The 72,089-nt window shown below is 45.8% G+C and overlaps 1 protein-coding gene across 2 annotated transcripts; it reads right to left on the bottom strand.

Moving 5' to 3' along the window:
• Positions 1–33,983: 33,983 nt before the first annotated feature.
• RNF125 (ring finger protein 125) lies at positions 33,984–61,057 on the bottom strand. 2 transcript variants are annotated; one of them, XM_068234730.1, is made up of 6 exons: positions 60,729–61,057; positions 50,096–50,249; positions 45,924–46,018; positions 41,644–41,743; positions 38,931–39,035; positions 33,984–34,992 (listed from the first exon to the last, which is right to left on the bottom strand). In XM_068234730.1, exons 1-6 carry the CDS (start codon positions 60,977–60,979, stop codon positions 34,906–34,908), a joined length of 792 nt encoding a protein of 263 aa, XP_068090831.1. In that variant the 5' UTR covers positions 60,980–61,057; the 3' UTR covers positions 33,984–34,905. The 2 variants fall into 2 exon arrangements, with proteins under 2 accessions (XP_068090831.1, XP_068090832.1); XM_068234731.1 differs by having other exon boundaries at positions 34,899–35,010.
• Between the last annotated feature and the right edge of the window lie 11,032 nt (positions 61,058–72,089).

Genomic DNA, 72,089 nt, shown 5'->3' with positions numbered 1-72,089 from the left:
AAACCTGCCTGGTATCTTGGAAAATTCTGATTCTCTGGCCGGTGTGGCAGAGATTCCGGAGTTCCCTTCCTGTCCAGGGAATTCCTCAGATTTGCCCAGTTCAGTGGGGGATGCTGTAATATTGACTTGTTTTGCAGCTACTTTGGAGCCCCAATCCCAGGTACTAGATGAGTCTCTGTCCAGTCCAGAGGAAGTTGTGGAATCCCTATCTAGCTCAGTTCATACATCAGAAGACTTGTCCTGTCTTGTTTATGCCCCTGAACCTGATTTGTTAATAACCTTGCTAGAATCAGCGACATCCAAGTCTGTTCCTGCATTCTTTAGTGAGAGTCCAGTGCTTGTGAAGTCTAGTCATGATGAATTTTTGTCCAGTCCTGGTTTCGGTCCTATCTTGGCTGGCCCTGAGGTTCACAGTTCCTTGACATGCCCAGAGGTTTCTCTTGTGCCAGTGTGCCCAGATGTGCTTTGTGTGCCAGAATGCCCAAGTGTGTCTAAGGAGTTAGCATACTCGGATGCTTCCTTAGGGGAGACATGTTCTGATGTTGCCAGTCTGCCTGCATGCCCAGAGATGGTTCTGGTCCCTGAAAGCCCTGATCTTGATGTTTGTCCTTGTAACCCTGACTCGGGAATTGCCATAGGTTCCATGGGGATTCTTGATAGTTCTCCATGTGAGCCTAAAGGGCGTTCTGACCTTTTGGGATCTCTTTGGAGCTTTAAAGTGTTCTGGGAGATCTCTGAGGAAGCTTGTCCTGGTACCTTGGACTGGTTCAACAGTGGGTTTTGTGTTGGTAAAGACAGTTCCGGTGGGCATTGCAAAGGCTTTGGCATTTTTGGACGGTCCCTGGAAGGCAGTGGGTATCGCTCAGAGAGCTTCGGGGGGCTTTCTTCTGGAAATCTTGGTTCTGATGGGTGTCACACTGAGACTTGTAGTACTGATGGGCATGGTTCTGTAGGTTCTGGTTCTGATGGGTCCAGTCTTGTGATGACTGATTCTGGAATTTGGTCTTGCCGGGCTGTCCCGGTCATCATGAATTATCAGTTAGGTTGTCTCCGTGGGAAGGTCAGTTTTGAGAGGCGTCTGGTATCCGCCTTTAATTGCGGGGGTACTGTCATGATCGCTGCTGCAGCAGGTATTGCTGGAAGTAGTAGTGCTGCAGCTCAGGCAGTTCTGATCTCTTTCCATGCAAGCTGCATTGGTCTGCCTTTCCCTGCTGTCAGCTTGTGACTGATTATCATTCACCTGTGTGGGAATCTGCATGTCTGCTCCCATTGGATGACCTCAGTATAAAGATCTGCTTCCTGCAGGACTCCTCGGGTTTTCATAGCTTCAGTTTAAGCCTGTCTTGCTGTTGCTTCAGCCCCCGATCGTGTTTCTTGTTCTAAAGATACTTTGCTGGTCTTTGCATCATATATTGGTTCATTGCCAATATATATGCATACCAGCACGTTTATTATTTTCCTTGTATTCGTGTTACGTTGATACATCAGTGTCGCTGATGTATACGTACACGAACTGTTTATATCCTGTGTGCAGTTAGTCAGCTTTCCAGCACGTTTTGGTAGGTTGCGCGTATCGTGATCACCCGTGCTGAGTTAGTTACCCTGCTCCTGGTTCTGTTTGTGGATTGCGTTCATCTCTGCGAAGAGATAACGAATCCTTCTGAATCCTGTTCTGTTACCGTTTGTGGATTGCGTTCATCTCTGCAAAGAGATAACGAATCCTTCTGAATCCTGTTCTGTTACCGTTTGTGGATTGCGTTCATCTCTGCGAAGAGATAGCGAATCCTTCTGAGTCCTGTTCCCTGTATTACTCCTGTCCTAGTCAGAGTTCCTGCTTATGTCATATATCGGTTCATTGCCGATATATACATATGTTAGTCAGACGTTACAAATAGTTTCATTGATAGCTGTAATTGTAATACGCTAGGATAACATACTTATTGTATATTTGTCTGTGTTACGTTCATCTATCTCGATCCTGCTATTTCCTGACTATCCTGTCCTGTCGTTGTGAGGCACGCCATCGCTGCAACGCATTGGCTGCCTCATTCCAGTCTGTCTTGTTGTGGACGCTTGCTGTCACTAAGTAGCGGCTAGCTAGCAAGCGTTCATTCTGTCTACCTGTCCTGATCTCCTCAGTTCTGGTTTATGCGCTCAGCGCTACCTTGCGCTGAGACGTTATCGCAAAAGTATTGTTTGTGGCTGTCGGATCTGCACCGGCTCTGTGCGCCACAATCTCGTATTGGAGTCAGTCCTCCCCTCCACTATACTAGGGATAGCCTGTTTCCTTGTGCTAGTGTGTGTACCTCCTTCATGTCAGCTCATGCGTTGCATGCTGACTGTGGAGAATACACCACCAAGCCTTACAGAATAGAAAAGACTCTTGCGCCTAAGTAGCTAAGAGCAATTTAATAAAATATCAAAGTAGATTGTTCAAATTTAATATACGCCCATATAAGCCCATATAATACATCAGCAACACCAGACCGAATTTTAGGGCCCCTGGTTCAAAATTGGCCCGTTTCGATCACCAGAAAAACGGCCGTAACCCAGTGCCCAATAGGTAACTTGGTTGCACAATGGACTAAATGAGCCTCAGAGACAGTACATAACAGCACAATCAAGAAACAGCGCCTTGTAAAAAACACATTAAAAAGCACATATAGCTTCAACCATACACATAATTAAACCTAAACGACCAGATAATCATATAAATTAATGGTGACGTTTCACCGTGATACTAAAACGGCATGCCAATGCACTAATATTGAAACATATAGCAGCAATGGAGGAATTGTTCCTTATTAGGGAAAGCGTCCTGGATGGAAAAAATATAGCAGCCTAAATGGTGTGGAAAAAATGACAGCAATGTCTCCTCAATAGCTGGCTATGCCAGATACTCACAATTAGGGCACAGTTCAGCAGAAATCAAACGCAATTAGGGCACATTTTCAGCAGATATCAAATGCAATTAGGGCACATTTTCAGCAGAAATCAAACACAATTAGGGAACAGTTCAGCAGAAATCGAACGCAATTAGGGCACATTTTCAGCAGATATCAAACGCAATTAGGGCCACATTTTCAGCAGAAATCAAACGCAATTTGGGCACAGTTCAGCAGAAATCAAACGCAATTAGGGCACATTTTCAGCAGATATCAAACGCAATTAGGGCACATTTTCAGCAGAAATCAAACACAATTAGGGAACAGTTCAGCAGAAATCGAACGCAATTAGGGCACATTTTCAGCAGAAATCAAACACAATTAGGGCACAGTTCAGCAGAAATCGAACGCAATTAGGGCACAGTTTAGCAGAAATCAAACACAATTAGGGCACAGTTCAGCAGAAATCAAACACAATTAGGGCACATTTTCAGAGCTGCAAAAAGAAAAGAATTTACTCACCTGGCAGTGGCACTGGCAGAAGTCTTCTCTCCCCGTCTCCTCTCCTGGCCGGCTCCTCAGGCGCGCAGTTCCCACGGAGCTCCCTCCCTCCTCCAATCTCCCGCGCTGATTGAATCAGGGCTACGGGAAGATGGCCACCTGAAGCCCTGTACTGCAGGGATATAAATAGTCTCCAGAGCAGGGCTTCGGCGGCGGCCATCTTCCCGTAGCCCTGCCCTGCTCTGCTCTGCCAGCCCTGCGGGGCTGCGGGGAAACAGTGACGTCACGCCGACGTCACTGAGCCGCCGAGGCCCCTGCCATCTTGAGGCCCCAAGCGACCGCTTGGTTCGCTTTATGCCTCGCGGCGCCCCTGTCGTGCACAGAGGAAAAATCCAAACACAAGTGACTTTGTGCTACTGGAAATGTGTGGACCATACTCGCGCATGTCCAGTACAATTGCACTTGAACACAGATGGAAGGGCAGCCTCAAAGAAGTAGAGGGTTCTGAGCAGCAGTGGTGAGGTCTGAACATGCTCAGAGGGTCCCAAAACGGGAACAGTGGGCACCAGGAGGATCTACTATGGTAATTATCTAAGCTAATTTTTATTTTTGCTTCAGGTTCTTCACTTGAAGGGCCCTGATACACAAAAAAGCGTCACTCTTGTTTTTTAAAAATGCTTCTATTAACTTTGCATTGAAAATGTGGTAAAATTGTGGCTGAAATTACAGCGATCCGGATTTGTTGAAAAATCCCGATCGTGGCTATTTTACTGCAGTTTTAATGTAAGTCAATGGAAGCATTTAAAAAAAAACAAAAAAACAGGAAAACACTTTTTGGTGTGTCAGGACCCTAAGATTGTTTGCTTGGAGAAAAAGTGTATGTAAGTTGGGGGCGGGGGGTTAAGGGGGGTAAAAAGTACAAATCCGGCCCTGTTAATAAAAGATGAATTGTAGGCACAGCATATATTGTCAGGCTGTATAATGGTAAGCACAGCTTTAATACAAGGTTTTCACACTGGTTTCTTCAACTAGATGTTCAAGCTTTACTGTACTTGTATGCTAGCCTTGCAACACATAGCTGTCTCTTGCAGCATTTCATAGCTTCCAAGTCCAACTTTCCCTGTTTTGAAGGGACAATACCTCTTTGGGGACCCTGTCCCTCTTTCTTCCTCATGTGTCCCTCTTTCATGACTGATGTATACATCTATGTAATCATATGTATATTTCTTATTTTCAAATGTTAATATGAAGGAAAATGAACCAGGATATAAAGTGTGCCAGGGGTGTGATTAAGGGTGTGGCAGGGGTGGGGCTTAAGTGTCCCTATTTCTTATCTCAAACATTTGGGAGGTATGGCCAGGGCCGGTTCTAGGGGCCGGTTACAATTTTTGGGGTCCAAAACACAGGTGCCCATTTAAATATCTGAATGGTCGCCTATGGCAGCACCCAAATTTCCTGTTTCAGAGTCTCCCACATACAGTGGCTTGCAAAAGTATTCGGCCCCCTTGAAATTTTCCACATTTTGTCACATTACTGCCACAAACATGAGTCAATTTTATTGGAATTCCACATGAAAGACCAATACAAAGTGGTGTACACAGGAGAAGTGGAACGAAAATCATACATCATTCCAAACATTTTTTACAAATAAGTAACTGCAAAGTGGGGTGTGCGTAATTATTCAGCCCCCTGAGTCAATACTTTGTAGAACCACCTTTTGCTGCAATTACAGCTGCCAGCCTTTTATGGTATGTCTCTACTAGGTTTGCACATCTAGAGACTGAAATCCTTGCCCATTCTTCTTTGCAAAACAGCTCCAGCTCAGTCAGATTAGATGGACAGCCTTTGTGAACAGCAGTTTTCAGATCTTACCACAGATTCTCGATTGGATTTAGATCTGGACTTTGGCTGGGCCATTCTAACACATGGATATGTTTTGTTTTAAACCATTCCATTGTTGCCATGGCTTCATGTTTAAGGTTGTTGTCTTGCTGGAAGGTGAACCTCCATCCCAGTCTCAAGTCTTTTGCAGACTCCAAGAGGTTTTCTTCCAAGATTGCCCTGTATTTGGCTCCATCCATCTTCCCATCAACTCTGACCAGCTTCCCTGTCCCTGCTGAAGAGAAGCAACCCCAGAGCATGATGCTGCCACCACCATATTTGACAGTGGGGATGGTGTGTTCAGAGTGATGTGCAGTGTTAGTTTTCCACCACACATAGTGTTTTGTATTTTGGCCAAAAAGTTCCATTTTGGTCTCATCTGACCAGAGCACTTTCTTCCATGTTTGCTGTGTTCCCCACATGGCTTGTGGCAAACTGCAAACGGGACTTCTTATGCTTTTCGGTTAACAATGGCTTTCATCTTGCCACTCTTCCATAAAGGCCAACTTTGTGCAGTGCACGACTAATAGTTGTCCTATGGACAGATTACCCCACCTGAGCTGTAGATCTCTGCAGCTCATCCAGAGTCACCATGGGCCTCTTGATTGCATTTCTGATCCTCCTTGTTTGGCCTGTGAGTTTAGGTGGACGGCCTTGTCTTGGTAGGTTTACAGTTGTGCCATACTCCCATTTCTGAATGATCGCTTGAACAGTGCTCCGTGGGATGTTCAAGGCTTTGGAAATCTTTTTGTAGCCTAAGCCTGCTTCAAATTTCTCAATAACTTTATCCCTGACCTGTCTGGTGTGTGCTTTGGACTTCATGGTGTTGTTGCTCCCAATATTCTCTTCTCAACCTCTGAGGCCGTCACAGAGCAGCTGTATTTGTACTGACATTAGATTTCACACAGGTGCACTCTATTTAGTCATTAGCACTCATCAGGCAATGTCTATGGGAAACTGACTGCACTCAGACCAAAGGGGGCTGAATAATTACGCACACCCCACTTTGCAGTTATTTATTTGTAAAAAATGTTTGGAATTATGTATGATTTTCATTCCACTTCTCCTGTGTACACCACTTTGTATTGGTCTTTCACGTGGAATTCCAAGAAAATTGATTCATGTTTGTGGCAGTAATGTGACAAAATGTGGAAAACTTCAAGGGGGCCGAATACTTTTGCAAGACACTGTAGGTAGCCAGAGAGCCCTGTTTATGCGGCAAGAGAGGGCCCCGAATACACCGCACAGCAGAGGGTCAATTAAAGTGAACCTTAACTGTATGGAAGAAAAAAAAAGAGTTTAACTTCCCTGGGGCATCTACCAGCCCCTTGCAGCTGCCCTGTGCCCGCACCAGGACAAACCCATCCTCCGGCGCCCCGCAGCACCCTACTTTCATTCTAATGAGCGCCTCTGGTCCGCTTGCATCCCAATTGCGCTCCCATGGACAGGAGCACTCTGCAGATTTGCAGCACTAAAAAATCTCTACTGCACATAGATGGGAGCATTATTGAGGAGCCGCACATGCGCAGTGGCCAGTCAGTCTGGAAGATCGCTGAGGGGGACTGGAGGGCAGCTTAGTGACAGCGTGGGCATAGGGCGGCTGCAGGGGGCTGGTAGAAGCCCCAGGTAAGTTACCTACTTGAAGACCGCCTCATGCTAATGGGCGTGACCACGGCAGCAGCCCCAGGACCGCCTAACGCCAATTGGCGTCAAGTCCTGGGGCTGCACTTTGCAGGAGATCGCGCGCAGCCTGTGCGCGCATCTCCTGCTCAGCGGGCGGAGCTCCACCCGCCTTCAGTCTCCGAGCGGCAATCGCCACTCGGGAGACTTTTAGACGGCTAAATCGGCGTCTATTTACATGTACAGCGCTGCAATCAGCAGCAGCGCTGTACTGGGGACAGCTGTGGGACAGCCGTGCTGGGCAGTGATCAGCTGTCATAGGCTGAAGCCTATGACAGCTGATAACCCTGATTGGCTGGCGAGGGGAGGGAGGGAGCAGGGAAAAATAAATTTAAAAAAAGCTAAATTTATTAAAAAATAAATAAAATTAATATTTATAAAAAAAACCCACAACTGTGGAGCAATCAGACCCCACCAACAGAGAGCTCTGTTGGTGGGGCGAAAAGGGGGGGGGGAATCACTCGTGTTCTCTGTTGTGCAGTCCTGCAGCTTGGCCTTAAAGCTGCAGTGGCCATTTTAGCAAAAATTAGCCTGGTCTTTAGGGGGGTTTACCACTGTGGTCATCAAGTGGTTAAACCTGTTTTGATTTCTTTTTTTTTTTACTTAATAAGGTTCCCTTTAACTCACCTCTCCAGGTTCGCAGCCAGCCGCACACAAGCATATGATTGTAGGCGGTGCTTAATGGCCATTGGAGGTGGGGCTTATCATGGACTAGTAGGGGGCGGGGCTGCTGTTCGATTTAGAGGCGGAGCTTTGCAGGGCCCCGGAGTCGCAAGGGTCAATTGTGGTCAATGACCGCTGCTCAGGGTAAAGTCCCCCTCAGGATAAAGACCCTGACCATGTATATTTGCTACCAAAAGGAATTCAAGGCAGTTTGTTTTAGTTTTTTTAAGTAATCGATCGGTGCCCGTGGCTGGGGAGGAGGGTGAGGATGAATGACTGTGAGTGGGGAGGAGGGTAAAGGTGCCCGTGGGTGGTGAGGAGGGTAAGGGTGCCTGTGGGGAGGAGGGTAAGGGTGCCTGTGGGTGGTGAGGATGGCCGTGGGTGGTGAGAAGGGTAAGGGTGCCCGTGGGTGGTGAGGAGGGTGAGGATGAATGACCGTGGGTGGGGAGGAGGGTAAGGGTGCCCGTGGGTGGGGAGTAGGGTAAGGGTGCCCGTGGGTGGTGAGAATGGCCGTGGGTGGCGAGGAGGGTAAGGGTGCTCATGGGTGGTGAGGAGGGCGAGGATGGCCGTGGGGAGGAGAAGGATAAGGGGGATAAGGGTGCCCGTGGGTGGTGAGGGTGAGGATGGCCGTGGGTGGGGAGGAGGGTGAGGGTGCCCGTGGGCGGTGAGGGTGCCGGTGGGGAGGGTGAGGATGGGTGCCACTGTAAAAAAAAATAATGATCGAGGCGCCTGGGGCCCGGGGGGGGGGGGGGGGGCGGCGCCTTCACGATTTTTTCCTCAGGCAGCAGAAAGTCCAGGACCGGCCCTGCGTGTACCGCTGAGGATGGCACCTGCATTGACACCTGACCACGTCCTTCTGCTATTGCTGTGCCATGCTAGTGGATAGAGGTGAGGCATTACGTGCAACAGGAAAAAGTGAGGGAGTGTTTGCTACGCTGTATATAGTGCTGTACATGCATCATGCCTATCCATATTCAAGCTTAGTACGCACATCCAATTTTGAATGGCTAATCATTGGCCAATTTTATCACTGCCAATGCCATGTCGTATGAAAGGCTTACTTGCACAAGCTGGTCTTAGTATTTAAAGTCTCTCATTCTACATTGAGGCGGTAAAAGTGACTAGCAATTGGCCAATCAATTTTGGATGTGTGTATCGCCCATTTTGCCGCGGCGCAGGATGGGGCCACTTTCTACAGTCTGCTTGGGGCCACAAAAACCTTAGCTGCACCCCTGACCCTAAATTACTTTCCCTCTATCTGCAATGCTGCGTTTATGTGATATACAGAGGGCCCAGCTGTCTAGAGTACTCTGGCCCACCCCTTAGAATGTGGCTGCTCCTCCCCTCCTTAGTGCTGTCAGACTGGGCAGCTCCGCCCTGATCTCCAAGCAATACAGCAGAAGCTGTCACCTTGTTAGCCACAGCTTCGCACTGAAACACTGTCCTGCCCTTTAATATGTCACTGCTCCTCCCCTCTTCAATGCTGCTGGTGCACCCAGAAAAGCATATAGTAAAATATTTGCTACCAAAAGGAATTCAAGGCAGTTTTTTTTTTTTTTTTTAGTAATCGATCTGCCCAGGATGGGTGTTATAAACCCATTTCTGTTATTAGAAATCTAATTCTGTCGTCTCCATCCTACCTCACTGTGTCATTCCTGCTATCGGCCGCTAGGGGGAGCTCCGGGATATAATTGCTTGTTCCTTCCTTTAGCTTCTGCCGGAGAATGTCGGGGCTGAGCGCTCCTGGCTAACGGGGATACAGAGGGAGAGACCACACGTCTGTCTCCGATGCTGAGGCTGCTCCGTCTGCGAAGAGGATGAGTTACAGGGTGACGTCATAGCAGCTATTGTGACGCACTGTGCAGGTGAGCCTCACGTGTACCGCTGAGGATGGCACCTGCAGTGACACGTGACCACGCCCCTCTGCTATTGCTGTGCCATGCTAGTGGATTGAGGTGAGGCATTACGTGCAACAGGCAAAAGTGAGGGAGTGTTTGCTACGCTGTATATAGTGCTGTACATGCATCATGCAGTTATGTACACAGTGAAGTGCATATGCCTATCCATATTCAAGCTTGGTATGCACATCCAATTTTATCACTGCCATGTCGTATGAAAGGCTTACTTGCACAAGCTGGTCTTAGTATTTAAAGTCACTCACTCTACATTGAGGTGGTAAAAGTGACTAGCAATTGGCCAATCAATTTTGGATGTGTGTATGCACCCTAAACGGGCACCACGAGGCACCAAGCAGACCATGCGGCCGCTTGGGGCCTCATGTTTTTAGGGTCCTCGGAGGCTCCGCGCCGACGTCACACTGTTTTCCGCAGCCCCGCGGGGCAGGCAGAGCAGAGCAGGGCTACGGGAAGATGGCGTCCGAAGCCCTGTACTGGAGACTATTTTTGTCTCCAGTACAGGGCTTCGGGCGCCGTCTTCCCGTTGCCCTGCTTGTCAGCGATGAGCGCGGGAGAGTGCAGGAGGGAGGGAGCTCCGAGGGAACTGCGCGCCTGAGAAGCCGGCCGGGAGACAAGGAGAGAAGACTTGTGCCAGTTAGGTGAGTAAATTCTTTTCTTTTTGCAGAAATGTGCCCAAATTGCGTTTGATTTCTGCTGAAATGTGCCCGAATTGCGTTTGATTTCTGCTGAATTGTGCCCGAATTGCGTTTGATTTCTGCTGAAATGTGCCCGAATTGCGTTTGATTTCTGCTGAATTGTGCCCGAATTGCGTTTGATTTCTGCTGAAATGTGCCCGAATTGCACAAATTGCGTTTTATTTTCTGGTGTCTGGGGTAACTGTTGCTGCATTTATTATTTAATGGTCATAGTTGGCTATATTTGCTGTGCTAACCTCACGCTCCGCCCATACAATGTCATGGCCACGCCCATTTTTGCTGCGGCAAACACCCCCACGCCCATTTTTCGCCGCAAACAGCCCTACCCCTCCCGCTCCACCCACATGCCATGGCCACGCCCACTTATGTGGAATAGCCACGCCCATTTTTGCCGCGGCACAGGATGGGGCCACTTTCTACAGTCTGCTTGGGGCCACAAAAACCTTAGCTGCACCCCTGACCCTAAATTACTTTCCCTCTATCTGCAATGATGCGTTTATGTAATATACACAGGGCCCGGCTTTCTAGAGTACTCTGGCCCACCCCTTAGAATGTGGCTGCTCCTCCCCTCAGTGCTGTCACTGTCAGACTGGGCAGCTCCGCCCCGATCTCCAAGCAATACAGCAGAAGCTGTCTCCTTGTTAGCCACAGCTTGGCACTGAAACACTGGCCTGCCCTTAAATATGTCACTGCTCCTCCCCTCTTCAATGCTGCTGGTGCACCCAGAAAAGCATATAGTAAAATATCTGTATACACTGAAAATCACCAAATGCAGTGTGATGCAATTTTGCTGAGGCTATCTGTTGCTGCTGGTTTAGTGATCGTTAAATTATAAAACGCAATAAAAATTGCATGAATTGCGTTTTTTCCTGCGTTTTTTTTAAGGTCAGTGCTTAAAGCGGTGACTGCGATTACGTTTTTTAAAAACTCATTGAACCAGTGTGTACAGGTCATCACAATTTTCATAATTTTTCAAAAGGCCTTGCGATTTTAAAAACACTGTGCAACGCAGCCAGTTTGTACAGACCCTTAACGATATTCTACTATTGCAGTGTAAATGACGATAATAAAATGTCAGTAATACACACAAATATTTTGTTGAAGCTAAACATAACCCTATTCTTACACTGAACACTCCCACTGTAAATGCCGAACCTCCAGACTAAAAATCTACTCAGCAGCACTGAAAAGGCTTGGTGTTTCTTTAACAGTTTCACAGCATCAGACCTTTGTTTTTCTTATAGAAGTTCATTTTTAGCTACATTTTTAGCTAAGCACCGCCCCATCAAAGAAATCTGCCCGGGCTTTTTTCCATGATGCTGTGCAAAGCATGATGGGATTTCCTATGTTGTTATTTACGCTGCCTAGCAACTGGGAGGGGTGATCAGGACACAGGACAGTTGGAACTGTGTCTCATGCTCCCTGTCACCTCCTTCCAACCAAAAAGATGGCTGCCCCCATGAAATCACAAACCTTTGCCAGATCTTTTAAAACAGGGTGGGTGAGAGATTATATTACCTATCTATTTTAATTAACATAAATAAGGTAACTTAATGACAGTATGTTTGTTTAGGCTGAAGTTCCTCTTTAACTTTTCTGTCCCACGGCTAACCTCAACCACCCACCCCATTTGGCCAGCTTTAACCACCCACATCCCTTCCCCAGCTAGTAGCGCTGTAAAAACATTGCTGGAGATTTTGGCGCAGCTGGCACCAAATAGGAATTGCGGCTATAGCTGCGCTTAGACAGTAATTTGTGTGCTGTCAAAAGGCGCCCAAATTACTTTGAGGGACAACTGAAGTGAGAGGGATATGGAGGCTGCCATATTAAACAATACCAGTTGCCTGACAGCACTGCTGACCTATTTGGCTGCAGTAGCGTCTAAATAACACCAGAAACCAGCATGCAGCTAAACTTGTCAGATCCGACAATAATGTCAGAAACATCTGATCTGCTGCATGCTTGTTCAGGGTCTATGGCTTAAAGTATTAGAGGCAGAGGATCAGCAGGACAGCCAGGCAACTGCTATTGTTTTAAAGGAAATAAATCTGGTGGCATCCTCCATATCCCTCTCGCTTCATTTGCCCTTTAAAAACAGTGTAATTTGGCTGCCAGCAATAGCTGCCAGCTGAATTACATCTTTTCCCATTATCCACTGCGACCTGGAGGAGGAATAGTAAATAACGCCGCCAGAACTCTTGCAGGAGCAGGGTGAGCCGCTCTTCGGCTTTATCCTGCACCCAAGTCTCCCAGTGGCTTAATTATAGGCATGTCCCCAGCTAACCTTAAAGGAAAACTAATATCAAAAAAAAGTTTTACTTACCTGGGGCTTCTGCAGCCTTCCTGTGCCATCTCTGTACGATCCTCCGGTCCCCCGCTGTGGCTGTTTTGCTATCGCAAGTCCAGGGCCTCTGCGCAGCCCTGGCAGCACACGTTCTTTTTCGCGTTTCCCTCACCTGGATCGTCCTGCGCAGGCGCAGTACAAGGATTTCTCATACTGCTCCTACGCAGGATGTTTCCAGGGACAGGGGATTGGCTGAAACCCCAGGTAAGTGAAACTTTTTTTTCTTCTTTTTTTAATATCCCAGGTTTCCTTTTACCTTATGCCCCTCCCCCACCAGTCACTGCAGGGCCGAGGCAGAGGTGAGAGAGGCTCCAGCCTCAGGGCGCAGTTTAGGAGGGGACGCACAACTCACCTATCATTCCCCTATTGTGTTTGAAGCAAAAATAAATAAGAAAGGGGGATACATGGCAGTGACTGCAAGCCAGATAACTAGAGATTAGGGTGTTGCAGGGGTAGGGGGCCCTGGGGCGCCACTTAGTCTAATAGCAATCACTGTATGACAAATGGGTGGATTTGGTGTCTCAGCCTTGGGTGCTGGAGGACCTTGTCCCGGCTCTGAGTCACTGAAGAAAATTCAATTTTGGGGCGCCAACATAGGTGCCTATTTAAATATCTGAACGGGCACCTATGGCAGCGCCCAAATTTCCTGTTTTAGAGTCTCCCATATAGGTAGCCAGAGAGCCTTGTTTATGTGGCAAGAGAGGTCCCCGAATGCAGTGCACAGCGAAGGCTAAATTAACCACCTTAGCGGTATGGACGAGCTCAGCTCGTCCATTACCGCCAGAGGGTGCCGCTCAGGCCCTGCTGGGCCGATTTTGATGAAATAAAGAGCAGCACACGCTGCCGGCACTTTGCCAGCCACGTGTGCTGCCCCATCGCCGCCGCTCTGCGGCGATCCGCCGCGAGCAGCGGCGAAAGAGGGTCCCCCCAGCAGCCTGAGCCCTGCGCAGCCGGAACAAATAGTTCCGGCCAGCGCTAAGGGCTGGATCGGAGGCAGCTGACGTCAGGATGTCGGCTGACGTCCATGACGTCACTCCGCTCGTCGCCATGGCGACAGGAGAAGCCAAACACGGAAGACTGCTCATTGCGGCCTTCCGTGTTACTTTTGGCCGCCGGAGGCGATCAGAAAAACGCCTCCGGAGCGCCATCTAGTGGGCTTTCATGCAGCCAACTTTCAGTTGGCTGCATGAAATAGTTTTTTTTTTATTTAAAAAAAACCCTCATGCAGCCGCCATGGCGATCTTAATAGAACGCCAGGGTGGTTAAAGAGAACATTAACTGTATTAAAAAAAAATATAATAACTTCCTTGGGGCTTCTACCAGCCCCCTGCAGCCACCCCGGGGCCTGCGCCGGGACAAACCCATCCTCTGGTCCGCCGCAGCCACCCCGGGACAAACCCATCCTCTGGTCCGCCGCAGCCACCTACTTTCATTTTAATGAGCGCCTCAGTTCTGCTCGCTATGGCCGATGGCAGAGACGAGAGAGGCTGGAGCAGTGTAGGAGGAGGTGCACATCTCGCTCAGCTATCATTCCCCGATTGTGTTTGAAGCATAGGAAAAAGGGATACATAGCAGTGACTGCAAACCAAATAACTGGAGATTAAGGTGTTGGTGGGGGTTGGGTGCATAGGGCATCTCTTACGCTAATAGCAATCAGTGTGGGACAGCTGGGATAGGAGAGATGGGGGGGCGCACTTTGGTGTCTCAGCCTTGGGTGCTGGAGGACCTTTTCCGGGCTCTGAAACCAGCAAGGCATTTTACGTATTCATTGCCAGGCTGTTGCCATTGGCAAAACGGCACAATATGATTTATGGATCAAAATATGCTTAGTGGAGAAGGGCCCTAATTACGGTAGTTGTTCTCCCCTTCAGATGTTTTTTTATATTTTTTTTTGGGCAGAGTACTTTGGCTAATGCAATTGGCTGAAAGTAAAACACATTTTGGCCAATAGAATTGTAAGCCGGCCCAACACAGCAAGGTAGGCTCTTTTAGGGCAGGTTGGGGGATGGGAGTTAGAGAGCTATAGGGGATGGCGGTTTGGAAAAGGATGAGGGGGATAGGTGGTCATAATGGGTACCCCTCTTACACCTTCAAGTGTAAAGTCCGGGAACACGCCAACCACCTCAGACGGAATTGGGATCCAGTTGGTTCCCCCTTAGCCATGGTTTAACCCTGGGATCGCAAATCGCAATCGCCTGTGGAGTGTGAGTGCATTTTTGCTGTGCGATTGTGGCTCCATTTTGCAGCGATTGCAATTTTCGATTCCCATTTCAGAGAATGAGAATGGCATTCCAACTGCCCACAAAATGTTGCACGCAGTGCACCTTTGTGATATACACACATCGCAAGCACTGCAGGGATTTACCACACGGCTTTGCTGAATTCCGGCTATTAACAAAGAGCAGAAATGCTCCCCACCAAAAGCACCACAAGTGTGAACTGACCCTTCAGAAAACTTGATTGGTGATTACAACTTTTTGCAACCCGCAGAGTAGAACTCAGGGGCATATTTAAAATGATTTAAATATACCCCCAAATTCTACTTATGGCCTCCTCCTCCCCTACAGCCTTACCAATCCTCACCAAAAAGGTGCAAAGCTGTAACTCTGGAAAATACCAATTGCACTAGCAAAAACACGGCAATACAATTTACATGTTCATCACCATGCTGTTGCTACTGGCAAAATGGGCACGATACAATTTTTCAAACGAAATGTGCCTAGTGGAAAAGTGCCCTAATTAGTTGATCTCTCTCTCTATGATATTTCGTTATATTCTTTTTTGGCAGAGTACTTTGGCTAATCCAGTTGGCTAAAAGTAAAACTCCTTTTGACCAAGAGGATTGTAAGCCGGCCTACCACGGCAAGGTAGACTCTTTTAGGGCAGGTTTGGGGATGGGAATTAGAGAGGTATAGGAGATGGCGGTTTGAAGAGGGATGAGCAGAATGAGTAGTCATAATGGGTACCCCTCTTACACCTTCAAGTCAAAAGTCCGGGAACACGCTGACCACCTGAGAAGGAATTGGAATCCAGATGGTCCCCCTTAGGCCTGGTTTAACCCTGGGATAGCATAATGCAAATTACAATCACCTGTGGAGTGTGATTGCATTTTTGTTTCACAATTGTGGCTCCATTTTGTAGCGAATGCAATTTTCGATTCCCGTACCAAAGAATGAGAATGGCATTCCAACTATCACCAAAATGTTGCACGCAGTGCACCTTTGCGATATACACACATTGCAAGGGAAATCCGATCGGATTTTTCAGTCGGGAGATCTGATTGTTTTTATTGAATTGCTGTAAAAGCGGATCATTTTATTGTATCGTGTGTGGCTAACTTTAGACACATTTATGGGGCGAGAGGAAGCCCCGGGTAAGTATCAGACCTTGAGTTCATTTCATCTCTAAGGCTACTGTCCCACCAAGACGTTGCGTTTTAGGGGACGTTAAGATCACATAACGCGCCCCTAACGCAATGCATGGTGGTGTTCAGGGGTGCCGCGAGGCACCAAGCAGACCACGCGGCCACTTGGGGCCTCATGTTTTGAGGGGCCTCGGAGGCTCCGTGACGTCCGCGTGACGTCACACTGTTTTATGCAGCCCCGCGGGGCAGGCAGAGCAGAGCAGGGCTACGGGAAGATGGCGTCCGAAGCCCTGTACTGGAGACTATTTGTGTCTCCAGTACAGGGCTTTGGGCGCCATCTTCCTGTTGCCCTGCTTGTCAGCGCTGAGCGCGGGAGAGTGCAGGAGGGAGGGAGCTCCGAGGGAACTGCGCGCCTGAGAAGCCAGCCGGGAGACGAGGAGAAAAGGCTTCTGCCAGTGCCAGCCAGGTGAGTAAATTCTTTTCTTTTTGCAGAAATGTGCCCAAATTGCGTTTGATTTCTGCTGAAAATGTGACCGAATTGCGTTTGATCTCTGCTGAAATGTGCCCGAATTGCGTTTGATCTCTGCTGAAATGTGCCCGAATTGCGTTTGATTTCTGCTGAAATGTGGCCCAAATTGCGTTTGATTTCTGCTGAAATGTGGCCCAAATTCCGTTTGTTTTATGCTGAAATGTTGAACAAATTGCGTTTTATTTTCTGGTGTCTGGGGTAACTGTTGCTGCATTTATTATTTAATGGTCATAGTTGGCTATATTTGCTGTGCTATGCTCACGCTCCACCCATACAATGTCATGGCCACGCCCATTTTTTGGCGCAAACAGCCCTACCCCAATCCCCCCTCCTGCTCCACCCACATGTCATGGCCATGCCCACTTATGCGGAATAGCCATGCCCATTTTTTGCCACGGCGCAGGATGGGGCCACTTCCTACAGTCCGCTTGGGGCCACAAAATCCTTAGCTGCACCCCTGTGTTGAAGTTGGACGTCAGATTGAGCTGTGTTATGCAGCTCTCAAAGCAGCCGCTCCAGGTTAGTGATAGGAAGTTCAGATCTTTTTAAGGATCCAGATCATATGAATCGGATCATGGAAAAGATCCGGATCTTTGAACCGAATCATTTGAATCATTTTACTAGGGAAGCAGACTGGGTGAAATGACTAGCAGGACAGGACTTTCCCTGCACTGTACATTCTGTATGTTCCTGTTTATTCCAGACAGACATCCACTGTGAACCGAATCTTTCATTGTGATGATCCAGATGATTCGACTCACAAAAAAGATCCAGATCAAATGAACGAATGTTCATGATCCGGACAACACTACAGTCCCACCATGAGTCACCACAGTGCAGTGAATATTAATTAGCCATGTGGCTGGCTGCGGAGGAGGAGGGGAGACCTCCTCCTCCAACATTACTGAGCATGTGCAAACAGTCTAACGTGGCTTAGCCCAGTATAACATACAGTATGCAGCACTTTGTTTAAACGTGCTGCGTTACTATGTAACTCAACGTGTGCACTGTGAACAGCACATTGATTTTACAGTGCTGTGAGTTAGGCTGCGTTACTGGCTGCTGTAACGTGGGACTTTAATGTCCCACTATGAAACCAGCCTTAGTCTCTTTAAGCCTGGCACTTTCAGGCCTTGTTCACATCTAAAAACGAAAGCGCGAACGCTTTGTGTTTTGTGCCCTTTTTTTGTTTTACTGCGTGTTGCGTTTTTGTTTAAAAGCGCTTTTCCACAGCGTGTTTTTCATTCACTTCCTGATGCAAGTCAGGAAGGGAACTCTTTGACCCAGAAAATAATACAATGTATTTATTCTTGAAGAACAAGCGACACCCATGCTAACCTAGAAATAAAAACCACATATATAAGTAGATAAATACTACCTCTACTTACATAACAGATGTATTGTGCTATCCACGTACTGATTCCTGTGAATTTTACAAAGAAAAAGCAGAAAATCCTTTTCTGGGCAGTGGCCATCTTGCCAAGCTAATGCTGACATCATATCCTCCCTGACTCTTGTTTCTCCCCTCCCTTCTCTTGCTCATTGTGTATCCATTAGCTGCCCTCCTCCCAGAGTCTTTTTTTTTTATTTACACATCCAATCACTGAGTCACCTCAGCCTTGTTTGTAAACAAAAGTGATCAGCTAGGCAGGGAAATAAATGGAAGAGGAGGAATATATTATAGATAAAAAGAACTCCCAGCATTCAAAAGAACTCCCAGCATTCAACTTTTTGGCACTGTTTGGCACTAGGGCCAGTGCTCCTATAGTATGTAATAACTCCAAACTATAACAGCAGAAAAAAGTTTTGAATGCAGGATTAGCATCTTTATCACTTAATACACTCAGACCAGTTGCTGTTGAAATTTTTATGGTGACAATACAGCTTTAAAAACGCAAACGTAATTGCTGCACAAAGCAATTTTGTGAGCGTTTTGCGTTTTTCTATACCTTCCGTTATAGCACAAATTCATTGCGCAAGCGTTTTGTGGGCGATTTTGAAAACCGCCTGCGCTTTAAAAGAAGGGCAAAAATGCCCTTCGTGTGAACAAGCCCTCAAATATGATTGGCTAATCAATGACCAATTGATTGTTTACCTGCACAATCTGCTCATAATATCCAGTATATTTTGGCTCTCATATTACATGGGGTCAGTAAGATTGGTCAGTGATTGGCCAATCATAGTTGAAAGTGTGTACCAGGCTTTATTCACTGGGAAGACTACATACTATAGTCTTGCCAGGGCCAAAGGCAGTTATTCCATCCTGCTCCTCCTTGACCTCTCTGCAGCATTTGACACTGTTGACCACTCCCTCCTCCTCCAATCAATACAGTCCATGGGCATCCATGGTCTTGCCTTGGCCTGGATCTCCTCCTACCTATCCAATAGCTCCTTCACCACTTCCTTCAATGGCTCCTCCTCAACCCCTGCCCCCCTCTTAGTTGGGGTCACACAGGGCTCTGTTCTAGGCCCCCTTCTTTTCTCCATATACACTTCCTCAATTGGCAAGCTTATCTCCTCCCTGGGCTTCAATTACCACCTTTATGCAGATGACACTCAGATTTACCTCCATACCCCCGATCTCTCATCCACCACCATAAACAAGGTCTCCTCGTGTCACTCAGCAATTTCCTCCTGGATGTCAGCTAGGTTCCTAAAGCTTAACCTAGACAAAACTGAGCTCCTGATCTTTCCACCCCATGCTGCTGCACCCCTCCCAGATTTCCACCTCACAATCGACAACACAACTATTCTCCCTACCTCCCAGGCCCGCTGTCTGGGTGTCACCTTGGACTCTGACCTCTCCTTCATCCCACACATCCAAAACATCACCAGAGCCTGCAATTTCCACCTCCATAACATCTCCAAGATAAGCCCCTTCTTAACCCCGGACATGACCAAACTGCTCATCCATGCCCTCATCATCTCCCGCCTTGATTACTGTAGCTCCCTCCTTTCTGGCCTCCCCCTGAAACGCACTGCCCCCCCTTCAATCAGTGATGAACGCGGCTGCAAGACTCTATCCGTTTCAGGATAAGTTTCAAGATTCTATGCCTGGCGTATAAATCTGTACACAAAACCTGCCCTACCTGCATCTCAGAGCTTGTTCACAGGTATACACCAGGTCGCCCCCTCCGTTCCTCCAACGACCTTCGCCTCACCACCCCACGCATTTCACACTCCCATGCCCGCCTGCAGGATTTCTCAAGAGCTGCCCCCTCCCTCTGGAATGCCCTTTCACCACCCATCAGACTTGCTCCCTCTTTCAACACATTCAAGCAAGCCCTCAAAACCCACCTCTTTATGATGGCCTACCCACCTCCTACCACACAGTAACTCTCTAAGGAATATTTAACAGCTCCACCTAGTGTTTCCACCCCTCCCTTTAGATTGTAAGCCTCTGGCAGGGTCCTCCGCTCCCTAGTGTAATCTACAGGATCATGTGCTCCTGTCCTATGACAGCCTGTACTTGTATTACTGGGCCTACCTAACCAGCCCACATTGCATGACCATGTATTTTGTACAATTTGCATGTATAACTTTGTTCTATGTGTATAACCCTATGTATGTCATCCTTGTATCATTGTATATATTTATTGTCCAGCGCTGCGTAATATGTTGGCGCTTTATAAATACAATAAATAATAATAATAATAGGTGTTAGGCCTGGTACACACCATGCAATTTCCTTCAGATAAACAGATCGAATCGATCATTTCCAACAGGTCCTATCTGATTTCAGATCGTTTTTCTGATCGATTTTCCAAAAACTTCTACCAAAAAATGATTCAGCAAAATGATCAGAAATCAGATGTCGGACCTGTCGGAAATAATCGACTAGACCCGTCTATCTGATGGGAAATTGCATGGTGTGTACCAGGCATAACTCCTAGCTGGAAGCTGGAGTCATTATCTGATCAAGTATGATATGTGTGAAAGTGGTGATCCCATTCTCTATAATGGGGGACAGTTTTATTTACCTAGTTGTGTCCTATTTTGTTCCATCTTATATCCGCTAATTAATGTTACTTTCTCCTTATGGTTATGATTGTCTCACAAGGATATATTCTCTGTCTCAGGCTTATTACCTCCTTCCATAGAGTCCTGTTATAGCTATTTGATGGTTATATATAACGGTCCTTTCTGATATAATGTGATATATCTGTCTATATTACGTTCTATTTGGCTGCTAATTGTGATGGAACGGGAGCTTCGTGCCCTGGATCTGCATCCCACAAATCTCCATCAACTGCAAGATGCTATCCTACCAATATGGGCCAACATTTCTAAAGAATGTTTTCAGCATCTTGTTGAATCAATGCCACAGAGAATTAAGGCAGTTCTGAAGGCGAAAGGGGTCATCGTATTAGTATAGTGTTCCTAATAATCCTTTAGGTGAGTGTATAATGATATGATGATCTGATGAAAACTACTAACACCAAGTGGCCAGCCACGGCTGCTAAATCCACAGTTATGGTTACTAATGCACTTATACTCTGCTCATACTTAGTGCTTAATACTGACTGTATGTTCTTTATTAGCAGATAGGATAACTGTAACTGTAAGAGTTCCTAGTGAGAGTCGTAATGGAGCAAGAGAGACATTGGCCTCAATTCACTAAGATCATGCTGGAGATAATAAGGCAAGAGAAAACTTACCTCCACACAGTAAGAGAGTTATTTTATCTCTTCATTCCTTAAGTTACCTCCTGTGTAGTTAATTTACCTGCTCTGTAGTTATTTTCACACGCAGTTAATAAACAGCCTGTCTTTAACTCTGGAGTTTTTTTAAGGATTGAAGAGCTAAATTAAAGAGAGTCTGAAGCGAGAATAAATCTCGCTTCAGACCTCATAAATAGCAGGGGCACGTGTGCCTCTGCTAAAACGCCGCTATAGCGCGGCTTAACGGGGGTCCCTTCACCCCCAAATCCCCCTCGATACACCCGGGGAGCGCTTCCTGGTTGGGGCAGGGCTAACCGCCGCAGCCCTGCCCCACGCGCGTCTGTCAGCGCGTATCTCCGCATCTCCCCCGCCCCTCTCAGTCTTCCTTCACTGAGATGGGCGGGGGAGAGGCGGCAATGCGCCGCTGACAGACGCGACTGGAGGCAGGGCTGCAGCCGTTAGCCCTGCCTCCAGGAGCGACCAAATATACGACCAACGCTTGCGCGGGTGGGTTTGGGGGTGAAGGGACCCCCGTTAAGCCGCGCTATAGCGGCGGTTTAGCAGGGGCACACGTGCCCCTGCTATTTATGAGCTCTGAAGCGAGATTTATTCTCGCTTCAGAGTCTCTTTAAAGACAGAAGAGTTAACTTTAGGTTTGCCTGAGGTAAAATGTTTCCTGAATAGGACATGCCTCATCACCATGGTGACAACTCTAGAAACGTTATTAAAGACAGGAGATAATCTTAGTGAATTGAGGCTAATGGCTATCATTCATAAAGCATTTCCACATGCGGAAATGCTGAAAACAGCTGAATTTACCGAGCACTTAGCAAAGTGTTTATTCATAAAAGCTGTTTCCGCATGAAAAGCTGACATTCCCGAGCAGAGCGATAAATTACCGCCTTGTGCAGTGATTATGTTAACAAATGTCACCATGTGTCAATTCATAAAGATTAGAGCAAGCGGTATCAGCACGGAGATTACCCCTCCCTTTGAAGTAGCGATAACCATGCGGAGAACAGCTAAGCTAATGAGACAGACCTCCCAGGCAGCAGCAGCAGCAGCAGTGAGAGCAGAGCAAAAAAAGGCATTCCGGAATACCAAGGCTGTGTTTTTTTAACCCCTTGGGTACCTGTTTTCAGATTTATTTCACATCATAAAGCCTGCATGTGTAACATTTTTTTGAAGTTCCTCCTTGTGGCAATTAAATATATTGTTTAGAAAGAGTAAGGGCTCGTTTCCACTGTAGCGGTGCGGAATCGCCTGGATTCCACCGCTGAAGAAATCGCATGCGGCTGCGTTTCCCCATGCGGTTTTACCTGCGATTTCGCACGCGATTTCGCATGGCAAGGAGCCAGGCGAATTTAACCATGTCAATGCCTGTGTAAAGTTCCATTGCCTTTTTATGCGAAATCGCGGGGAAATCCGCATGACAAAGCCGCATGCAATTTCCCTATTGAATGCATTAGCGGCGATTCGCCCGCATTCCTGCCGCACGCGAAATCTGACGACCCTGTCGTGCAGATTTTTCCCGCACCGAAAAACGCCGCCGCCGCACACGTGGAAACAGCCCCATCCACTAACATTGAGTATGCGAATCCGCATGCAGTGCCCGCATGCGGATTCGCTATAGTGGAAACGAGCCCTAATAGACAGGTTCAGCGCAGATTCAGGGCAAGGAGAGGCGGTTTTTAAAAAATGCACATGTAAAGGGATGCTGGGGCTGCCTCTTCTATAGTAAGCTGTCTCTGGCGGAGAAAATGTATCAACTCGGCAGCTTCTCATGTTACGCAAACATACCGCCAGCCTAGTTCAGGGAAAATACCGAACTTGTATCGCAACTGTAAACATTTTTATGAATGAGCACACAGAAGTCTAAACTACCGAATGCGGTATTTTCCAGCACAGATTTTTTTTACCGCACTGCTTTTATGAATGATAGCTTTGTGCGCAAACTGGTGTTCTGTGTGCTAAACTGCGAACAATCAGCATGTGTCCTGCTACAGCGAAGTGGGTAGCCTGACTACGCTATTCCCCACACTCTTTTAGTATTTACAGTATTTACATCTGCAAAAACTAACAGTACGGCCACACGGGGAGCGCCGCACACTAGTTCAATGGACATTCTCACAGTACAGCCACAAGGGGGAGCTCCGCACACAAGTTCAATGGACATTTTCCAAGTAACATCCACAAGGGGGAGCTCCGCACACAATGCTGCCGACTTACATACGGTTCCTGGATACTCCGTAGGATGCTTCTAGTCTTGTCCTCCTCGGTTGTGTAGAGCAGAGATTCACCGACCTCCTCCAGCCTTTTGCCGCTCGAGCGCTGCTTCCTGAGTCTGCGGAGGTCGTGTTTCCGTCCCGCAGGTGATGTAGATGCCTCGCACTGGTTAGATTGAGCCCTAAGGGAGGGTTCAGACCATGTCCGCGGAAAACGACTGCGGTTTTCCGGGGACGATTTGTCTTTTGTATTGTGTATTTTTTTTAATGTGCGCGTCCTCCAGTCAGCTGATGGCAGTTTACTTTGTGGGCTATGGGGAATGCACGCAGTATGCAATGTTATGCCAAAGGTAACAACCCCCCCATGTGGTAACCGCATTTAAATGTGAGCAGCCCATTGACTATCATGGGATGTCACATATAATGCGATTCTATATTCAGGGAACTGCTTGCGATCTGCTCAAGTATGACCTCTGGGCCTGCCACATGGAGGGAAAAACCAGAGAAACCAAAAGGTGTTTCATACGTTTCTTGTTTACATGACACGGTAGGTCCTCCGAATCCTGTTTGATGTTTCTGTGGAAGTTTCTATATCTTTTCTCGGGTCACTCTAAAGTTAGAAAAAAAGTATGAGCATTTGGTGTAAAATAGTTTACCATACATCTGGCAGCTAGAACACATGCAGGTATATTCAATAAGCATACAGCCAGTGGCATAGCAATACAGGATGCAGAGGTAGCGACCGGACCAGGTTCCCTGGACCAGAGGGCCCAGAATAGACTGTTCTCCTCCCCAGCCTTCACCTCTCTGACACTCTTGGAAGGTTCTTGGCAGGTTTTGGTGCTCCATATCAATTACTATGTTTAGAGTGCTTCATGGGGCCCAATGGAAAACTCGCACTGGGGCCCAGAGCTCATAAGCTACCCTACTACATACAGCAGTGTGTAAAGTGCACTAATCCATAAACCTACACAAACATGACTCTGTGGACAGCTAATCCAAACTCACTGCTAATCCAAGCATGCCAATCTAGCTTGTCCGTAGCAGAGCTAATGTTAGTTCCGAGAAGATGCCACGATGCAAATCTGATGTATTTATACTTTATCAAATATTCAGCATTTTTGCTTCAAAACCCGCATTGCTAAATGTTCAATAATATGTAAAATGATCGGATTTGGAGTACATTTGCATGTACTTCTCAAGGCGTACAGCTTGGGAGGTACAGGGATGAGGGGGAAAAAAATCCTGACCAATGCCAAAAATTCTGTTTCCCAGGGCCAAACCTAGAATTTTCAAGGGGGGGATTCCTGAAAGGGCTCTCTCAGCCACGCACAATACAGTATAATAATATGGTAGGACATCATGCTGGGTACACATAATGCAATTTCCCGTCCGACTGACAGGATCTGACAATTATTTCCTAAATGTCCAATCGGATTCTTCTCCCAATCAACAACGGGAACGATCAGGAGCAGTTTGAATACAGATAATAATGAGGTCAGCCGACACTGGTAATGAAAGGGAAAGTGAAGCATTCACCCAGGGCACAGGGTTGTGCTCATACCTGACTCTGTTAAGTTCCCCAGAGCTGCTCAATTGCTCTGTACACATGCTGCTGCCCCATGCTCTGTACACACACTGCTGGTTAGTGATGGGCATTCCGGCTCTTCTCAGAGAATCGGCTCTTCTGAACCGGCTCCCATTAAAGAGCCGGCTCTTACGGCTCTGAATCGTCTTTTCATTAAATATCACTAGACCACTCAGAATCGGAGTAAAAGCCCCGCCCCCGTCTCCATGACAACTCCAGACTGCTTCTCTGACTGGGGCAATCCCTCCTGCTACTGCTCTGCTCCGCCCCATACACTCCTACAAGCTGCAAGAGGAGGACTACATCTCCCAACATGCCTCAGCGCCCTTTATTACAGAGCAAAGCAGAGCTGTGTGGGGCGTTGGAGGCATCGGTTCTTTTAAAACTGAGAACCGGCTCTTGTCGTTCGCAGTTCGCGAACGACCCATCACTACTGCTGGTCTATGCTCTGTACACACGCTGCTGTTCCATACAAAGTCGCCCCCCCCCCCCAGTGTTTGCCTATGTTTCCTATCCTAAAATAGCTCACTGAACTCAATACTGCCCAATCCATACAAGAATGCAGCTAGGCCTTATGGGGGAAGTGTATCATTGTAGAGATTACTAGTGGTACGTAACATACATAGTTACATAGTTATTTGGGTTGAAAAAAGGATAGGATAGGATTTTCTGCTTTTCCTTTATAAAATTCACAGGAATCGTTACGTGGATAGCACAATACATCTGTTATGTAAGTAGAAGTAGTATTTATCTACTTGTATATGTGTTTTTTATTTCTAGGTTAGCATGGGTGTCGCTTGTTCTTTAACTACTTGCTGAAAGGAAATACTCACCAAGTGGCAAACTGGCTTCCAGAGTGTCTGATTGTCTTTCACTCTCAAAGCCAGAGCTGGACAGGGAAAAGAAACAAGGAGGCAATAGTAAACAACAAAATCTCAAGCACTTTAAAAATGCAAAAAAGTGAGGGACCATAACAAACTAGGCTGGTTACACGACAGACACTGCTAAAATTGTCCTGAAGAAGTAGGTACTATGCCACCAAGAAACGCATTGCCAAGTCAAAATAAAAATCAATGATAAATTCTGTGTCATCTTAGAGGTAAACCACCTCCTTTTTTAACTTTTTGTTGTTTTTAATGCAATTCTCTTACCTGACCACTTTTTTCATAAGAGTGACTATTAATCAAGAAAGCCCATTTGATACAAGTGAAGATGGGCATTCTCCACAGACCTTTTTGGTTGGTTGTCCATCTAAGCAACTAACTTTTGTGAGTACCGTTCTGATGATCTTCCTCCCATATGCAAGGCATACTACACTATCTGGTTGTATTCTGTTGTATTCTGTGATAACTTTTTCTTAAGTGATGAGATTAGGGGGGTTAGCATAAAGCTAATTACAGGCTAACTACATTTGATAAATAGATAGAGAAAACAGGGAGTGCTGGTAACCTAAGGTAAGGAATAAACTATTTCTGATGTAATCAATGGTATATACATTCCTAAAGTGCAGCCATCAACGAGTCTGACTGATGTGGTAAGTAATATGTTTGAGGTTGCAGTAAATCCACAGTACATACAGGTAGGATATATAATCCAGGTAAGGTTAAATAGTAGACTAGATGATGTCTGTGTCGCGATATTTTAGGTGATGCATACAAGTTTACAAGGTGCATCACTTACGGGAGGCATCTTCAGAAGGCTTGTAGAAACACAAGAGTCTCAGTTGGCAACTCTGTGTATGGCGGCAGTGCTCCTGCACACTCAGGATAGTGCTTCCGATAGTGGGGCATTCTTCTGATAATGTGTACATGTGATACATGATCAATACCTTCTGATCATTTCTGATCGTTCATAGGAAGAATAATTTGTAACGATCGTTTGGCAAATTGTTTCATTAGTGGCCACCTTAACACCACCAGATGTCAAGCGATGACACACGTGGTGCTATAAAGGCTGCTATTTAGATGCATTTTAACAGCACCCAAATGGCTAAAATGCAGTCTAGCAATGTTGTTGCAGTGGTAATGCTCTTTGAAAATTCCCATTCCTGGTGATGTATTCCTGTTTTGGGACCCCTTCTCATCAATCAGCGACCCCATAATAGTTGGACCATCAGAGTTACAATGTGTACAGTCCTAAGAGAGAAAATGGAGATATCAGTAACTTTTTATCTCAGGTCATTTCAAGAAAAGTGCTTCATGTACTGTCAGACATAACAATAACTAAACTGATGCACCCTCCCCAAAAAATATTAGGCAGACAGCATAATTGCCCCCCCAATATATAAACCCAAATATTCCACCCATATAGATAGCTATAGGTGTCCTCCCCAGTACTGGTAGTCGGATGTTCCTCCCCAGTAGAGGTAGCCTGATAAACAACCCCACATCCCCCCCCCCCCCACCCCAGTACAAGTAGCAAGATGACCCTTTCCTTCTCAGTATATGTAGTCCGATACCCCCAATTCTCCCCTTCAGTGTAGGTAACCAGATGCCTCCCCTTTTCAGTGTAGTTAGCCAGAAGTCCCTACCCCTTCAGTGTAGGTAGGCAGATGTTCCTCCCCTTAAGTATATAGTCAGAAGACCCTCCCCTGTAGTGTATGTAGGAAGATGCCCCTCTTCTTCATATATAGGTAGCCAAAAGTCCCTCCCCTTCAGTGTAGGTAGGCAGATGTCCGCTCCTTCCAGTGTAGGTAGACAGCCGGATGACCCCCCATTGACTCACCTGCTCATGACTCCACCTCCGCTCCAGCACCGCATCTTCACTTTTCCTTCTTCAGTCAGCCGCTTTGTGTCCGCGACATTCTCTCATATGACTAGAGACATTCTCCAGCTGGCATCTCTAGCCATATGACCCCTGTTACAGATGGGTCATATGACTAGAGACATTCTCCAGCTGGCATCTCTAGTCATGTGACCCATGTTACCGATGGGTCATATGACTAGAGTCACTGGCTGCTGGAAAATGACGGAGTGACGCAAAACAGCTGACTGGGGGGAGGAAAGTGGAAGATGCGGCGCTGGAGTGGAGGCAGAGTCATGAGTCAAGAGACGGTGAGTACTTTGGTACTTTGTTACTGGAGTGAGTACCTTGATACTGGAGCCTGAGCACTCCCAAATTGCTGTATCCGGAGACATATGCCCCCCCCCCCCCTTGCGTCCCTTTAGCTATGCCTCTGAACACTGTTCAACCTCCCAGATTTTTTATTGTTGCTAAGGATGAGCTGAGGACCATGCAATTACTCACAAAATATAAATATTTGTGCTTAGTCCTCTGGGCTTAAAGAAGTTGTTCTGTCAAATACCTTGTTGTGAATTAAGGAAGCTGAAACCTGACAGACTATGTAAAAACAACATAGAACTCCAGACCAGGGCCAGATCAGCAAGCCTCCTAGGCAACTGGTATTGTTTAAAAAGAAATAAGTATGGAGCCTCCAAATTCTTCTCACTACAGTTGTCCTTTAACAAAGAAGAAGTAATCAATTTGGAATTGAACGTAACCATTATTTATATAAAAAATCATTATTTCTAATGTTGGCAATGACCAGGGTCAGATTTACCATAAGGCACTGTAGGCATGTGCCTACAGGCACCTGATGATGGAGAAGTGGCTCACTCCCCTACCCAAGAGGGTACCTCTAGCTACTTAATGCTAAGGGACAACTGTAGCTACCTACCAGGCAAGGGAAGTAAGGGAGAAGTGACAGCTAAGGCCAGCCAGCCCACTTGCAGTGTGGTTCGGTGGGGAGTTTGTAGGTTTATGGAGGGCGAAGTCTAAGGTGCCAGGACATCTGTGCCTATAGGCTCCGGTGAGGTAAATCCGGGCCTGGCCATGACTATATTTCCTATTCATTTTACAGTGTTTCTTAATCAGACTAATTTCATAGCTATTTCCATAGAAAACAAAGGCATTCCTAAATGACCTTAAAGAGAACCCGAGGTGGGATTTTATTATGCTAGTGGGGCACAGAGGCTGGTTGTGCACACTAACACCAGCCTCTGTTGCCCCATGGTGTGCCTCCATGACCCCCCTGCGTGCCGCTATACCCCCGCAGTGCTGGCGACACGCAGCGTGTCGCCAGCACAATGTTTACCAAAGCGCTGTCTGTCAGCGCCGCTCCCCCGCCTTGTCCGTATCGGCGCTACCCGCCTGTGTCTCTTCCCTCCCGCTGATTGGAGGGAAGTGACGCGGGCGGGTAGCGCCTATACGGAGGAGGCGGGGGAGCGGCGCTAACAGACAGGCAGAGGTAAACATTGTGCTGGCGACACACTGCGTGTCGCCAGCACTGCGGGGGGTATAGCGGCGCGCAGGGGGGTCTTGGAGGCACACGATAGGGCAACAGAGGCTGGTGTTAGTGTGCACAACCAGCCTCTGTGCCCCACTAGCATAATAAAATCCCAACTTGGGGTTCTCTTTAAGCTTTTGAATGGTAGTGTAAGTGGTAGTGTATGTTATAAAAGCAGATGCAAAAAGCTATTACAAAAGTCTTATTCAAATTATTTGACGTTTGAATTATTGTTGCAGCTAGGTTGGCATGACTGAAAAAAGGTACAATTTGTCCTGTATTTCATTCTTTCAACAGGGCTGCCAGGCAACTGGTATAGTTTAAAAGGAAATAAATATGGCAGCCACCATATCCCTCTCACTTCAGTTGTCCTTTAAGCCACATACTCTCTGGCAGTGCCGGCCCTGTGAGGTGGTAATGTTTGTTGCCTTCTGCTCCGCTACACCATCCAGATTGATCCCATTTGCCTGAGAGCCATCTCCAGCTTCTGTGTCCGCAGTAGAACTGGCTGCTAAGATCCTAATTGGCAGTACTTGCTAAATGGACTCGTACGTCAGGTACACGTGCAGGACTTACATGGAAAGTGGCTCCTCCCACCTACGTATTTCAACTGACACTTCATCAGGGCGTGGTTCTTAACAAATATTTTAAAACTGTCAGTTCCCATGCTGATAGGAAAATATTGAGCTGTTAGACTTCTTTCAGATGGGCAGCTGAAGGTGGTGAATTCACCGCCTGTCAGCTGCTCTCATGCACTTGCTGGGACGCTTGCTAGCACTCAGTGCTAGCGGTCAACAGGCAGCCCCCCATAGAGTCACACCTGAGCATGGCTTTGCTCAGAAGTGACTTGTTTTTTTTTTTTTTGCTGGGTAGTAACACCACTGCGTGCCAAGGGCTAACACGCGTGGTGTCACAACCGCTGCCCTTTGGCTGCTTGTAAATTGCTCCCAAATGGAACTTGTGTGTGGCAGATGGGAGGCTGAACTGCTCAACAAGCGTGCAGTTCAGATGTCTGTCTGAAAGAGGCCTTAGACACCAATGTTAGAATCTGTTAGGAGTTCCTGAAAGTAACTGGTAAGACCGTTAGAGCTAATGATAGCTAGGCAGACAGGTCAGCGCTCAGTCAACATTACTTAGAGGGGTTTGGGTTACTTAGGTAAAAGGTTAGTGCTGGGCACTTGACAAGTGTTAAATGTGGGGCTAGTGGATGAGGAAGCAGCTCAGTTGAGGTTGGGGTTACGATGTTTAGGGAGCTGAGGGAACAAAAAATTGAGTATTCCAAATCCAGTGCCCAGATATATCAGCACGAAGACCACATGTCAATACAACTGTGTTCTGTAAAAAACAGCAGTTATTAACCCATTGTTACTTCTCCTGAAAGTAAACTATAGCATGGCAGTGTCTCAATTTAAAAATACAAATAAAAACATTATTTTACCAGTTTTCCACAGCTTCTGCATTGTTTAATCACTTCATTTTCTTCAGTATTCGAAGACATCTCCTGGGAGCATATGCTTCCCTTTTCCTCAAAGATCATCGGCAGAGGGGGCATTGGTGCCCACAGGTCTTAAAAGATTTCAGTAAACAGCTCTTGCAGAATCTAGCATATGCAAAAACTTGTGTCAACTGTGTAACATAAACATCTCAACTGATCTAAGGATGCTGAGGGTCCTGGGGATAGGAAATGAGGGACAACAATAAACAAATGGATGAATTCTTGGCCTTCTTTCACCCTGCAAAAACTTTGTAGACATTAAAGGGTACCTAAGGTGAATACAAGATGCCAGTTTAACTTACCTGGGGCTTCTTCCAACCTCTTGAAGTCCTCCTGGACCCTTGCCGTTATATATCACTGCTCCATGCATTAGCAGTGCCCTGAAAGCTGGCCAACTCGGATGGTCGTGGGCTACTGTGCAAGTGCAGCCCTGTCCGCACACCTCCTCGATCACGCTTGTATAGCCAGGAGCTTTCTGCGCATGTGCAGTACCAACTTTTACCAACTGTCCAAACGCAGAACCATGGGACTGCAATCAGGAGGCCGGGGCCGCACATGCAGCTGTCAGAAGGCCACTGCTGCTTATCAGAGGAGTAAGGAATGATCTCAAGGGCACAGAAGAACTAATTAAAAAACACAAAAAAATCATGGTGTTTTGCTTTAAACGGACCCTGAGCAGTGATTAAAAAATGAAATTGGGACTTACCTGGAGCTTTCTTCAGCACCCCCTGTAGCCTGCGAGGTCCCTCGATGTCCTCTGGGTCCCGTCCGTGGTCCCGCTGGCGGCTCCGGTAAGTGGGCGGCAAAAGTCGAGCATGCGCAGTACAGGGACCTGGCCGTCCATCACCTGTGGCGTCATCACGCGTGCCGCCGTAAGGGTGCTGCACATGCGTGGAAGTCTTCCTTGTACCGCGCATGCGCAGGACCCATGCGGCGATGACCGTGATGGCACCATAGGTGATGAATGGCTAGGTCTCTGTATTGGGCATGTGCAACTTTAGCCAAAGTCATGCACTTACCCGAGCCGCCAGCAGGACCACAGAGATGACCCAGAGGACAGCGAGGGACTTTGTGGGCTACGGTGGGCTAGAGGAAGCCCCAGGTAAGTCCTGATTTCATTTTTAATCACTGCTCAATTCCTCACCCCATTGGTGCCAGTGCACTGCCGGGCGGGACGTCAGAAACTAAACAAATAGCTTAAGTAGCAGCTGTACTCTCTGCCATCTGGCAAGCCAGATGTCTGACTTCATGCTACCTCTTGTTTGGCCCTCCACTACTTCCCATCAGAATGCTCTGCTGTGTGCCTCCCCAAGCTGTTGAAGCAACACATGTGCAGCACACTGCTGCAGTAGGGTTAAGAGCCAGTTGGGGAGAAATGAGGGACTGAGCGGCCTCAGGGGGGCTTAAAGAAGCCCCAGGTAAGTGCGGAACTTTACTTTAAGGCCTGTAAACACGCTAAATGGATGTCACCCTCTGGGAACATCGATGGACCTAAGCTGTACAGACGCATAGGTAGCCTGCAGGCTAACAACATGTTCTGTTGCAATGCGAGGGATGCTGAGAGCAAACACAGTGGCACAGATATGATGTCACATGGTGGGCGGGGCAAGCGGGGAGGGGGTCACTGTACACACGCCGTATTAGCGGCATAACAACTGCCTCAGCCCACTTTCATCTGACGTGTTTACAGGCCTTAAAGGAATCATCAGCTTATCCGAGGATTCCTCCAGCCCCTTGCAGCCGACATCTCCCACACTGCAGCTTCACTCGCAATGTGAAGATCACATTTAGTGAAAAATTTTAATGAAATCTGACATTACTGACAGGTTTTGGGTTAGTCCATCTCTTCATGGGGATTCTCAGAATCGCCTTTATACTTTACAAAGACATTCCCTGAAAAAGATTTATACAATGCATGGACAGCCTCCCTGCTCACCGTACACTTCTTTGGTAGTTGGACGGAGAAACTGCCATTCACTAAGTGCTTTTAAAAATATAGAAAACCCTGAGAACCCCCGCCCATGAGAATATGGGCTGGTCTAAATATGTGTCGGTTCTGACAGATTTCTACTACTTACTGTACGTGACAGCAACATAGGAGAAAAGTAATGTGTGGCCCATTTTACTCTGGAAGAAATGTACTTCTTATTTGTATATTTTTTCATGTATTTTAAATTTTAAGATTTTCGCGACAGAGGTCCTTTAAGGTGGCCATACATTAGGCGACTTGGCGGCCGATCGACCATCCAATTCGATTATCATAATCGATGAAAATTGATTACATAGACAGTGCAACCAATTTTGGGCCAAAATTGGTTGCATGCGTCGATCGGACATGCTGCAAGATGCAGGGCCGACATGCTCGCTGGGTGCGCGGAAACAGCGTGTGATATCGGGACAAGCAACGAACACGACAGAACCTTCGGTGATCCCCTCCTAGTGTAAAATGTGCCCCGTGCAGTATACTTTACCTGCACACACACCCACGTTAAGCTGGAAATCACGTGGGGCATGTGTATGCGGACGGAAGACAGAGCCAGCAGCAGACACCGATAAGTAAAGTATAATGCATGGGAGACATAAGGGGTGCATTTTACATTATGGGGGACATTGCCGGGGGATGGTGAGGCAGCGTCGCAAGGCTGATTCCCAGGAGATTTTATGCTGAAATCGATCGAGTATCGCCCTGCGCTGTGTGGGCAGGCAGCAGATCTCTATCCGATCAGACAAAGATGTATGGGCACCTTAAAGTGGATCCGAGATAAACTTTTACTCATTGCATAATTGTGTTCCTTTCAAATAGTTTATAGAGCATTCCTCAAGCCAAATACTTTTTTTGTTTTGTTTTAATACTTTAATACCCTATAAACTAAACAAGCCTCGTCTACAGCTTTCTCCAGTGCCTTGGCACTCTCAGATCCATGTAGTAAGGGCTTATGGGAGCTCAGTCTGGGCAGGAGGATGTTACTAGCCAGTGATTTCAGAGGCAGAGGGGAGGAGGAGAGGGGAGTGAATTTGTCACAGGCTGAGGGCTGGAGATGCAGATCAGCTTGCCTGTGTGTAATGTGACAAACAGAACATGGCTGCCCTCATTGTATCACAGGAAAAAATAATCATAAACCGTTGAAGCTGTTTGCAGCTAGATTTGCAGTGTAAACTATCTAAACTTTAGATAATACATATAGACAAGTTATTTGTTATAGTTAGTTTTTCATCTCAGATTCGCTTTAACTCTTGTACATAACGAAAAAATAAAAGTCCAGTCTAGATATATTAGAGATATTGTCTCTTGTGTTTTATTAAATCTATATAACTGTATTTAGAAAACAAACTGTAATAAATAAGACCTATAAATGAGCAAAATAGATCTGAGTCATAATAATTTATAAAGGAGCAAAATAGAGGATTTGATCCATAAATGTATACATTCCCTGGAGCTCACCTGAGTGACAAGGGACATGGAGGATGCCATTATTAACATTCTACCATTGCACTGATCCTTAACATTCCATATTTGTATTCATTGATCCAGATCTAGCTTGTAGATCAGGCATTCTGTCATACAGTGATTCTATTGGCTGCAAGATAGTTGCTTGGCTGCTGTGATGATCTTTTGGCTTCAAAAACTTACAGGTGGCCCAAGACCCTATAGATGGCATGCTCCTTACTTCCCTCACTATTTGTTTCCTTTAAGTGGCTTCTTTCTACTTGGTCTTGTACTTGTAGCTTTTGTTCCACATTCATGGTAGCAGCTGGACACAGCTGTAATAATTGGAGTAGCAGTGGTCCGCATATTGGAAGGCAAACTTTATTGACTTGCATGTGCTCTGCACATCTGCTGAGCGTAAAGTGATTCAAATCCCCAAAGTAGAAGCTTCAAAAGCTGAACATTGCTGCAGAAGAACAAGTTTACAATCGTAGCCAGACCTGTCTGAACTTTCATATTTGTAGGAAAGATTATAGTATTTACATTCTTAACACCCCCTTCCCCCAGTCTGAGTTCAAATATTACAAACACTTTCAGTTCATCCCAAATTGGGCCGTGGAGATGCCTAAATTAAACATCCAGCCACTATGTGCCTTGTGCTGTGGCTTTCTGTCACTTGGCTTAAACGAGTCTCTTTCTTCATCTGTAAACTCAAACACCAAATCTTCATCTGAACACCACATGAATGATGCTGTCGTCCAGGTGATTATATAGCTTCAGTTTGTCTTACATACTCCATCAAGGAGATGTCCAGTACTCTCTCAATAAGAGCCTCTTCCACCATGCTTATATCCTATGAGAAAAACATAGCCTGAGAGGAGAGAAATATTGCTTAAATATAAGAGATTCATAAATATTATATGTAGTCAAAGGATAGCCAGTTCAAAGAGGGCAGTGTATGCAGTGCAAACAAACGTAAATGTCTATTTGTCAAACTTTAAAAACAAAAGTTTGCTTTCTTAAAACAGAAAGAATTTACGATAATTCAGGTTGGAGTGAGCTTGAGATGTCTCCCAGTGCATCACTGCTGAATATATGCAAATTAACTGTTAATAAAAATAAGAAAACAGATACTTAACTAAGGAGAGGGAAGGCTCTGGGTCCTATAGAGTCTTCCCGTTCCTCCTACGGTCCCTTCGTTCTAGTGCTGTGTCCCCCGTTAGCAGTCTCCGAAAGATGGGTTGGAGACTGCTCACTCCCGCCGCTGTGGGAGGTGTTGGCAATCTTCAGGAGCCCAAGTACTTCTGAAGATGCACTGCTCCGTACTCCGCATGCGAGAGTGCGCGACAATGCAGTATGGAGGGTCCCGTTTTTTGGAAGCACTTAGGCTCCTGAAGTTTGCCGAAGTATCTCACATTGGAGGAAGTGAGCAGTCTCCAACCCATCTGCTAATGGGGGATCCAGCTCTGGAATGCGGGGACCGTAGGAGGACTGGGAAGGCTCTATAGGACCCAGAGCCTTCCCTCTCCTTAGGTAAGTATCTTTTTTTTTTTTATTTTAATAACACTTCAGACTCCCTTTAATACTTTGCCTTAGCCATCCCCTCCCACTTGGACCAACTCACTTCAAGGCACTTCCCATGTTGGCATTGCCAATTTCTCCTGTTCTATTTTCTTACTCCCTTCTGGAAAGTCCAATTGCAGCATTCCCTCGGCCTGTGCTGCAACTGAATATCCCTCTAGTCAAAACGGAAAATCTTATCTTCCAAAATGGATTGCAGTGATTTTTGTACTAGGCAAATTCACTACAATAAGGTTCCTAAGTTGCCTCAGCTTGAATTTGAGGTTCTAGAGCATAAAGTGTTTGCTCACTTGCTGATGGCATAGGTATTGCAATGGCAAAAAAGTACAAAATAATGTAGTCCATTTTGCAAGCTAATATCCTCCATTTTGACAACCTAGTGGTTCTTATTATTAATAGAGTTCCAGCTTGTTTGTGATTGTGTGTTATAAATGCAGAGAGTTAATGATTGTTCATATGTAAATTGACCACATCCCTCAGCACCTGTATTTTCTTTATTTATGTTCTAACAGGATGACCATAACAGCCAACAGCTCTCCTCTCTGGAGTGCATTGTGGGAAGGAGTGTCTTGTCTCCCTTCTATGGGGAGGGTGTTATTTGTACATGTTTCGAACAACCAAGTTTCTATTGTTTCTGGTATAGATGAGCAATGCACTACGAATTTTCTTGAGATAATACAAATTTGCTTATGATTTGTATGTAAATTGAACCAGTCAGTTGAACCAGTCAAAAATTGTCTGCAATGGGATTGGTTCATTCTCTATACACATCCAAACTCAAAAAGTGCCCTCACATTGATCACCTCTAGTTCCTGGCAATTTGCTTCACATGGTATTCAAGCCTGCAGTCATGTGACCTCAGACTTTCCAATAAAAAAAATTCCGACTAAACAAAAAAGCAAAAAAATATTATTTGTACTCTGGCGGGATGGAAAATGCTGAATTTGGCTTTAACCTCTTCTGGACATAGCTGATTGAATTCTACACTCTGTTTGGAGACTGCCAGAGTGTAGATTTAATTCTACCATCTCCACACGATCCCACTACTATCAGCGGTTCAACACCGCTACTCTCCGTGTGCCGGACTGACCCTGTGATCACTGTGAGCCAATCACAATGATCACAGCGTTAAATTAGTAAAAGGCTCTGGTCCTTATGGGACTTTAGTCAATATCCTATATAATAAAACCCTAATGTCCCTGCCTTCGTCCCTGGATCAGTGCTTTTTTGCACTGCGCATGTGCAGGGACAGATAGAGACACTGCGGAAAGCCAGAGAAGGACAGGGCGCGTGCGCTATGGGCGCGCGTGCGCGCAGCGGTACTAGTGGGCTAAGTCACTAGTAGCTTATAAATGCAAAAATGAAATAAATGTGACCTCTTTCTGTTTTCAGCGTATCTTGAGATTCAAGCAGCAGTGCCACACAGTGCACTCGGATCTCAAACTATGCAGCTACTGTGTCAGTTCATTGGACAATGACTCAGATTACTGACCCATTATCCAGTGAGGAGATACTTGACACAAATAGAATTGAGTTCAGTTCACTGTGCAGTGTAAAAAGTGATCTCATTAATATTGGTAAGTATGTACAATGAAATTTCTCAATGAGATCTTATAGGTGTACACAAATTTCAGAATGATAGGGTAATTTACGAACATCACAGATGCCCTACCTGCATAACAGTTGCGTGTGGTCCGGTATTAGTGGAGGGAATCCAAAGACATAACAACAAAACTTGTTTAGGCGATACCTTTACTGACTAACTGTACAAGATTTCTTTGCAACCCGAGGTGAAAATAAAATGATGAGATAAACAATTGTATTTATCCTCGTACTCCTAAAAATGACTTTTTATTAGATGTCCCATGGTTTTATTTTATATTTAAACATTTACAAAGTAGAATGAATGTTTTGATGTCTCTGCTCAGTGGCAGCCTATTAAGTGTCCACAAATGAAAATACATGAACTATTGACCTTTTTTTTTATCTCCCTCTGCTTTCAGAAGTTGTATTCTACCAGGAAAACTTTAAGGGCCAGTTTCCACTATAGCGGAAACCGCCGCAAATCCGCAGAGTTTCCCCACAGGCAAATCGTGCAGGTAAACTCTGCCTTAGGGGGCAGAATTCGCTCGGGAGGCAGCGAATCCCATAGCCATGCATGGCACGCTAATGGGATTCGGCTGCGATCCCACACACCCGCTCAGTGCCGGCACGCGTCTCGTTGACGCGTGCCGCACAAGTGGAAACGGGCCCTAATGGCTGTACTTTGCTTATGAGTGATGTTTACTATATTCCCTAAAAATTAACACTTTTAGGCAGCAAAATAAAACAGTCTGGTAATCTCATCATGTCACATGTCGCCTCAAGTACACTTTAAGTTTCTTCTTCAGGCATGATACAGAACTGGATCAAAACCGTACAAAGTAATGTCACACACAGAAGCTTATATATGATTTTCTAGGGTATACAGCAATCTGACACTATGTTACAATCTTCCTCTTTTTTAAATGTAAAGGATCTCATCAAAGCTTAGATCTATTCACCCTGAGAGCATTTGACAATGGGTAGACACTTAGGCTGGATCCACACTATAAGCGCTTTTCTGAGCGCTTTTGATTGCTGAACGCTTTCTGAGACCCACTCTCTCACTCCCATTCACTTTCATTAAAAGCACAGAAAAAATCACGTAAAAATCTTTTTTTAAGTGTTTACGTGATTTTTACCGTGATTTTAATGAAAGTGAATAGGAGTGATTTTTAAAGGGAACCTTAACTGAGAGGGATATGGAGGTTTCCTTTTAAACAATACCAGTTGCCTGGCTGTCCTGCTGATCTCTTTGGCAGCAGTAGAGGCTGAATCACACACCTGAAACAAGCATGCAGCTAATCCAGTCTGACTTCAGTCAGAGCACCTGATCTGCATGCTTGTTGAGGGGCTGTGGCTAAAAGGATTAGAGACACAGGATCAGCAGGAGAGTCGGGCAACTGGTATTATTTTAAAAGAAAAAATCCATATCCTTCTCAGTTTAGGTTCCCTTTAAATAGCGCTCAGAAAAGCTCTTATAGTGTGGATCCAGCCTTAAAGGTAAGGGTATCACCTACACAACTTTTGTTATTATGTCTTCGGAACCAGCAACGAAATCATTGCAAGAAACTGTATATTGACATTTTACAGTAATTAATGTAAATGTAAAAGGTGTCTGTTACTTACTATATATTCTTCACTGTATCCTGTGTGTCTGATGTGAAGATGGTTTAAAAAGCTTGCTCTGTACGTCAGGTCTCCTCTTGGTTGCATGTGGCAGACTGGACATATCTATGAAGAAACAATATAATGCAGATGGAAGCAATGCATTAATAATCTCATGGTTTTGCCTTTCACTAAAGTCAGGATTATTGTTAAAGGGCACCTGAAGTGACAAACATATGGAGGCTGCCAGATTTATTCCCTGTTAAACATTACCAGTTGCTTGGCAGTCCTGCTCATCTTTCTGGCATTATATGTACAAAGTGATCGGCACCACTCCGCTGGATGAAAGTATAGCTCTTTTATTGCATCAAATAGAACAGGCTGATAACGACAGACGCTGTTTCGGGCTATCCCTTTCTCAAGTTGTAATAGCCATTCTATTTGATGCAATAAAAGAGCTATACTTTCCTCCAGCGGAGTGGTGCCGATCACTTTGTACATATCATGGCTGTGAGTCTCTGTGGGCAATGAGACTAGGATCGTGGCACACCAGTGAAGCTTTGTGGTGCTCCTCCTGAACTACAGTGTTGCACCTTTCTGGCATTAGCAGTGTCTGAAATCACCCACATGAAACAAGCATGCAGCAAATCCAATCAAACTTGAGTCAAAGGTACTGTGGGGGGTCCTGTACAAGGTCGGCCTATAGTGGCCGGTATAGGTTGTCTCACTGAACGCCTTGGTGAGTGGTTGGATAGATATTTGCAGCCCTTGGTCCGTAGGCTTCCAGGGGGGATTCCAAGCATGTATTGCAACAACTGGAGTGAAGTGGCAGAGCTCTAAGCTGTAGCTCTGCCTCTACACGCGTCCATCTGCGCAGATAGCCTCCTCCGCCCGCCCCTCTCAGTCTTCTTTCACTGAGGGGCGGGGGAGAGGTGGAGATACGCGCAGATTGACGCGCATGGGAGGGCTACAGCCCAAAGCTCTGCCTCCTTAGGGCAGCAAAATCCACAACCAAGGAAGTTGTGAATCTTTGCCGAGCAGTTTGGGGTGATATAGTTAGTGTGCAGCTGTGGGGATGCGGCATTTCAGTTATGCCAATGATATTAAAGATGATTTTACAAGAAATACATGTATTTCGAGAGATAAGGCACCCCTTGTACCCTATCCTTATAGCAAACTTGAATCAAGTCCAAATTCTCTCCACATTTCCATTTTCTAAGAAACTATCAGTAGTAAGTGAATGTGTGTATGCCTAAACCGCTGCACTTTCAGTTCTCAGCCCAAAGGTATGCATTTCTAATGTTCAATCACAGGGGACAGAACATTAGCATTCTGGAATTTATAACTGTACTGTAACAGCAGGAAAGGGGTGGCATTAGCTGTGACATTTTGTCAAATAAAACATTTCCACTGGAAATAACCCATATACCATGTACAGTTAGCACAGTGGCAGCTGCTCATCAATGGTTATTACTGCTGCTGGCACAGTGGCAGCCAGAGCCGGGACAAGATCCTCCAGCACCCAAGGCTGAGACACCAAAGTGCGCCCCTCCATCCCTGCCACCTCAGCCATCACACACTGATTTATATTAGACTAAGAGGTGTCTTAAGGCCCCCAACCCCTTAAATCTCTAGTTATCGGGGTTGAAGTCACTGCCTTGCACCATTTTCTTATTTTTCTCTGCTTTAAACACAATAGTGGAATGATCTGAGCTGAGTGAGTTGTGCGCCCCCTACTACATTGCGCCCTGAGGCTGGAGCCTCTCTTGCCTCTGCCTGGCTCTGGTGGCAGCTGCTAATCAGTGGCTGTTACTGCTGCTGGCCCCTGCATGTGGCACTGCAGCTACGGCCTGCGGGCTACATGGAATTAACAACTGTAGAGAGCTTTGCGGGCCACCAGAAATGGCTCAGCGGACCACATTTAGCCCCTCGCTCAGACTTTGGACCTGCCTGCTTTAAGGTTTTCTTAAGGTTCCATCAATATGGGGGGTTGACGGTTACCACTGTCCTCCAAACACACATAACCTTATCCAGTGAAACTGTATTGGTGTTCAAAACCCATACATTTATTTGGCCCTGTATAGGTGAAGCACAGAATCCGTTATCTCATAATACAGAAGACTCTTGGTAATATTGCTCTGAGATATCCACTACAGGACTGTTCTATCAGCACAGAGCGGGACTATATACAGTATAAAGGGGGGCAAATTTATATCCCCGTTCTCCTGAAATCTCACTTCACCTAGCAAGACCAGCACTAGTTACTCCAAGTAACAAACATTGCAGTAAATTATACTAATGATACTAATATACTAAGAGATCAGCAAAATACCATTGCTTCTTTCAGGAAAAACTATGGTTCTTCCCAAGGGCCCAAGAGCAGCAACATGGGCTGCTTGGGTTTAGTTGGCATTACGCAAAAATTTGGCATCAAGCTGATCACTGTTTTATATCTAATGTATCTCTTACCCTTTTGTGTCTTGTAATTTGTTACACATTATATTCAAATTACTTTTGTCACTGTAATTACCAATTCTATACTTTGTACCAACTTTACATTTTGTATACTGGTGTATACCATTGTCTGTATTATCTTGTACCCGCTTACTTTGTACAGCACCACAGAATATGTTGGTGCTTTATAAATGAATAATAATCATCATCATCATAATAATAATAACAACAATGCATGCTGCTCCAGCTCTACACTTTAATTTTCAGAGAAGTTTCTTACCACCAGCCTGTGTTCCGTACTGTGATATTCAAAACAGTGTATGACTAGACCTTCCTCATCTACCTCATAAGAGCAAAATGGGCACGGATACTTTATGTCCCTAAAAAGAAAAAAACAAACACTTAGACGGTGCATTCACAAAAGTACAAGTAAAGTCATTTCTTTCGCAAACCTCAGGCCATGTTCACACCTATGGGTCTGATCCAATTCACTTACCAATTCTCCTAACTTTTCTCCTAGGTGCTACTTCACATCTTATCAAGAAAATGTTTTTTTTTAAACTAAGAACTTCCTCTATGCTCTAAAATATAAGCAACAGTATAATAAGCTTTAGGCTACTTACACACCAAGACGTTGTGTTTTAGGGGACGTTGAGCTGCGTTATGCAGCTCTCAAAGCAGCCGCTCCAGGTTAGTGATAGGAAGTCCGGATCTTTTTAAGGATTCGGATCATTTGAATCGGATCATTGAAAAGATCTGGATCTTTGAACCGAATAATTTGAATCATTTTACTAGGGAAGCAGACTGGGTGAAATGACTAGCAGGACAAGACTTTCCCTGCACTGTACATTCTGTATGTTCCTGTTTCTTCCAGACTGACATCCACTGTGAACCGAATCTTTCATTGTGATGATCCGGATGATTCGACTCACAAAAAAGATCCGGATCAAATGAACGATTCGTTCATGATCCGGACAACACTACAGTCCTACCATGAGTCTCGTACAGCATGCAGCACTTTGTTTAAACGTGCTGCGTTATAATGTAACGCAACGTGGGCACTGTGAACAGCACAATTGATTTTACAGTGCTGTGAGTTAGGCTGCGTTACTGGCTGCTGTAACGTGGGACTTTAACGTCCCACTGTGAAACCAGCCTTAAAGAAAAATATTTGTTACAGGTTGTAGAACTCCTGTAATAAATCTGCAGCGTGTCTACTTCCTGCTTTCATGGAAGCAGAGAAAGGACTAACCTCCTATTACATATTAGCTGTGTCTGCCACACTGCCAATTCCTGTGCTGACACAGCTGAGAGCTTAAATTACACATGTGATTACTTGAAGATGAGGAGGAATTAGAAAGACTCTTTTCTCTAGATACACCCAGAGTGGATTTTTTTGTGTTTACCTTGTGTCCTGTGCCATAGTTCAGGTCCACTTTTAGCCACCAGCAAGTAAAAAATACTACTAATAGTTTTGATAGTACTTATTCACCTACTTTTTGGTACTTCTTTCAATTGCAGAGCGCTGGATTGTTATTTAAAACAGAGGATGAATATTACCTCCTAGGAGAAAACGTAATATCAAAACTGAAATGGATCCGGCCCTACATGCATTGCATATGCAAAACAAACATATTGTCCAGGACCGCAGAGATGTGAATATGTCCATACCATTGTATGGGCAGTGAGATCATATGTGGAATGCAAGTGCATTAACCACTTCACCACTGAGGGGTTTTACCCCTTGAGCACCAGAGCAATTTTCACCTTTTGGCGCTCCTTCCATTCATTCGTCTATAACTTTTTCATTACTTATCGCAATGAAATGAACTATATCTTGTTTTTTTCGCCACCAATTAGGCTTTCTTTAGGTGGGACATTATGCCAAGAATGATTTTATTCTAAATGTGTTTTAATGGGAAAATAGGAAAAAGTGTGGGAAAAAAATCATTATTTTTCAGTTTTCGGCCATTATAGTTTTTAAATAATGCATGCTAAGGTAATTAAAATCCATGAAATTTATTTGCCCATTTGTCCCAGTTATTACATCGTTTAAATTATGTCCCTATCACAATGTTTGGCGCCAATATTTTATTTGGAAATAACGGTGCATTTTTTTCACTTTTGCGGCCATCCCTAATTACAAGCCCACAGTTTATAAAGTATTAGTGTTGTACCCTCTTGACATAAATATTTAAAGAGTTCAGTCCCTAAGGTAACTATTTATGTATTTTTTTTAATTGTATTTTTTTTTTATTACCCCCCCCCCCTTCCCAAAAAAATTGGGGAGTGTGGGAGGTAATGAGTTAATTTATAGTGTAAAACTATGTATTTATATATGAAAATGTTTTTGGGTGTAGTTTTACTATTTGGTCACAAGATGGCCATAGTAATGTTTTGTGAATGGGTCCTGTAAGCGAAGAAAGTACGCTTACAGGAAGTATAATGAGGCTGGGAAACTTTTATTTTCACAATTATCGCGCAGCTTCTCACGGAAGCTTGCCGATCACTGCTGCGGGGAGTTAGATCAATCAACGGGAACAGTTTTCCTGTTCATTGATCTCCATGCGAGCGGGCGGCAGCGTGCACGAGTGCGGGAGCGCACGCACGAGTGAGCGGGAGCGCGGTCAGCGGCGGGGGGTGTGTGTATCTACGCCACTGGTGGGGAAAGGGTGTCAAATGGGGCGTAGATACACGTACCGCTGGTGGTAAAGTGGTTAAACATCAGTGGCTCCTAGTCTACACACAACACAGGGAACTGGATTCCATTCATTTGGTAATGGATAATGGATCAGTTAGTGTGCATCTTCTAGCAAAGTCATGAACAAAAGATTGAACAAACGATTAAACTCTTAAGTCTTGTACACACTTTCACTTATGATTAGCCAATCACTGACCCATTTTACCACCGCCATGTAGTATGAGGGTTTACCTACACAATCTGCTCATAGTATTCATTATCTGTTGGCCCTCATGCTGCAATTAGGTGGTAAAATTCCCCAGTGTAACTGTGAACTATATCAACATGCACACATTGGGCTTGATTCACTAAACCGTGATAACTGATATCACGGTTACGCTAGCGGTTTGCGTGTGTTATAATGTGCGCAATCGTGAATTTTTGCGCAAAAACGACCGCGATTGCATGCACAAATTCGCAATTGCGAATGGAAATCGGTACGCGCAAAATGCTAGCGCTACCGTGATATAAGTTATCATGGTTTAGTGAATCAAGTCCCTTGTTTGGAGGTTTGTTTCTCTGTAGCTACGAGAGTCACAAACAATCCCTCGGTGACAAGCCCAGCAAGGATTAACATTCCTTCATATTTTAGAGGAATTACAGGAGGCAAGAGCTTTATTTTTGTCAGTGATTTTTTAGCTCAATCTTGTTGTTTATCTAGCAAGTCTAGTCATCTCTATCTCATGATGTCTGAAAATCTAGTCTAGCAATCCTACCCGGTCTTATCTGAAAAGGTTTCTGAATGGAATGAGCAAGCTTTTTGCCAAATCCTTTGGATATAGTGATTGCAAATAGAAAAGCAACCTTGATTAATACAAGATCTCAGTAAAATGTTCAAAGCGAGTAGTTTTGGCCATACATGCTTATGCTGGGAATACACAGTGAGTTTTTTAGGTGATTAGATGGTTCAATAGATAATTTCCGACATGTCCGATCTCCCCTTCGATTCTTTCGCCTCTCGATTTCTAATAGAAGTGCATGGAAAAAGATAAGAAAAACGAGTGGAAGATAAGAGAATCGACTGCAGAATCGAGCGGCAAAAACGATCGAGAGGAGAAACGCATGGCAGAAACGAACCGTGTATTCCCAGCATTAGATTTTTTCATTCTCCTAAGTTGCACCGCGGCTATAACACATAGTGTGACTTTTCGGCTCTTATGTGGGGCACAGTGCGATCATTCCAAATTGCACCAAACGAGTGTAAAAGACCCTCAGGGCCCTTTCACACCAGCGCGGTGTGGCAAATTGCCGCACTGCTTCCGCAGCCTAATGAAACCCTATGGGAAAGTTCATACTTCCCACATTGCGGTACGCTGTGTGCTGGATGTGCCCAATTTAACGCTGGCGCAGAACTACTTACCGCGTGTGACCCCCGGCAACCTGTGGCAATCTGCGTTGGCCCAGCAGTCATGTTACTCTATGGCGATGCAGGGCTTTTTAAAACGTTAGCCTTGCGATGCAGTGGCGCGTAGGAGCGTATTTTTAGAATACGCAAGTGTGTGTCACTTCATGCTTGGCTGGAGGCCAGACATGGAACACCGCGTAATAACGCTGTGTTCCCTGAAGGCCTGTTTGTGGCGGTCCAATGCAGTACGGCAACGCTACCGCCAATTTGCAGTGTGAAACCAGCCTTAAAGGAGCAGTACTACTGATAAATGCGTCTAAGTACCTACCTAGACACTGCTCTTCACACTTCTACTAATGGCCCAGATTTTGAAATGGCCACATGTCACTTATTAAATGATACTCCTTTCAGATGCCAGGGTCTAGCAACATAGAACTAGTATTACTGATAGAGGCATCCCATACTGCTGACCTACCTGGATAGCGGTTTTTCCACATTTATCGTAGTACCATACTTTGAAATGTAAAGCTGACAATTATTTAAATGTGCTCTCATTTCACTCAGGCAAATCTAAAAAATAAAAAAGAAATGAGGTGGTAAGCATGCAAAATAGGACCAGTACAATTCACTCATGGTAAGTTACTATATATTATTTTTTAACATGTTTCGTGATCATGCAGAGATAATTAATAAATTGCAGGTTTTTCTGATTTGATGCAATCCGCATGCAGCTTCCAAATGGACCAATCAAAATTGACAGCAACTGCATTAGACTGGTCTAATTTCAACCTAAATAAGCATCTTCTTCATCATCTCTGCTCATGCACCATATTATATGGCCACCAGTGAGTTGGGCGCAGGGCGAGCCAAATGACAGCTCTCCCTGCTGCCGCTCAAATCCCCAGCGGTGTGCAATACTATACTCCCTCTGCGTTGTTGCAACTCGGAGGGAGATGTAATTTGGGGTCTGGCGATCGCCGGGTCCCCGAACTTCTCTTGCGCGGGGTGTACATCATTGCCGCTATGACAGCGCCAAGCTTCTGCACTCGGTGCTGAGCGCTGAAGCTGCCTGCTTCGCCCCTCACCCCCTTTTTGAAAGGTAGGGGGTGAAGGGTAGATATGCCAGTGTTTGAGGTTTATCAAAAAGAACTTGTAATGCAAAGTACAGAGTGGCTCCTACAGTAAAGGTTATCTGTACAGTAGAACTATAATAAGTAAAACTGAATTTACAGGGGCTGCTCATCATACTATGAAATTTAGAACAATTAAAGGAAAATAGCTTCTGCAGAACCTGTATACAGGGAGTGCAGAATTATTAGGCAAATGAGTATTTTGACCACATCATCCTCATTATGCATGTTGTCTTACTCCAAGCTCTATAGGCTTGAAAGCCTACTACCAATTAAGCATATTAGGTGATGTGCATCTCTGTAATAAGAAGGGGTGTGGTCTAATGACATCAACACCCTATATCAGGTGTGCATAATTATTAGGCAACTTCCTTTCCTTTGGCAAAATGGGTCAAAAGAAGGACTTGACAGGCTCAGAAAAGTAAAAAATAGTGAGATATCTTGCAGAGGGATGCAGCACTCTTAAAATTGCAAAGCTTCTGAAGCGTGATCATCGAACAATCAAGCGTTTCATTCAAAATAGTCAATAGGGTCGCAAGAAGCGTGTGGAAAAACCAAGGCGCAAAATAACTGCCCATGAACTGAGAAAAGTCAAGCGTGCAGCTGCCAAGATGCCACTTGCCACCAGTTTGGCCATATTTCAGACCTGCAACATCACTGAAGTGCCCAAAAGCACAAGGTGTGCAATACTCAGAGACAGGGCCAAGGTAAGAAAGGCTGAAATACGACCACCACTGAACAAGACACACAAGCTGAAACGTCAAGACTGGGCCAGGAAATATCTCAAGACTGATTTTTCTAAGGTTTTATGGACTGATGAAATGAGAGTGAGTCTTGATGGGCCAGATGGATGGGCCCGTGGCTGGATTGGTAAAGGGCAGAGAGCTCCAGTCCGACTCAGACGCTAGCAAGGTGGAGGTGGAGTACTGGTTTGGGCTGGTACCATCAAAGATGAGCTTGTGGGGCCTTTTCGGGTTGAGGATGGAGTCAAGCTCAACTCCCAGTCCTACTGCCAGTTTCTGGAAGACACCTTCTTCAAGCAGTGGTACAGGAAGAAGTCTGCATCCTTCAAGAAAAACATGATTTTCATGCAGGACATTGCTCCATCACACGCGTCCAAGTACTCCACAGCGTAGCTGGCAAGAAAGGGTATAAAAGAAGAAAAACTAATGACATGGCCTCCTTGTTCACCAGATCTGAACCCCATTGAGAACCGGTGGTCCATCATAAAATGTGAGATTTACAAGGAGGGAAAACAGTACACCTCTCTGAACAGTGTCTGGGAGGTTGTGGTTGCTGCTGCACGCAATGTTGATGGTGAACAGATCAAAACACTGACAGAATCCATGGATGGCAGGCTTTTGAGTGTCCTTGCAAAGAAAGGTGGCTATATTGGTCACTTATTTGTTTTTGTTTTGTTTTTGAATGTCAGAAATGTATATTTGTGAATGTTCCAATCACAGCAGCGCGTCCAGGATTCAAAAATAGCTGCCTGCTTCTTCGACCTAGGTTTAAAAGAAAAATTGCATAGCGTGTATCCTTTTAACACTAGTACACCCTGTGTTACCACACACACTGTGCAAAAGGAAGATCAATCACCGCATGCAGGTAGGGGGTCACACTCCCCCCGTTTTCCCCTGCTCACCAGAGAGAAACTTTAAACCAGGCACATCAATAGGCAGCAGCAGTAAAATCTAAAAGACATGAAGAGAGCCGCCTCACATGGCATAAAATCTTCTTTAATGTTAATATAAAACCGCTAAGTTACATGCGTACCAGAGATAAAAGTAAAAAGAGCATATCTCACAGAGACGTAGGCCGCCCTCCAGGCTTCCCCGCCACAACGCCAACTGTGTCCGTCCGTAGACTGGTTGAATGGAAGCGTGCGTGTCCAGATGCTCCGCCCTACGCGTTTCGTCACTCAAAGGGGGCGTGACTCATCAGGGGCCCCCTTTGAGTCACGCCCCCTTTGAGTGACGAAACGCGTAGGGCGGAGCATCTGGACACGCACGCTTCCATTCAACCAGTCTACGGACGGACACAGTTGGCGTTGTGGCGGGGAAGCCTGGAGGGCGGCCTACGTCTCTGTGAGATATGCTCTTTTTACTTTTATCTCTGGTACGCATGTAACTTAGCGGTTTTATATTAACATTAAAGAAGATTTTATGCCATGTGAGGCGGCTCTCTTCATGTCTTTTAGATTTTACTGCTGCTGCCTATTGATGTGCCTGGTTTAAAGTTTCTCTCTGGTGAGCAGGGGAAAACGGGGGGAGTGTGACCCCCTACCTGCATGCGGTGATTGATCTTCCTTTTGCACAGTGTGTGTGGTAACACAGGGTGTACTAGTGTTAAAAGGATACACGCTATGCAATTTTTCTTTTAAACCTAGGTCGAAGAAGCAGGCAGCTATTTTTGAATCCTGGACGCGCTGCTGTGATTGGAACATTACTGTGAAGGGGACTTTGTGTCTTTACTTCTTGACAGTGTGCTGCAAGCCGGGTATCTGTATAGGGTGGTGAGCGCTGTATCTGGTTCTAATATATTTGTGAATGTTGAGATGTTATATTGGTTTCACTGGTAAAAATAAATAATTGAAATGGGTATATATTTGTTTTTTGTTAAGTTGCCTAATAATTATGCACAGTAATAGTCACCTGCACACACAGATATCCCCCTACAATAGCTAAAACTAAAAACAAACTAAAAACTACTTTCAAAAATATTCAGCTTTGATATTAATGAGTTTTTTGGGTTCATTGAGAACATGGTTGTTGTTCAATAATAAAATTATTCCTCAAAAATACAACTTGCCTAATAATTCTGCACTCCCTGTATAGTTGATTATAAGTTGAGTAATTTAGGTCTGATTCACTTCATAAAAGTAAAGAAGTGTCGACTTATACACGAGTCACAGGCAACACTGAGTAATGTGTGTACTAATAGTGACATCCCCAATTAACCCATTGGTAAGTGATACTTTGAGGAAAGGAAATGCCAAGAAAACACAGTTCTGAAAGTCCTGGCCACAACAATTAACAAGGAAAGGGGCGGGGTGGGGGGAAATACTGGTCTGCATAAAAGAGAGTAAATTATTGCAGCACTTGGGGGCCTGGAGGAGGTATTAGCTACACTTAAGAGACAGGAGGGGTTAATGGCTGCAATACTGTAAGCCGTGCAGTCATTAACCCCTCCAGAGCCCTAAATGCAGCCATTAACTTTGCTGGGTAGACTTATACTCGAGTCAATAAAAAATTCCAGCTCAAGAGGGATGAAAATTGGAGTCGACTTATACACAAGGTCGACTTGTATTCAAGTAAATACGGTATAAAGGAAGGTGATTTATTTTTTCCCCTTGAGAAATAATCATATTATGAAAGCTCTCTGTGTGCAAGCCACTCTGGGACAAAGCTAACAACTTTCAGAAGAAACAACCTTTTCACTTATTACTTTTCCCTGCACTGTATGCTATTAGTAGCATAATGGCACCAGAGTAATTTTAATGTTTGGGCAACTTTACCTTTTCTTGGCACTCTTCACAGTTTTGATAGATAGACTTCATTTTCTTGTCTATATCCACAGCAGGAGTTCCTTCAGAAGTCAAGTGAGCACGGCAATAGGGGCACGCATAGGAATTACTGTTCAGGCTCGTTTTTATGCAGACCTGGCAGAAACTGCAAGAACAGAAGTCATATTACATTAGGAAATAACTACTGTACTTGGCATTACACACGTGTAAATAAATGTGGTAAAAAGATGAAACTCATTTCAGTCAGATCCATAGTTCTAAGGAAATGGTGCGTGTGATTTAGTTAGAGAACTGGGTAGTTTGCTACTTTTACAGACTCAGTGCTATAGAGACATGGATCTTCATTATTTGACAGCTTTATTAACTCTTTCTGGTACTGTGTTGGACTTAAGCCTCAGCTACGTGCCTGACTTAAGTTGGCCAAGGCAGCCGATAACAACCGCCTCAGCCGACAATCAGGGTGTGTAGAGTGCCCAACAACCCCCGACTCCCAAACCGTGAGTGATCCACCAGACTACCCAACCCAAGTGATGTCAATAGCCCCCCCCCCCCCCCCCCCGCCGATCCTATTGTTCAGGCTGCTCCCCAATCCGCTACGTGACAGCAGGCATGCATATCAATTTTTAGTTAGCACCAAAATCTTCTGCAGTGCTCTACAGGCTATATAGTCGTATCACTAACTGTCCCTCAGCGCAGCTCACACTCATTCCCTACCTTAGTCATATGTCCAGTTAACTTACCTATATGTTTTTGGGATGTGGGAGGAAATGGGAGTCCCCAGAGAAAACCCATGGAGAACATACAAATTCCATTACCATAGTGCCCCAGGGTGGGATTCAAACTGGGAAGAGTGCAATCCCCTACGCCACTATGCTGCCCGAAACTGACTACCACATTGATGAATATGAACTGAAAATAAAGTTAATTCAGTAGAAATAAGCACTTTTTTTTACAAACAGGCTGTTTGCTCCTGTTTACAATCAGGCCATTTGTTCTTTCTATAAAGCTCCGCTGATTACTCCAAACAAGGATATGGGCCATCCACGCTGATATGCTTAAAGTTTAGCTGCTTCTCATCGCACTAGCTGATTAAAAACCACCTTAGCGGTATGGACGAGCTCAGCTCGTCCATTACCGCCAGAGGGTGCCGCTCAGGCCCTGCTGGGCCGATTTTAATGAAATAAAAAGCAGCACACGCAGCCGGCACTTTGCCAGCCGCGTGTGCTGCCTGATCGCCGCCGCTCTGCGGCGATCCGCCGCGAAAGAGGGTCCCCCCAGCCGCCCAAGCCCTGCGCAGCCGGAACAAATAGTTCCGGCCAGCGCTAAGGGCTGGATCGGAGGCGGCTGACGTCCATGACGTCACTTTGCTCGTCGCCATGGCGACGAGGAAAGCCAAACAAGGAAGGCTGCTCATTGCAGCCTTCCTTGTTATTTCTGCTTGCCGGAGGCGATCGGAAGAACGCCTCCGGAGCGCCCTCTAGTGGGCTTTCATGCAGCCAACTTTCAGTTGGCTGCATGAAATATTTTTTTTTTTATTAAAAAAAAACCCTCCCGCAGCCGCCCTGGCGATCTCAATAGAACGCCAGGGTGGTTAACTTTACCTACTTTGTTATTCTGCTACAACTCTACAAGTTATTTATTATAGGTGGACTGCTGACCTAGTTGTCAGTTCCCAACCTCAGTGACCATGATAGTCATAGGACAAACTATGTAAAGAATGTGAGATTGTGGGGTATGAAATGTTACATTGCAAAACATTCAACATAAAGGATGAATGTCCTTAAAATTCAGTATAAGCTCACTTTTTCCAACCTATAAACAAAAGCAAGACCTTTGCCTTATTGTACCTTCTGTCTTATGTACACAAACTTTAGATCATGCAACATGGCCTAAGATGAACGCTTAGTATAGGCACAAAACAGATCTGTTATGTATATTCTCTACATAACCTTTGCAACCAGTTGGGGGGGGGGGGGACTTTCCTCCCAGCACCTCCAACCGCTTTGAAAAATCCTAGAACTGGGTGCAAGCAAAGGTCTTAGGAATATGGAAAGGCGGTAAATCATTATTTTGTGGGTTTTTTTGGGGGGGGGGGCGACCTCTTGCTTTGTGCATTGTCAGGGCTAGATTTACCATAAGGCACTGTAGGCACGGGCCAACAGGTGCCTGAAGATGAAAAGGTGGCTCACTCCCCTCCCTGAGTGCCTCCCTCGTTCCCTATGCAGAGTCCCGAGCAGAGCGTAAATGCAGAGGTTACTCGACCTGCTCTTGGCATTCCACTGATGAGATCTGCCTCCAGTCAGAGGCATCACTAGCTACTTAATACTGAGGGTACCTCTCGCTACCTAATGCTAAGGGACACCTGTAGTTATCTATGATGGACAGGGGAAGTAAGGGAAAACTGACACCTGGGCCAGCCAGCACACTTGCAGGATAGTTTGTTGGGTCATGGAGGGTGAAGTCTAGGGTGCAAGAACATCTTTGCCCATGGGCTCCTGTGATGTAAATCCAGTCCTGTGCATTGCACACACGTACAATTACTGTCAGATCTCTCTCTAATCAGATTTCATCAGAGAGTTGTCTCTTGTTTGCCCATCATCGCTAGATGTATGGGCACCTTTAGGAGCACCCTGTTGTTCTGTTTACTTTAAGAATAACAGGACAGTGTAAGAGCCTGTTTCCACTACACGCAGATTGGATGCAGAATGGATACAGAAAAACTGACTCCAATGAATGCCTATGGGAAAATCTGCATCAGAAAAATTGCGTTTAGTGGAAACAGGCCCATAGGCATTCATTGGAGTCAGTTTATGTGTAGTGGAAACAGGCCCCTAGTGTCCTTTGGATTTCACAGCTTTGGATTTCACAGCTACAGTAGGTTGGAATCAACCTTATGTGAACTGGCCTTCATTATTGCTTCAAAAGACTGTTATAAACAAAACTCCAGACTTCTGTAAATTAATAATCTTACCCATTGAGTTTTGGTTGAAAGAATTTCACAGTTCTAAACAAATCAAAGTTCAACCAGTCAGGTAAAAAAAAAATATCTGAAGTTGTGAGTCACTTTTACAGTGTAGTTCTACTGCCTGACTGCACATTCCTTTAAGCTGAAGGGCCTAGGAAGGGCAGTGACAGAGGGCTAGAAGAGAGGCTTCCCACTATTGATGTGCAATGCAGTTCAGTTACCTAGCAGCAAAAAAAATGCATCACATCCGAACATGGCAGTGGCTGCCTCTCGAGTGGCAGTGCAGAGCGCTAGCAATGATGGTGCATGAGAGCAGCTGGCATCCATCACATTCAGCCTCCCGTGTGAATGAGACCTCACTGGCAAACCGGGCATGATGTCACTCATTTAAAAACGAATTCCACTCAGTTCAGAAATAACATTTTAGGTTAAATTCACTTCTTGTGTCAATCAGCTGGAGACCCTCGTGCCTAAAGCCGCATCTACACACGTAGATGCGGCCGCGATGCTCCTTAACAATCGAGCCGCTGATGCGGCTCGATTGATAAGATCCAACAGGACGGATCTTGCTTCCGCTGATTCCCTGCTCGCTCCCCGCGAGGGGACAATGGCAGGGAATCGAGCGGAAGATAAGCGGCGCATGCGCAGCAAGCGGGGACGCGGCGGGCACGCGCGGGTACGCGGTAGAGGCGATCCGGCGGCTAATCGAGCCGCCGGATCGCAGCCTCATCTACACGTGTAGATGAGGCTTTAGACCTATTTTCCATGAGCATCTGACAGGAGGCGAATTCACCGCCTGTCAGCTGCTCCCGTCCAACGTTCTCCTTCTTGTGGACGTACTCTAGTCCGTGTTCAGTGCATGTGCCAGTAAGGTCCGTTCATGCCCAGCACAATGAACAAGCAGCTTTGTTCTGTTCATGCACAGACTTTACTTGTTCATGCCTAGTACAGATAAGCTCATACATGGATGGAGGTGTGGCCATAAGAAATATATGCAACCATTTTGTTAAATATATTTAAAAGCACCCAGCATCACTGGAATGGTGAGTTGTAAGAGGATCGGTGAAGCTTCTGTTTGGACTACCTAGAGGCTTTGTCCTACTAAGGTAAATACTGTATATTCCTGCGTATAAGACTACTTTTTAACCCTTGAAAATCATCTGAGAAGTCAGGGGTCATCTTATACGCCGAGTGTCATTGATCCCGGGTGATACGCCCTATCCTGTTACCGATTTGATGTATCCCATCAGTTTGCTTTCAGTTCTGGTTTACTATAAGTTAGGCAGGGGTCACACTTGCTTAAAATGTGCACATAATGCTTCCCAAGGCACAATCGCAGTGCACTGGGAGCAATGTGCGTTTTACTGCTGCATCAAAAAAAAAAAAAAAAAAAAAGCACTGCTACTTTTTTTCTGTGTGCGATTCTCTATTGCCGACAGTCAGCTGCTCTCAGCTGGCTGTTGGCCACAGATTCATCTGCAGATAAAAATGCTGCCGTTTTTCTGAAGGCTCAAGTGTGACCCTACCCTTAAAGGACAACTGAAGCAAGAGGGATACTGAGGCTGCCATATTTATTTCCTTTTAAAGCAGGATTGTCACCATAAAAATCAAATTTCAACAACAACTGGTCTGAGTGTATTAAGTGATAAAGATGCTAATCCTGCATTCAAAACTTTCAAAACTTTTTCTGCTGTTATGGTTTGTAGTTATCACATACTTTAGGAGCACTGGCCCTTTAGTAGTAAGTGCTAAAAAGTTGCATGCTGGGGGTTCTTTTTATCTATAATATATTCCTCCTTTTCCATTCCAATACATGTGTTATGCAAGTAGATCAAGTATTTATCTACTTATATATGTGGTTTTTTTCACTGGCATAGTATAGTTAATCCTGCTTTAAGCATTACCAGTTGCCCTTTCCTTTACCAAAATCTAGAAAGGTTTTCAGTACACAATGTAGTACATATTATATAGGTGTGCTTCTTATTTACTACCAGCAGCCTGTGTCCAGATCTTTGTAGTATATCCTCAGAGCGATCACACATGTGTATCTGACCAGCCTGTGAGCTTTATATCCAATCAACACCTAAATTGGATCCCATTGTTGTCACCCAGCAATGAAGCCAAGGAGAGAGACAGAAGGATATGAGGTCAGCTTAACTGAATTTGAATAGATGAAGAACCATGTGTTGGCTTCTTTGTGTAACAGACCTCAGATAACACTGAGTCCTGATATGTTTCCAGCAATATTCATGTCATTATCTCTGGCCTCATCCTTAGTCACAGGAAGCTGGCCATGTTTTGCTTTGTATGATATCATTTCCTGCCTTTAACGGCACAGTTTCTTTTTTAAAGCTTAAAGTGAACCAGAGACGAAGCCCCCTTGTGTATTTTACCATAGAAATCAGTGGGAACATTAGAGAAAACATTTACCATGCTCTCTGTTCCATCCTCACTGCTAAAAGTGTCTGTTATCTAGCTGAGATAAGAATCCCGGACTGAGCATTGAGTCTGGCTTTGCTATAATGACTCAGCTATAATGATTCCTGAGCAAAGCCAGCAGGGGGCAGGCTTGGACTTGAAGACAGCAAAGAACACAGTCTCAGCTATAATTATTCTGTAGCAAAGCCAGACCGACTGCTTAGTCGGGATTCTTATCTTAGAGGTGATAACAGGCAAATTAAACAGAGAACAATGTAACAAAGAGCAGATTAGGTGTTTACTGTCATGTTCCCACTGATTTATAAGGTAAAATACATGAGGTTGCTTCATCTCTGGTTCTCTTTAAGCTAAACTAAAAGGGAAATCCACAAAAACCATATGCAACATGATACCTGTGGAACAAGACAACAGGATGGACACAGCAGCTGCTCTGAGCAACTTAAGTTTGGAGAAAGCTTATTTGTTTAGGTGGCCGCAAACTCTGAATTAAGCTTTTGAAAAGGAAAATATGGCTTATAGCTAAAAACAATGCTGTGGGGTGCTTGTAGCATGAAACAACGAAACAACAGCTGTATAATACTCCGTGTATAATTATTTTTTTAAACATTCAGAATAGTGACCATCTATGATAAATGTGAATTAGAGAACATTTCACTTTAGCATAGTAGACCATTTTTGTGAACAGTATTGTCAGATCGTTAAAGTGTAACTGTCGGGCATAAAATCAAAAATCAATTCTTTATTTTTATCTGGTAAACAAGTAAAAAGGATGCTAACCAGGCAATCCAAAAGTTAAAATCACTATTACTTTTCTTGTTGATAAATGATCATTCCCCAGTTTACCCGACTCTTATTTGGTACACACAAACTTTGGTACACAAAAAGGAAGTTAAAGGGCATGCAGGGTTGTCCTTTTTTGCTTCTCGATTTACTTATTTAGGGCTTTCTCCACCCCCTTGCAGCCGACTGTCCCACGCTGACAGCTCCGCTCTCCGCTGCCGGCCCGGGGTCCCCACACGGTGCAGAGGACGACCTCGAGGCCTGCACAGTAAGCCACGAACAACGTGGCCTTGATTGACAGCGGTGCTTCATGCAGGCGCAGTAAGGACAACCTCGAGGTCGTCCTATGCACCTTGTGGAGACCCCGGGCCATCGGTGGAGAGCGGAGTTGTCAGCGCGGGACAGACGGCTGCAAGGGGCTGGAGAAAGCCCCAGGTAAGTAAATCAGCTTTCAAGCAAATTGCCTGATGATTCCTTTAACTAATGCAGCTTGATTGGCTGAAGCCTCTTTCCCTCCTGTTTTCCCCTCCCACAACTCTGTTCCTCTCTGATTGGCCAATATTTCTCATGCTCAGATAATGCACTTTCTATAGTGAAGAACCAGGCAGAGGAGAGTAAGGGAGGAAATGACATCAGCATTGGCTTCAAAATAGCTACAGTTAAAATGGGAAGTGCTAAGAAGGATTTTCTCTTTTTTTTTACTGTAGAAAAATCACTAAAACCAAAATGTGGACAGTGCAATACATATGCTATGTAAGTAGAGAAAGTATTTATCTACTTATATATGTGTTTTTTTCTGAGATAGCATGGCTGACAGCTCCTCTTTAAGAGCACAGTTCACTGGACCTTTCCCAAGATTATGTGGAAATGAAACTGAACAAACTGAATGGGAACGGATCAGTTAGAATGGAAATCAGATCTGTTTTCTTGAACCCATTTAGCAGATAAGTGCCAGTGTGAACTGGCCCTTACTCTTTGTAGTGTTCCTCTGCTCAGTGCACAATAAAAACATGTAGGCTGTGGAGTTCCGCTTACGGATGGCGTTTTGCGATTGTGAGTGTGAACCAGCCCTTAACCCACCCCACTCCCACCCCCAGTGTCTTCATAAAATGATTGGCTAAAAAAAAAATCTGTGAAAAATTGTTACTTGATAGACACGGCGATGAGAGGTAAACGTGGGTTTTCTATATACACACGAGAGGGGATAAATGTTTTAATATGAACCGAGGAGAGAAGAACTATAGCTGGGGTGCTGGCTACAAATATTTAACAGAAGAAGAAGGTGAGTGGGGTCACATGATTAAGGCCTCGTTCAGACTATGCGAGCTGCTGTGCGCATTTTGGCAGCGCGCATAGTGTGCGACATGCAAAATGGTAGAAGGGCATAGACAGCCCTTCTACCGTTCCCATCATATGCGCTGCACAGCAGTGAGATGCGCCGCTATCGCGCTGCTGCATGCATTTTCGGGAATCGGAGCTCAGATCCCATTAACTGTAGTGAATGGGATCTGCAGCGCAGTGCACAGTAGCGCAGATGGCGTGCAATCGTACGCGTTACGTTCCGAACGCACAGCCATCTGCGCTGAATGATCTGAACGAGCCCTAACTGTATTCTGGAGAAGAAACTCTTAGGGCCCATTCACACTTGCTAAACGCAAGCGCTTTTGCTAGCGTTTGCTATGGCGATTTTTAGCATTGAATGCTAAAAAAATAGCGCTTCTATAGTGCTGAAACGCGATCGGCAGGAAATCGCCTGAAAATGGTTCAGGCTACACGTTTGCGTTTGGCGATTTGCGTTAATCGCCAGCGCCCAAGTGAGAACGGGCCCTATAGGGTATTATTGCAGCAGCACTTTAAAAAGCGCTAGTGCGTTTTGCCAAAATTGCCGGCAAAACGCTTTAGTAGGAATGGGCCCTCTGTTGGCAAGGAACTTCAGGAGCCAGCTAACAGGTATTTTAATTGTGTTTATAATATTATTGCAAATGTACAAACATGCAATTCATAAAAGCTTTGTGTAACATGCATAAGTAATGGAAGACTGAATAGGACTCTAAAATTTGCCAATTAAAAGTCAGTCACATGATCACTATATCCCCTTATTCAGCCTCCCATTACTAGGTTTTGGGGGGAGTGAGGTCACACCAGACACAGTAATCATCACCTGGAAGTGACACCTACAAAGGTCACACAATACTTTTTTACATGGCAGTTTTGAAGATCAATAAAAATAGCAATCACAGTACTTCTTGGGGCAGTTAAGTGCAGTTTGGTGATTACAGGAAAGAATCCCAGCCAGGGCACTATCTCTAAGGATTTTGGATGTTCTCCCCATGTCTGCATGGCTTTCCTCCTGGCACTCCAGTTCCCCCCCCTCCCCCCCCCCCATACCAAAAACATACAGATAAATTAGTTGGCTTATCATTAAATTGGCCCTAGACTACAATGGACAAATAATTATGATAGGGATAAGGCTGTGAACTCCTCTGAGGGACATGAACGCATGTACATGTACTCACATGTACTCTGTACAGCACTGCAGAAGATGTAGGCACTATATAAATGCTAAATAATATTAATGCAAGATATAACAAAATGCATACTTATGTTGTTTACAAATTAATGTTATGTTATCACAGGTATTATATTCACTTTCTAAAGTTATCTAAAATGATACAAATACAATGAAATATTTCCACTTGATTTGCACAATAGTTTATCAACTTTTCTTTTGTTGTTTGCTTTTTTATTAGCTGTCCGAACAAAGAACAGTCCCCTATTTCCAGCAGCAGATGTAGGTCAGAGCTGTGAGCACTGAGCAGTGGTGTGGCCCAGCACACTGTAATCCACACAGGGCAGAACAATGAACAGTGCTGCTGTACACATGCTGCTTGAAAACATGCTCTGCAAGTGTGAGGCTGGTGACTCCTGTGTAACTGATCAGGAACAAAGAAGCCTTGTGGTCAGAGCAGAAAAGGGAATCCCTATCTCCACAGGCCTGTCCAACAAGTAGAACAGGGAAAGTGAAATGTCCTGGCCAGGGATCTCCACACAAAGCTTGCCAAGGACAGGGACTGGTAGACTAAATACGGGACTGGTAGACACTAATAGGACAGTTATATTACTTTTACATCACGTAAATATAATGTTATACTACATAAAAATAACATTTTATAATAGATTCATTTTTTTACCAACTTTCTGAGCAGGTGGTTGGCCTTCAAAGATATGGGCTGGGAGCTGCATTTCCACTGGCGTGCTGCGTCTGTTAAGTCCATATCGCTATAACTGGCACATGCAAGGTTATGGGGATTTGGATTTGTGCAGCGGAAATCTGCAACATGCATCATCCCCAAGCCCCCCCCCCCCCTCCCCGCACGCAATTCAGATGCAGCATTGCATTGACTTCAGCAGGCTGCGATTCTGCATCCGAAACCGGGGGGGCCATATGCAATTCCCTTTTTCACCTGAGTTTTCTCCTAGGGAATATTTTTAAACTTGTCAATAAAATGCCTTTTGAGCCACCAGAAAACAAGAAAATACTCAAAATAATTTTGATAGTACCTTTTCACCTACTTTTTTAGTTGAAAAGTGCTGAAAAGTTATTTTAATCGAAGATGAAACATTATCTCCTGGGAGAAAAGTCAGGTGAAAAAGCGAATTGCCAATGGCCCCGGGTGCCAAAAACAACCGTGTTCCACGTCTAATGGAAATAGGCCCTATTCCTGGCCTTTGGGCAATCAATCATTTCCTGATCTGAAGTCGATTGGATATGAATACCAAACCAATGCACAGACATGTACAAAGTCTTGTGACTTTTGTTCTGGAGAATGAATTGCTACTGTGTGTGACATATCCATCGATCGCTGTACATCCACGCGATGTGACAAGCGCACCACTGACCGATATATACTGCCCCATCCAGCTGCTTTTCAACAGATTAAAACAATCATTTTAATCAGCTGGCAGAAGAATTCACTTCTGATCAGAGAGCAATCCAGTCCTTTTGATGGCATTGTTCATCAATCGGACGTGAATATGGGCTCATGTGTCAAAGGCCTTGCTGAAGCTCACACCATCAAGGCCCTCTTTATAGATCTTAGTATTCCACATTCATATCTATTTAGTAGGAGGTGTACTATAAAACTGTAATAATCTGTATTGCCCTTGTTTCTCCATGTGACTTTTTAAATAGTTATAGTACAAGCGCCTTCAGAAGATGTTGATGCTTTATAAATCAATAATCAATTATATTGTAAAAGTAGAAAGAAGGCAAAGGAAAGGAAGAAAGAACTGATGGAATGGAACTAATAAAGTTAGTTTATCGATACACCACTTTCTAATATAGCAATAGAGGCAGCAGAGAGAGAATAACAGCTGTTAACTCCTTCAGGCTCTACAGTCAGCTGAGAACACTTTGTCATCTCCAGATGGTGCACTTACACATGGCCGCATCTTGTCCTCGTTGGTCGGTTCAGAACTTCTAAGCACACTGCACAGTCAAAGCTTGAATCGGGGTCTTCTATTACAGTCATGGGCATAGCCATTGGTTTCTGATCCCTGCTTGCTTCAGGGTTGCTCAGGACGGATCCCATCTTCTTCAGAGTACACAGAAGACAATGCAACAGAGAAAGTGTCTGCAGAGGGTGAGACCTGTTGTGAGAACAGTTTATATCTGAAGGGCCTGTGTGCATCTGCTGTGCTCGGGTTACAGCCGGGAGTGTTGTGCTACGCTGGCCAATAAGCACAAACTGCTATTGTTGGGAAGCAGCATGTGCTCAGTGCCAGAACTCTGGAAACGGCTTGGTGAGCAGCAGTAATCTGACACTCCGGACAGGCTGCTGGATCGCAGAGCCCTCCTCCTCCTCTCTATACAAATGCTTGTTGCTATCTGACATACAGCAAAAGAAGCCAATTGTCAGAATTCCAGCAGCACAGTGGAAACCTATGAGGAAAAAAACTTAAGCCTAGTACACACGGTACAATTTTCCATCGGATGGATCGATAATCTGATAAGAAATGTCATCATGTGTAGACGTTCAAATTGTTACCGATTGATAAAATGATCGATTTTCTGTTGTTAACAGCCTAAAGTCAAACACGTTATCGATCGGAATCTGATTGGTCTATCGGATGGAAAATTGTACTGTGTGTGCCCAGCTTTACAGTACTAACAAAAAAAATCACAGTCCAAGTGTGCCTAGATCTGCTGAGGGATAATTAGCCATCAGGACAAGACAAGATATAGAACATTTATATCGCCTTTTTCTCCTGGCGGACTCAAAGCACTTCAGGGCTGCACCCACTTAGGGCAGCTCCATAGGAAACCAGGATCATTGGGGAACCTTGCCCAAAGACTCCTTACTGTTTTACATACTGGCTTGAGCCCCAGGATTAAACTCTGATCAAGGGCTCCAGTCCTACATCAGACAACAGCCTTATGGGCCTGTTCTCACTTGGGCGATTAGCGGGTGATTCCGAATAATCGCCAAAGCGTTAGCGCAATACAAAGTTAATGGCAGTGATCTCACTGCAGCGATTGCCGCCGATCGCGGGCGATTCGTGGTTAGTGGCAATAACAAAACATGTTACATGTAGCATTTTGCCATGGAAAACAAAAGTTTGCTTTCTTAAAACAGAAAGAATTTGCGATAATTCAGGTTGGAGTGAGCTCCGAGATGTCTCCCAGTGCATCACTGCTGAATATATGCAAATTAACCATTGTTGCCCTTAGAAGATAAACAGACCTCCAGAACTGCTGGAATGCAATGATGTGTCAGCTTGTTAATTTGTACAGAGCCATACTAATCCAACATGCATACAGACTGTTTCGGATTGGTTGATCCTCATCAGTGCATGGCATGGATTAATTTGGGTCTATGAAGTAGGGCTTGAAACACCCAGGGGTACAGACTAACCAGCAAGCTCATGGTGACCCAGAACTTTTTGGAGTGTGTAAGGGACTACAATGGTCCTAAAAGCCCCCTTGGGCTGGTTTCCACTACTAAATGATGCGAATGCGGCTACCTAGCGGCATCGCATCACTTCCGCCACCGGCCGCATCCCGATGCGGAAGTGTATTAAAGGAGATGGAACGCGGCTGCGGGCGGATGCGGCCGTGCGAGAATCTGCAGCATGCTGCAGGTTCTCAGATCGCTCCGCACAACATGCACGCAGTGGAAACTCTTCCATTGCTGTGCATGTGTTTCAGGACACCTGCGGTGCGATGCGGCTATGTAGCCACATCGTACCGCTCCTAGTGGAAACGGGCCCTTTCTAAAATGCTTTGGAAAATAAAAGTTTGCTTTCTTAAAACAGGAATCGCAACAGTGTACAGTGTCGGGAATCGCAAGAGTGTACAGTGATTTTACCACGCTAAACGTGGTAAAATCACCCGCGCAAGGTTTTGCGATTGCAAGTGTGAATGGGCACTATCAGTACACTATCCCGCTGACCAGGACAAATTGTAATAGCAATCAGGATCAGCGCTAAGTAAATGATAATTATAAAAATAATACAGAAGCCAAGATTTGGATAAAATCGCTGTTTCATGGGCAAAATGTGCTTTGCCTCTGTAGTGCAGCTTTCTTCCTCTCCTCTTTAGATTCAGCTGGTGGACAGATCAATCAGATTTGATCATGTAACACCAAACGTGTGTGGCACTTCATGCCGATAGTGTCCTGCATGACCATAGCGCTGGAACGCGAAAGTGCCGTCCACTCTGGCCTAGACACTATGAGAGTTTTAAACTTTTTTTTAGTTGCTAGCGTTTTTAAAAGTGCTGTTAAAGCGCTTGCGGAATGAGATCCTATGTGAGTGTTCTCACATGAGCGATGAGCTCTCTTTCCTATTGCAATGCAGGTTCTGCACCATTTTCTGGGCGACTGCACTTCGATTCAAGGTATAGGAAAAATTGCTTCGAACAGTGATTTTGTGAGTCTTTTCGGGCAAATTTGCTTTAAAAGACATTCACTCCTGGGTCAAAGAGTGCACTGCCTGTTTGTCTGCATACACATAATTGCAAATCGCAAAAAAAAAATGCATACAAAAGCTCTAAAAAAAATACAAATCACAAATAATCACTTTACAAAATCGCTCACAAAAGTGCTTAACGCTTGCGATTTGTAGTGTGAACTAGGACTGAGGTGTATTGTCACCTAATATGGCAAACAGATTAAAGGACAACTGAAGTGAAAAATATATGGAGGCTGCCATTTTTATTTCCTTTTAAACAATACCAGTTGCCTGGCTATCCTGCTGGTCTATTTGGCTGCAGTAGTGTCTGAATAACACAAGAAACAAGCATGTAGCTAACCTTGTCAGATCTGACAATAATGTCAGAAATATCTGATCTGCTGCATGCTTGTTCAGGGGCTCTGGCTAAAAGTATTAGAGGCAGAGGATCAGCAGGGCTGCCAGGCAACTGGTATTCCTAATAAGGAAATAATTATGGCAGCCTCCGCATCCCTCTCATTTCAGTTGTCCTTTAACCCTTCTCTGATCTGAGGCCTGGAGCCCACAGGAACTTTTTCAGTCACACTTTGGAATCGGCAGCAATTCCAAAAGCGCCAGGCTAATGAAAGTCAATGGGGGTGAACTTAAATTGCTGCGTGGCGAATCACCGTAATGCAAAATGGTGGAGTGCTGTTTTTTGTTGGTGTCTGTTTTTTTTTGGGGGGGGGGGGCGCTTTAAGAAGCGATAGTGTGAGCTTTTTAAAAAAAATACATTGTATTTATTGTTTCCGGATTTTTATCTCATCAAAAGACGGAAGCGCTCTGCAAAAGCGCTTACAAAAACGCCCACAAAAACGAGCGAACGCGCAGAAAATCGGCGGAAAACACTTCAAAAAAATGCGGAAAAAAAAGCCCACCGCGGACGGACATGTGAGCCTATCGCAATGTGAACAAGGCCTACTGCACATATTTTTTATAGCTCTTAGCAGTGTCATTTCCATATATTTTCTAACAAATTGAATTACATTTATAGGTTGTACATTTAGTACATATACAGTAACTTCTTATTGAACAAATAATAAAGCAATTGAAATGAATTTATGATTGTGATGTCATTTATTTATTACACTAATGTGGTTATTTTACACAAAAATGTCACTAGTTTGCATCTTGATTATTTTCCAGTTAGTATGAAAACAACAACACCCTACACAGCATTGTACATTAAAAAGGATGCAAATTAAAATGTACAAAGACCAAACAAAAGATCAAAGGCTAAACAAAAGGAATGCCAGATAGGCCTCAGGAGAAGGCAATGCCCAAACAGTCTGATGGGGGAAGACCTCCTGTCTCATTGTATGCAATAGACAGGGAAGAAGCTCTGAATGTGGGCATTTAAGTAATGCAAATTCATTTAATTTAATTTTCTAAAGTGTCGCTAAAGGTGCGTACACACGCACTACAGAAGCCAAGGACGGGTCCCTAATGCCGGGCTTACTTGGGTCGATCCGGCGGCCGATTAGCCGCCAGATCGACCCCCGCCGCGACCCCGCTCGTCCGCGCGTGCGCGCGTATCGATTAGCGCTCGTCCCCACCGGCAGTCCTTATCAGCCGCTCGATTCCCTGCCATTGTCCGCCGGCGGGAATCGAGCGGGCGCGGGTCGAGCGGCTTGATCGGGCCAGCTGAATATTATCAGATGGCCGGATCAGCTGGTCGATACACGGTACAGAAACGTACCGTGTATCCCCAGCATTAGACTCTCCTGCTGGGCGGACTTTCAGCAGACAGTAGTGCGCGTGTGGGCACTGTCGGCGGACTGATAAGGCTGTTCCTGAACAATCCGCTGAGCTTCCGTAGTGCGTGTGTACGCACCTTAAGGCCTCGATTCATAAAAGTGCTGTCGGTAAGGTAAACTCGAGCGGCGAAACACCGCTGTCGGTATATCAGCCTTCAGGGTGGTAATTCATAAAAATGTTTCTAGTTGTTATAGGCGTGCGGAGATATTCCGCTGTAGGCTAGCGTTAGGCTGTCGGGAGACATGCGGAAACAGGAGAAGCAGGCGGAGTCCCTCCGTGCGGTGTTCTCTCTGCAGCTGCAATGGATTCCGCACGCTTCTCGCCACATCAGAGGTAGCGGTAATCCCCGTCCGCATACCGCTACCTCTAATCTTTATGAATTGACATTTGTTACTTTTGTTATGATAATCACCGCGCAAGGCGGTGATTTATCACTCTGCTCGCGAATGTCGGCTTTTCATGCGGAAAAAGCCTTTATGAATACAGATTTTGCTGTGTGGTCGGTAAAGTGAGCCGTTTTCAGCATTTCCGCATGCGGGAATGCTTTATGAATCGAGGCCTTAGTGTTCAGTAAGCGCCTGTACATATTTACAACTAAAGGTGCCCATACATCTAGCAATGTATGGGTGAATGGACTTATCTGATTGAATCTAAACAGAGAGAGATCTGTTGGCTGCCCATACATCGCAGACCGATTCCCGAACGATTTTAGCATGAAATCGGCCTTGTGACGCCGCCTCCTGTCCCTCAAATGTTAATGTGGTACCCATTCATTTTTAACCTGTCCGCTGTCTCCTGCCGCAGGTGACATCTTCCGCATTGGCGCCTCACGTGGTTACTGGCATATAGGACGTTGGGAGCATGTGTAACGTTGCGCTAAGCAGTATGGGCACCTTTGTCACAGCAGACAGTGATAAAGTATTTTAATGCAAAAGCGGGGGTGGAGGGGGGGGTATGGGGCACCTTTACACCTGGCGAAACAGCGGCTGGTGATTCCATCTCATTCATCGCTCATCCCCAATTCACGTGCTATTTCCGTCGTGCATGCAATCAACCATGTCGGCCCGAGATTTCCCAGCATGTCTGATCGATACATTTGACCAATTTTGCTTAGCAATTGGTTGAATCATCGATCGGCCATGTTTGTTGGTTCACCAATTTCACCCGATTCAATAATAATTATCGAATCAGATGGTCAATCGGTTGCGAAATCAGTAGATGTATGGCCACCTTAAGGTTTGTCCGAAATAATTACTCAGAAATGGGCACCATTTTTAAGCGTATAAAGAAGTCTTCACCCCACCCTCTAAAAACTCAGTGCAACCAGCATGCCGGAAAACCGTGTCCAGTTAGTACTGTATGTGCTGCCGTAGGTGCTGGCAGCTCTCTCCTGCATATTCTCCTCTCCCCCCTCTCCATGGCACAAAACACGCTGATTGCCAGGAAGCCAAAGACTGTGTTTGTAGGGGGAAAGGCTGCCCAAAATGATCATTCTTGCAAGTATGTACAGAGTTAAAAGCCTGGTTCAACAATCTGATCAGACAAGAATCAGATGTGAATTCTGCTTTATACACGATACAATAAAAAGATGCGATTTTACCGCAATTCTATAAAAACGATTGGTTGCTTCAGAGGAAAAAGGTTTTTATTTATTCGAGTGAGAAATCTGATAAAATGTTCTGTTTTTATCCACGTATGTCGGTCGGCAGTGGCTGATTTTTCTGATCAATCTTTATGAAATTTGAATGGTGTAGGATACTATTGTCAATTTCTTGATTTATAGACCCAAGCAATTTTGTCAAAGTTTTCAATTATATTTTTTCACAGCTGTGGAAAAATGAAAAATGAGTGATACATTACTCAAATAAAAGGAAAAACAAAAATGTGCCTTCTTAAAACAGAAGGTATTTGTGATTATTTGGTTTGGAATGAGCATATGAGGTCTCCCACAATGCATCACTGCTGAATATGCCAACCATCCTTTGTTGTCCCTGTAAGCTAACCACACCTCCAGAACCGCTGGGATACAATAATGCATCAGCTTTTTATTTATACAGAGCCTCAATAATCCAACATGCATACAGACTGTTTTGGATTAATTGATCCTCATCAGTGCACAGCATGGATTCACGTGGCTCTATGGGGTAGCAGGACTTTAATTTTTCAAATGTTACAATCAAATCAGAAAAATTGATTGTGTGCAGCCACCTTTGGATTGACCAGAAACACCTAATGAATAGACCTGCAAGATGGCTTGTTTTGTACTTTTTGCCACCAACTTTATTTGTCTTGTCCCATCCTTTCAAATGCAGCCATTCTGGTGCAACCCCCTACCACCTCCTCCCCCTTTGATGTACAGCACTCTCCCTTTCCAGATGTACAGGCCCACTTGTACAGCACTTCCCCCTTCCTCCCTCCTTTTCAAGTGCAGTCACCCATTTCCAACATGCACAGCACCCCCCTCCCCCCCCCCCACCTTTTCATGTGCAGGCACTCATTCCCAACAGCTGGACTCTTCTATGTACATCCTTCTTATCTAATGGCAACAGTTTCCCTCTTCCATATGCAGTCCATGATGATGTGCATCAAAGCAAACCTAAATTGAAAAATAAAAGTCAAAATAAACATACACACTGCAAAGACCAGTACACACAGGAAGGAGGATTGAGGAACCCTCAGCGATGCGCCCCGACGAACGAGCGCTCTCCAATCCACCTTCCTACCCACGGGAACATGCAACGGCACATGATGAAAAGTTTGAACTATAACGGCACTTGGCGCAGGTGTCATCATGCATCTTAAAGGACTACTGTAGGGGGGTAGGGAGAAAAAGAGTTGAACTTACCCGGGGCTTCTAATGGTCCCCCGCAGAAATACCGTACCAGCGCAGCCACTCACTGATGCTCCGGTCCCTCTGGTTCATTTCTGAAATTTCCGACTTTAAAGTTGGGAAACCACTGCGCCTGCGCAGCCGTGTCCTCTCTTCCGCTGATGTCACCAAGATCGTACTGTGCAGGTGCAGACTGTACTGGGCCTGTGCAATACACTCCTGGTGACGTCAGTGGGAGCAAGGGAGCGGCCGCGCAGGTGCAATGGTTTTCCGAATGTAAAGTCTGAATTTCAGAAGTGAACCGGAGGTGGGGACCGGAGCATGGGTGAGTGGCTGCGCAGGCACAGGACGTCTGCGGGGGACCATTAGAAGCCCCGGGTAAGTTCAACTCTTTTTCCCCATACCCCCCTACAGTAGTCCTTTAAAGTCCGCCTTGCCATAGCTGTCGTAATTGTCGCAAAATGTTGTTTGCTTAATTGCGCACTTTTTGCGCACTTATCCAATATTGGATGAAACCAGTAATACCATGATTCTTAAAAGAGTCCGCCACACGCCCCCGCCACACGTGTGCTCCCAGCACATGCATTAGACACGTGCCCGCCGCGCACACCCTCTCCAGCCACAAACGCAGTAAGTGGTAGGTGTAATATACGCGTGCAACACTGGTATGTTCCCTGTTAACTGGTATGTAGTGCTGCTCGGATACCCCTTTTCAAAATCCGAATAGAATTCGGATCCGCATACCTAGAAATCCGATCCAGGAACTCACCAACCACCCAAGCCTGGTTCATTTTCAGAAACGTCAGTCTGTCCACGGACTGGGTGGACAGACAAGAGCGCTTCTCGGTGACCACGCCAGCGGCCGCACTGAAGCACCTTTCTGACAGCACGCTGGAAGGCAGGCAGGGCAGTACTTCCAGGGCGTACTGCACCAGCTCCCTCCAGATATCCAGGTGCTTGACCCAGTAATCCAAGGGGTCCACAGGGGTGTCGGTGTCAAGCCCGCTGTAGGACCCCATTTAGTCTGCCACCATCCGGGTCAGGTGCTGGTTCTGGCTTTGAGAGCCGGATGCTGCTGCAGGCACCTCCTCTGTAGGCAGCAGTACTGGCATGGTGTAGAGCGCCTTTGCCAGAGATAGCAGGTTTGTTGGGCGCCTGCTGCTGCTGGATGCAGGCACCTGCTGCTGTGCTGGCTGGACTGTGATAGCATGGGGTTGGGAGGCTGGGGGAAGGCTTCCTCCAAGCGCTGAACCAGAATCCGCTGCAAGTCCCTGATTCGGCGCACCGGGTCTCCTCCTCCAGGCAGAAACTGAGCCAGCTTCCCCTTCAGCCGTGGGTCTAGCATCAGGGTGATCCAGATGTCCTCCCGAGCACGCATCTGCTTCCCCCTTTAGTCACTGCACAGGCACTGCAGCATGTGCGCTGCCATGGGGAACAGGGACGCCATCTCTGCTGACACATCTTCGGCACCCCCCGAGATAACAGTGCTGTCCTCCTCCACCTCTGACTCCTGAGCCTCCTCCTGCTCTCTCTACCCCTGCACCAATGCAGCTGCACTCCGCTGTGCCCCCTCTTCTTCATGGAACCTCCAACTCCTCAAACTGCAAGTCCTCCTCAACCTCCTCCTCCTGCCGCACAGAGGTGGACTGTGCAGGTGGCTGCTGCTCTTGCTGGATCAATGCTGCCTCTACCACTTCCAGCAGAGCATAAAGGGCCTTGTCCAGCATGCACTCAATGGTCACCCACTCACACAATGGTCACCCACTCACACAGCGATGCTTGGTCCCGGCTGACCATGTTGGTGGCCTCCAGGAAGGGTGCCAGCACCAAGCACACCAGCTGCATTTTTCCCCAATCAGCACTGAGGATGATGTCCGGGAGGTGGGTGGTGCCGGTACCGGACAAGGTGGCATCCATGGTGGCTTTGGCCAGGAACTGGTTGACTGCCCACTTCTGTTAAACCAGACGTTCTAACATTGCCAGGGTGGAATTCCAGCGTGTTGGAATGTTTACAATGAGCTGGTGCCGTGGGAGGTTCAGCTCCAGCTGCATGGCTTCCAGGGATGTTGGGGCACCACCCGAGTGGCGAAAATGACCCACGGTTTTCCTTGCCGCTCCCAAAAGAGTGTCCATTCCCTAGTAGGTGCGCAGGAATTTCTACACCACCAGGTTCAGGACATGGGCCAGACAGGGGATGTGGGTGAGGTTTCCCCGGTAGATGTCGGCAACCAGGTTGGCCCCATTGTCGGCCACCACCTCTCCGACTTTCAGGCCTCTGGGGGTCAGCCAACTTCTCTCCTGCTCTCGGAGTTTGGCCAGGACGTGGTCTGCCGTCAGTCTGTTCTTCCCCAGGCTGACCATCTCCACCAGCGCTTGCCAGTGGTGGGCCTTCACGCTTCTGCTGAGGCGGGGGTGTTTGGCGGCGGGTTTGCCTGAGGATGGAACCGGATCAGAGCTGGAACCTGCTGCACTTCCCCTGACCCTGCTGCGGGGTGGCAACACCCACTGGGGTGATGATGCTGCTGCTGCTGTGCCCGATGCTGCTGTCCCCTCCTCACCCACTTCCACCAAACTGACCCAGTGTGCGGTGAAGGACAAATAGCGGCCTATCCCGAACCGGCTGCTCCATGAGTCCTGTAACGATTGTGGGATATCTCCGTGGTCAGGGCACAAGATGTGCGCTGACACTGTGGAGGTCCTCCACAAGCGTGTCAAAAATAATAGAACCCATCTTTTGGTGGAAGCACCAGTAGAGGGGAATTTCCACCGGCAGATGGAGCTGTGGAGTGCAGAGGAATAAACCCTCTGCGCTGCCACAATTGCCAGATGGAAATTGTACGAAGAGAAGCAACACAAGGCAAGATAGCCCCCAAAGAGAGAAAGCAAAGAGACAGAATCAATGTGTGTCCACCAAACTAGTCGCCACCCAGCGACGGTGAACACACAACAGCGGAAACAAAGTGGGAACGCAATCGCAAGAATGACGTTTGCCAAATAGTGACACCAGACTGAGCAGGACAGAGCACGAGAGTAGCAAAGGCACAGTAAAAGATAAGGAAAATAACAAACGCTAGCTAAACGCGAACACCGCACTCATTCGCAACAGCGAACGCATTTACAGCGCGGTCTCCGCACGAAAAGCGCAACAGAGACAAGCACGCCACCCTCACTAGCCACAAGTAACACAAATGAGCACAAACAGACAAGACAGACAGATGAGGTAGCCAGTAGCAACCGCTGCTCCAGCTTACACTCCAGGAACATAGATCAGAAGGATCCACAGCCGCTACCGCTAGAGGCTAGTGCGATCCAAACAAGACAGAGCGATTTGCTATCAACCGCCGCTGTCGACAGCGCAATTGCGACAGACAAGACAGGACAGAATAGGCAGTACAAATATACACAAACTGACTGCACTAACTAGGAATGCAAGGAGCACTCCCCAAGAATTAACTATACTAAGATAGCAGTGACTGACACTCCAGGTGAGTCCAGCAGGAACAAACCTCTATGAGCGGCAAAGGACTCTGGGATCACATGGCATTTATACTGCAAGCCTTCAAAGGAGGCAGCTAGGCCGTTTGCATGACAAGTGTATGCAAATTGCCCAGCAGCAGAGCAGGTCTGAAACTTGCAAAGCACAGGCAGGTCTTTTTTCCAGAGACCTGCAGCCCTCAGACTTAAGGAATGGACAAACAGCCGTCTGCCCGTGCAGACAGCTGAGCAGACCGTTACAAGTCCATTGTCACATGGACCCGCTCACCCACCCATGGTCAAGCCCACGTTCCATGTTGGCCTTTACAAATTGGTGCCGTGCTGGGATGGCCGTGCGTGCAAAGTAGTGCCGGCTGGGGATTGGCCAATCCGGCGCTGTGCACTGCAGGAGCGCACGCATCTGGCTCCCCTCCTGCACAAACAAGTACGGGAGGAGCTGGGAGGACATGGCCCGTGCAAGCAGGCTGTTCAGCTGGCATATGCGACGGCTGCCAGGAGGCTGAGCCCTGACCACGAAGGACTCGCTCAGCAGGGTCTGGTGGCGTTTTTGGCTTGCCGAGGAGGGAGCAGAGGAGACCACTGAGGAGGCGTGGCAAAGAGGGTTATGGTGCTCTGACCACTTCAAGGGCCAGTGCCAGCTTCCTTCAGCCTCTTGAATGCCTCGTGCTCTTGTTTGTGCTTTTTTTCCAGATGGTTTATGAAGCTGGAGGTGCCATAGTTGGAGGGGT

Source organism: Hyperolius riggenbachi, chromosome 5, assembly GCF_040937935.1.
Source record: "Hyperolius riggenbachi isolate aHypRig1 chromosome 5, aHypRig1.pri, whole genome shotgun sequence".
NCBI classification, from domain to species: domain Eukaryota; kingdom Metazoa; phylum Chordata; class Amphibia; order Anura; family Hyperoliidae; genus Hyperolius; species Hyperolius riggenbachi.
This window is presented reverse-complemented; position numbering and strand designations above follow the sequence as displayed.

Coding starts and splice junctions, on each gene's coding strand:
- RNF125 (XM_068234730.1), bottom strand. CDS start 60,979: ATGCACACAGGCCCTTCAGATATAAACTGTTCTCACAACAGGTCTCAC. Junction 46,019..50,095: donor GTGAAGAGTGCCAAGAAAAG/GTAAAGTTGCCC, acceptor TTTATTTTTTAG/ATTTGCCTGAGTGAAATGAG. Junction 34,993..38,930: donor GATACAGTGAAGAATATATA/GTAAGTAACAGA, acceptor TTTTTCTCATAG/GATATAAGCATGGTGGAAGA.